The 72,089-nt window shown below is 44.8% G+C and overlaps 1 protein-coding gene across 3 annotated transcripts; it reads right to left on the reverse strand.

Annotated features, from left to right (window-relative positions):
* Window positions 1–811: 811 nt before the first annotated feature.
* Window positions 812–33,075, reverse strand: FERMT1 (FERM domain containing kindlin 1). 3 transcript variants are annotated; one of them, XM_060272406.1, is made up of 16 exons: window positions 32,859–33,075; window positions 29,692–29,791; window positions 28,710–28,909; window positions 27,248–27,481; window positions 22,294–22,434; window positions 20,375–20,588; window positions 19,728–19,830; window positions 18,236–18,343; window positions 16,847–16,978; window positions 14,915–14,964; window positions 11,616–11,740; window positions 9,539–9,645; window positions 7,940–8,161; window positions 6,259–6,383; window positions 4,218–4,359; window positions 812–2,641 (listed from the first exon to the last, which is right to left on the reverse strand). In XM_060272406.1, the coding sequence occupies exons 3-16, from the start codon at window positions 28,858–28,860 to the stop codon at window positions 2,468–2,470; spliced, it is 2,028 nt and encodes a 675-aa protein (XP_060128389.1). In that variant the 5' UTR covers window positions 28,861–28,909; window positions 29,692–29,791; window positions 32,859–33,075; the 3' UTR covers window positions 812–2,467. The 3 variants fall into 3 exon arrangements, with proteins under 3 accessions (XP_060128389.1, XP_034966011.2, XP_034966012.2); XM_035110120.2 differs by lacking the exon at window positions 29,692–29,791; XM_035110121.2 differs by lacking the exon at window positions 32,859–33,075 and having other exon boundaries at window positions 29,692–32,836.
* Between the last annotated feature and the right edge of the window lie 39,014 nt (window positions 33,076–72,089).

A 72,089-nucleotide genomic window follows, 5' to 3' on the forward strand; every position in this document is an offset into this window, starting at 1 on the left:
CGTTGCACGCATGCATCATGACACACGATGCATGCATGCACAGGAGGGATACGTCACGGCACCACAGCAGGCACAGCGGGCGGTGTCCGACAGGCCTCTCCCTCTGGCCTCCCTCCGCCTGTCCTTACCACGCTCAAGGCGGTTCTCCTCACAGTCAGTTTGCGCTGGCTCCACTGGGGCTGGTCCTGCTCGCTCGCCGACTGGCTTTCTTCAGGGCCATCGTGGAGGCGGGCAAGGGCTGTGCTGCCAGCGGAGGGGCAGGGAGGAGGCACCATGGAGGAGCCGGGCTCAGAAGCCACCGGAGCTCTTTCCGCAGCGCACCCCGGCCTCGCCTCCATGTGGGCGGCGAGGGGCGCTCGCAGTGGCGGCTGTCGGAGGTGGTCACCCCCATCCAGCCTGCTGCCCCCCGCCCAGCCTGCCACCCAGGGCGGCACGCCCATTACTACGCTATCCCAGCTCCTGCTAATCTAGCAGTTCGAAAGCACGCCAGTGCAAGTAGATAAATAGGTACCACTGTGGCGGGAAGGTAAACAGCATTTCTGTGCTCTCTGGTTTCCGTCACTGTGTTCTGTTGCACCAGAAGCGGTTTAGAAGTGCTGGCCACATGACCCAGAAAGCTGTCTGTGGGCAAACGCCGGCTCCCTCGGCCTGCAAGCAAGATGACCCCATAGTCGCCTTTGACTGGACTTAACCGTCCAGGTGTCCTTTACCTTTTACCTAGCACTCTTGGCACTGGATTGGATCCAAAGAATTATGAACAGAAGAAAGCACCAGGACAAGAATCCATCTCAAAGTATTGTTTTTTTTAAAAAAAGAAGAAGGCAGAATAGAATAAGTACAGAAGAAGATGCTTTCATGGAAGTCCTGGAAGTATCACTGGGATACTATTGTTTTGCAAGAATGTATGTATTTATTTTAAAAACTATTACACAGCTTAAAAAATTATGGTTTCAGTAGGTTCATTACTACATGCCAACAGTTTTTATATAAAATATGAAAATGACTAAACGTTAAAAGCAAGCTGGAAGTTAAATTACTTCAGAAGATGGCGCGAAATTAAAACTGTAGTTTCCCTACAGCAGGGCGCTAGTTGCAAAGCTTTACAAAATGCAAAAAGCACTGTACAAAAAGCAGGTACTAATGGCTTATGAAAATATGAGCAATTGCAACAAAAACTGGGAGGACGTTGATAAAATCCTTTCCATGAGAACAACAACAACAAAAATGTCCAGGTGCAACAACACCCTAAAAACAACATTAAATCTTTTGGTGGCACTTCGTTTTCTTGACTTATTTAAGAAGTAAGGAAAAGTCATCAGAATTAATCAATTCAAATAAATGCTTTTCACAGTATGCCAGGCTTGTGTGTGTCTGACAGTTTGTAGTCTTCGGGAGTAAACCCCGAGGAAAAATCCATACCTGATGCATTGTGGGACAACTTTAGGAAAAGATCAGGCTAAGCACAAATCTGGAGCGGAGTCCCTAAGACAGTTGAATGCCGTCTTGTATGCCTCCTTCTGGCAACTCCTGCAGCCAAACTGGTGCCAAACGTATCGCTCTGCTTTCCTTTGGACCACATCAGCGAGGCCATTGGGCCGAGTCTTGTTATCTGGGCAGCCCACAGCCCAGGTCCTCCATACCCACTGCCCAGGCTTGCGCCCCAGAGAAGTCAATTTCGTGCTGCTGATACAGCAAAAACAACACAGGAGGCAGCCGTTACAAGTTACCGGTCTCTGCAGCCACAGCAGGTGCTGTGATTCTCCAACGGATTGACTTCTCCCCCAGAGGAGCACTCCATTGTGTCTTGAGATGGATGGATGCCAACAACCATGCCTAAGGGGTTCAGGAGTGGGCGGAGGTGAGGAATGGGAGGCACAGAAGGAAACTGGATTGGTCCTCTAAAGTATTTGCCGCATCGGAGCCTTGACTGGATTTCACAGGCTCCCCTGCGTCACACGCCAATGAAGATTACGGATGAGCCAAAACCGTGTGCTCTACACACACTGTAGATGAGGGATAGATAACTCTTGGACTACAACTCCCATCATCCCGGTCCATGCTGGCTGGGGCTGATGCGGCTTGGATTGCAGTATCACCTGGAAGATTGCAGGCTCCGCATCTCTGCCGCAGGTACTTGGTTGCAATACAGTGGACTCTGGGTTTGTTGTTGCACAGTAGGCTCCAAAGCAAGGATGGGGAGCGTGAGGGTCTCCTGATTATATGGACTACAACTCCCATTGGCCCTGCCAGCACATCCAGTGGTCAGAAATAATGGGAGTCGAATAGGGTTAGCCACCCCTGCGCCAAGTAATTACATCCAACTTAGATAAACCCTTGAGGTAAGCTTATGTTTCTTTTCCAAAAGGTGACTGAGCTGCACCCGTTTAAACTTTTCATGTTCAAAACCAAGGCGAATCTAGCGGAGGCACTCGCATTTTGGAGTTGTCGATAGGCTTCTTGCTTCTCCTCATTCCCACCCTCCAGTTAACTTGTGGAACAAGTCCTCGTCCAGTGTTTCGTTCTGGTCTTTGGAACGGGTGGACAGGAAGATGTAACCTCCAATGTATTCGTGCACCACCTTGCAGTCTGCGCTCAGGCAAGCGAAAGCAATAGACACGTTCTGGTCCAACTCAATTGCAACCTGAAGGGGAAATGCAAAGATATATATATATATATATATATATATATATATATATATATATATATATAAAGCACAATTAAACTGCCAAGAATAGAGGGAGGAGGGAGACAGCCAGAGAGGAAGGTAAGGTGCACACAAGCCCTGCCTGCGATATACCGCCCTCAACCCGCTCCTGGATGGTGTATTGATATATCACCCAGGCCTAGTTCCAGCACACCCAAACTTCGGCCCTCCAGATGTTTTGGACTACAATTCCCATCATCCCTGACCACTGGTCCTGTTAGCTAAGGATCATGGGAGTTGTAGGCCAAAACATCTGGAGGGCCGCAGTTTGGGGATGCCTGCATTAGAGCATCAGAAGAGCTTGTTTGGATCAGACCAATGGCCCATTTAACCATGCACCTTTTATCCAATGCCTCCACACAGCCTGTAGGCAGGGCCCAAAGGCCCAACCTTTCCCAGAAGTCACTGGTATTAGGAGGCTAGACTGCCCCTGCACTTGGAGGTTCTGTTTAACTGCTAAAAGACTGGGATAAGACTTTTTCCTTGTGAATTTGCCTCAGTCCCCTTGACAGCTCGTGTCTATCAATGCTTCTCGCAGCAGCAAATTCGGTAAGGGAATTGTGCATTCTGCGAAGCATTTTTGCTTCTTTGCCCTGAAACTATGAACATATTTCAGAGATTATCTTTTGTGACTCCCAGCTGAGTTTACGCCATGCTCTATCCCCTCGCATTCATCGCATTTATGTCTCCCACACTCCCAGTTTTCCTTCAAATGACAGTTAAAGAAACTCCACAGCGATATTTTATATCATGGTGGAGATTGTGAAGTCCAAGCCCTAAATAAAAATCATAGTGAATAAAACAGCCCAATGTGATGAAAAGCCACCCAATATAATAAAGTACAATACTGTGAATGGGGATGTGATGCATATTAGGAAACACAATAATGCAGAGATAGGGAACCTGCCCCCCCGATGCTATTGGACTACAATACCCATCAGCCCCCGCTGACATGGTCAACAATAAGGGATTATAGGAGTTGTAGTCCAATACAGGTCCTCCTCCCTGCATTCATATAAGGGTTTCTATGTAAGGGACGTGGGTGGCACTGTGGGTTAAACCACAGAGCCTAGGGCTTGCCGATCAGAAAGTCAGCGGTTCGAATCCCTGCGACGGGGTGAGCTCCCGTTGCTCAGTCCCAGCTCCTGCCAACCTAGCAGTTCGAAAGCACACCAAAGTGCAAGTAGATAAATAGGGACCGCCACAGCGGGAAGGTAAATGGCGTTTCCGTGTGCTGCTCTGGTTCGCCAGAAGTGGCTTTGTCATGCTGGCCACATGACCCGGAAGTTGTACGCTGACTCCCTTGGCCAATAACATGAGATGAGTGCCGCAACCCCAGAGTTGGTCACGACTGGACCTAATGGTCAGGGGTCCCTTTACCTTTACATACAGCAGGTATATTATTCTGCAATTTCAAGTACATCACAAAAGGGCTGTTTGCCAGCTTTATTTGTGTAAAAGGTTAAATCGCAGTGTGAGAGGCAAGTTTGCTCCAGGAAACCTTTGTCTTTACCTGCCGTATCTCCCAGTTCACCTTCCACTGTTTCATATTTGAGAATCTCCATGTCGTAATTGGGTCCCCGGTGGCTGTATCTATCCTTATCAGCCTGTTGTAAGAAACGCCCAAGAGGTCATCCTTCTTGCTTCCTTTAAATCTAAGGAGGGGGAAAACCCAGTCAATTAATTCGGCAAGTCTCTTGAAAAGCAGTTTGCAATAGAGGGAGAAAAATCACAGTCCCTTTTGGAGTTTCTGTGAAGACTGTGGACCAGGATTTCCACTGGGAAAGGGGGCCTATCTAGGGTGGTATTATTATTATTATTATTATTATTATTATTATTATTATTATTATTATTATCATCATCATCATCTCCCCTCAAGCCTACAAGTCAGTAACTAATGTAAAGAGGGATGAAATGAGAATATCAATGTTTATGATGGGATTCCACTTCCCTCTACTGGCCAAGCACAGAAATGCAATGGTAAACTATGTTATGAAAATAGTATCGTTTAAGCTTTCTGAAGGCTTTTTTCCTAGTGTTTTTTTTTTTAAAATCTTATTGTGAATAAAAAATATTTTGGCCCAAACCCTGATTTAGTAGTAGCAGGGCAAAATGTAACGGCCTTGTAATGACTGGAAAATGTAGCCTTTTTTTTTTTTGCAGGGAAGACAGCCTGTTGTGGTTGAAATCTGCACTTGCATTTGACAGTTAAACGTCAAAGCCAGAAAAGATGTGTACACAGGACTCAAGAGGGGGAGCGCACAGTATTGAAAGACCTGAAGCTCCCTCACACACCAGCAACAGTTTTTCAAAAGGACAGGGCGGTAAAGGAAACAAATTTAGCGTCGTGGGTGTTTGTGGTTGAGCAATAACTGCTCATTATGGTGCAGGAATTTTTTTCCTGGTTAAGAGCACATGACAACAGAAAGAGAACTGGGCCTCCGGCCAGGTCACCTCATCTCATGCGCTCTGAATTTGAAAAATGTTGGTGCTGCTCTCCACCCAAACAGGGCTCACCCTCAGTTACCTGCTAACTCGTTTTGGAGCATTGGCCTAGGGACTGAACCAAAGCAAACGCCAGAATTCCAGACCCATAGTCAGGAATTCTATGATGGGAGTCAGCTAAGGGACACCGATGATGGAGCGGGAGAAAATATGCGACAGCCAGGTCAGTGTGAAACAGCAACCTCTTAATTGCAAGTGGGAGACACCTAAACAATTTCCCAGCGGCTCAGTTTTTTCACTTGCATGAATTCAACAGCTGCTTGGCTGCACCCCATTCCAGCCTTTTTCTTCTGCCTTTCTCTTTCTCTCTGGCTGCCCCCTCTTCTGTCTCTCCTCCTCCTCTGCCCCCCCCCTGCGAATTCACTCACTTGCCAGCCAAGGGCCGGGTACAAGAAAGGAACATAACCCCCATGCGATGTAACTTTACTGTAATTTCTTTTCTTTAACACGTACTTGTCAGTCATCCCCAATGTTGGTCAGAACGCTGGAAGATGAGCACCAGTTTACTTAAGCCCGATCAACTAAATGCTAAATGCTGCCTGCGGTTTTCCTCCCATCTATGTGCACAAAGGATTACCGGCTTCATTTAAAAATACAAAAGTGTAAAGTTCACATCTTCTCCGCAACCTTACAGCTGAGACCCAAAGGCATTCCAGTGAAGAGCTCTAGCAACGTGGGCCAACATAAATATTCATTTATGTATGTAAGCAGCAGGATAATATTAGGACTGCGCTCTTAATGCTTCCCTTTGCAGTTGGGTCATGTGACGTCAGATGACTGTCAAAGTGGCCCACAGCTCATGACCTGGTTCACCCACCCTGCTGTATTTTATCTAATTCCACCTGGGGGGGGGAAATCGATGCACCTTGAAGAACATTGTCGGGTCACCAGAAATCATGTTGCAACTGCCACAGCTTCTGTTAAAAGTCACCTCTGCTTGATCTAATTGCCAACTCACTTGGCATTCAGTCAAAACGAAGGAAGAAAATGTAAGAGCTCAGAGAGCCACCCGCCATTAAAAGGTCAGGGCAGCGTAACTTTGCACTTGCCTCACAATGTAGTACGATAAGCCAAACTCGGGGAGCGACTGCCACGCCTGGACAAACCTCAACTTGGCTTCCACCAGAGACATGTGGGCGATATTTTGGTGCGCCTCCAAAATGCGAGTAGCCAGCTGTGAAAACAAGGAGGGGAATAGAGGTTTCGATTGGCGGATGCAGGGGGTGAAAGAAGAGCATTAGGAAGATGGTTATGCATGTGGTCAGAGAGCAGCAATCCCTGCTACTCCCTTAAGGAAGGAAGGCAAAGGGGTACACAGGATTTGCAGCTATGCCCATGGGTAGCTGAGGCTGCCTTGTGGTGGATGGCACCGTCTTGGGCACAGGGCATGAAACCTGAGGCCTTCTTCCTACAGAAATGCTTGCAATTTTGCCCTGCCCTATTCTGCACTCTTATACCCATTCTGCAGAGGGAAAACTGGGAGCCAGCCATGGTTTACACAGGGTCAATACAGTGAGGACATGAGAAAGTAGATTGCAAACTCACATCTCCCAAATTCTAAGTCCAATACTCTATATCTGTTGAATCATGCTGGCTCTTTAGTTATTATGTGCAGATCTCATAGTTCAGGTGACCAACCTTTTTATTTTTTAATATTTTTTAAATTAAATTTTCTGTTTTACAATTTCAGATAAACCTTTTACATACTTAAGAAATCAATTACTTCCCTTCTCTTTCTGTGGTTCATTTTACATATCTTATATCCCTGCATATTTTACAAAAACTATACCAATCGGTTTTCCATTATTACATCCATCAAAACTTATTTACACTGTTGAATTTATCTTAATGCTGCCAGCATTTTCAGCTGTACACAATTATTTCGCATATATTCAATAAACGTTTCCCAATCTTCTTTAAATGTATGTTTTTCTTGTGCCCTTATTCTATATGTTAAATATGCAAGTTGTGCATATTCTATCAATCTAAGTTGTCAATCTTCTTTGGTTGGGACTTCACTCATTTTCCATTTTTGGGCTAACGAAACATGGGCCGCAGTTGTTGCATACATAAATAACCTTTTCTGATGCCTGGGGAATTTCAGTCTGAATTATCCCCAACAGAAAGGACCCTGGTCTTTTTGGGAAGGTCATTTTAAACATTGTGACCAACTTTTTTAAGTTTGTGGGGATGTTTGGATTTGGGAGTATGTGCCATGGACTCTGACCCACCCACCCCCATCACTTCTTTCCTATCCCTCAGATCAGGTTTTCTGAAAGGCGACAAGTGCATATATGTGCACACACTTTGCCTTCCAAGGGATCTGGATAAAGGTTAGATCCAGTACAATTAATCTGAACCCTGAAAAGCATATAGAACTGAAAGAGGAGATGGGAAAGAGTATCACTCTTCCAACATCATCTTGATGTGCTTTTCAAAGGAGAAAAGCGAAACCACCCCCACCACTTTATGACCAACAGGGAAGTGTGTGTGTGTGATCTTCAAAAGCTTCATAGGTTCAGAGGAAGACTTCAAACGTCCAATGCACCCACAGGTGTCATGCTTCTGACTCTTGTCCTAGTTTAAGATCTTGCTGAAGAAAAATACATGCTTTTGGCTTTGTTAAGCAAGAATCATATGAATCAGGTTTGAGTCAGCTTGACAAGGAAAATCTGCTCTGGATCCCGCTGTAATTTCCTTCTGCCAACCCCTCACCCCACCCCCAGTTACCTGCTTGGACTTGTATTTCTTTGCATATCGTGGCGAGATAAAGCACTCTGGCTTCATATCCATGCTTTCCATGTCAGAAACGTCTTGGGGAGCAGCAGTTCTGCTTTTCATTTTTAAGAAAGACAAGATGTTGTGGACCTCTGGGTGGTAGGAGCTGTCAGCCATCGATTTCCCTTTGGAAGCCAAAACGCAAGCAGCCATCCACCTGGCATACTGGTTTTCCTGCAAAGAAAACAGTCAGCAGAGTCCATGAAGAAGAAACTTCCGCAAAGAATCCTTGCACCGTCGTTTGCTTGCTTCTCCGCCACCTTGTAGTCGCTTGAACCAAGGGCCGGCAAAGTGGTGCCCTCTCATGGTAAAGAATGGTGGAGGGCCCCATGTTGCCTTCCCCTTTTTTTTGGTTAGGTTTAGACACAGGCCCCTAGTCCGAAAGCAAAAGGGTAGAGCCTAGACTTCACTTGAATGAGTTCTGGGTGGCTTTGCAAGAAGACCAGACCAATTCAAGGAGGATCAGTAAACAATGGCTACCAGTTATGATGGCGAGACTTGGGTTCAGAGGCTTTCCATCTCCGAACAAGAGCTGCTACCTTTACCCCTTGTAAACTTCCAAAAGATACCTGGCATCGCTGATGTAACTGGGCTTGGTAGCGATGGGAGATATCAACTGCTGGAAGCTACAGAAAGGAAAGGTGCTCTTGTGCTTGGATCCTGCTTGCAGGTTTCCCACAGGCATTTAGTTGGCCATTGTGAGAGGATGCTGGCCTGATCCAGCAGGCTCTCCTTACGAGGAATTACTGGTTACCTATCCAGCAATGCAACATAGGTGTCCCTGTTTTCCAGGGACAGTTCTGGATTTACAGGAGAGATTAAACCAGGGACTTCTTCCTTGCCTGGTGCTATAGCTCTTCCCCAAAGCTCCTTTGCTCCAGAGGGGCAAACCGAGTGACTTGCTCTTAACTTTTGTATGAAGCTTAAACAGTTTTCTTCTTCATTTTGGAGGCTCTTATAGGACAAAAGGTTGAACAACACTCCCAAGTCTGGAGAATGCAGGGTATTTTGAATGGACAAGGTTGAGGTTATTGCTGAGAGGTTTGTGAACTCCAGTTCTTATCTGAAAGACAGATTTCACCCAGACACTGTGCTAACTCCCTTGTTTACACTGACCTCCCCATAAATCTCCACACTCACAGGCTGGCCTGCATTGTAAAGGAACATAAATCCAAGCTAGAGGTGGCAAAAGTTCACCCAGGGGGGCAACAGCTTCCCAGCAACAGCAATAGCCTTTCCAGCAAGCTGTTGCTTAACGGAGAAGTTCGACGTGAGGACAAGGCTGTGTATACCCTTCTGGGAAGCTATTGCTTGAGCTCTGCCCCCCACCAGGTGAACCACCCCTGATATGTGGAAGCCAACCTGCAGCCTGGTTCACTGTTGTCCCTACTGTGTTGTTACCCTGTTCCCTGCACAAACCCCATTTTCTGTGCATATGTCTCACTTCACTGGCAATATTTAGGCCCTGCAACTTCCTAAGCATCACTGCCATGCACACAATGGACCTTAAACCCTCCTACAGAATTTGGGTTAACCCTTTTTGCTACTCACGTTATCACATCTCAGGTGCACCTCATTCATTCCATCGGCAACAGGGATGAGTAACTTAATCCCATATTTTCTGCCCGAAACACTCACGTCTGGAACAATTTCACATCCTAATTGACAGAAGGCACAAAAAGTCAGAAGTAATGTTATGCTTTGCCTACTTTTAAGGGTGAGCTACGGTAGGAGAACTTGAAAGGAAACCGGAAGAGGGCAAGAATAAAAAGGCATATAAAAAAAGAAGGTAACATGATTTCAAGTTGTGCAGGTGGTTGAATATTATATTACTATGATTGCCTCCCTATGCCATGACTATTACCAAATAGCTGGTTTAGGTGTGTTAGGTGTGTGGCAAGACATGTTATTAATATTACAGCATAGAAGTTAGTTAGATTTAAGGCCAAATGCAATGCTCTAAATCAGTGTCTCCCCAACTTGCACCTCCAGCTGTTGTTGGACTACAACTCCCATCATCCGTAGCTAGCAGGACCAGTCGTCAGGGATGATGGGAACTGTAGTCCAAAAACAGCTGGAGACCCAATTTGGGAAAGCCCGCTCTAGAGTCATAGTGCTGACAGACAACGTAGCCATCATAAACATCAAAATCCTACATTTGGAAAGAGCCCATGCTAAAGTAGAAGCAGTGATTCAGAAAACAGCAAATGCAATCAAAACATTGGGCTTTGTTTGCACACAATAAACCACAGTCAGGTAATTAAGTCTGGAAGCCAAAGTTTGCTCTTGGCTTCCTCCTTGCAGGTTGCTTGGGGGAAAGCAAGTCACCAGAGTTTCTTTTCACATAACACCAAGCCAGCCGCTCTGCCGTGTGTTAACCTGGTTTAGGAAGGGAGGAGCTGTTTTATGGCCAATGCCATGTCTGAATGAGGCCACTCTATAAAAGCAGACTACAAATTCTTGTTGGAAATGTAAAGAAAAAGAAGGTACCTTTTATCATATGTGGTGGACGTGTAAGGTAATAAAAGCTTTCTGGGAGATGATATACAGTGAAATGAAGAAAACGTTTAAAATGACTTTTGTTAAGAAACCAGAAGCTTTTCTATCAGGAATTACAGGTACTGATATTTGAAAGGAACAGAAGAGACTTTTTATGTATGGAACAGCCGCCCGGATGTTACTAGACCAGAGATGGAAAGAAGACAAAAGTCCCTGCCAGAGAGGAGTGGAAAACCAAGCTGATGGACTATGCCAAGAAGGCAAAACTGACTGGAAAGCTCCGAAACCAAGGGGACAAAAGAAACCAAGGAGACATAAAAGAACACAAAAAAATTTATAAGTTATTTAGGAGACCATTGCAAGCAGATGGAAACATTAGCAGGGTTTTGATCTCACTTGTAGTTTAACAATTACCACGGATAATATGCTTTGATTTAAAAATCGAAGTATGAAAGAATATACAGTGGTATCTTGGGTTACAAACACTTCAGGTTACAGACTCCACTAACCCAGAATTAGTACCTCGGGTTAAGAACTTTGCTTCAGGATGAGAACAGAAATCGTGCCTCCGCAGTGCGGCGGGATCGGGAGGCCCCATTAGCTAAAGTGGTACCTCAGGTTAAGAACGGTCTCAGGTTAAGAACGGACCTCTGGAACGAATTAAGTTCTTTTTTAAAAATCTTTTTTAAAAAAATCAATTTTTATTAGATTTTTCACTTACAAATCAATAATATCAAACCAATTATACAAATATATATCTATTAAACCAAATATTATGCCAAATTATAAAACGGAACGAATTAAGTTCTTAACCCAAGGTATCACTGTACAGTATTAAATGTTCAAAATGGGAACCCATGGAGGGTATGGGGGGAAGTCCTGAGATTCGGAGGAATCTCTTTATATGAATATACTTTTTGATTCTTTGTTTATAACTTTGTATTTGAAAAACCAATAAAAATGATTTCCAAAAAAAGAAAAAAAAGAGCAGATTACATGGTGCTTGTGCACATATGCACCAAAAGTGAAGAGCAATTGGGGAACACTGCATTGTGCTAGAAATTCCCCAGTAGGCCGTCAACCAGGAGCTGAATTTCATAAAGGTGGTCTGAAAAACAGCACTCCATACCTTTTAGGTTGAGCTTCTCAATGGGTTCTCCATGTTCAGCTTCCTTATTTTTAAAGTAAGAGACGGATGTGTCTTTGAAGACAAACCAATATTGCTTGAAGGTTTTCAACGCCAGCTTTTTGGACCTGCAAATTAACAAACAATCTGTGTGGACGGGTGGGACTACAAGCTTGTTCTCCCCTGCTCCAGAGGTTAGGACCTAAACCGATGATTCAAGAAAGGAGATTCTGATTAAACATCAGGATGAACTTTCTGACAGCAAGAGCTGCTTGAGGGTGGAACAGACTCCCATACGAGGCAGTGAACTCTCTTTCATTTGAGGTTTTTTCAAAGCAGAGTTTGGATGGCCATCTGTCATGGATGCTTTAGCTGAGATTTTTTGCATAGCAGAGGATTGGACTAGATTGGACTGGTACCTTCTGACACTACAGTTCTATGTATAGTGTGTGCAGGATGGATAAAAATAAAGGATTAAAAAAATAAAAATCAGTTTTTTAAAAAATTTAAATCAGATTTTTTTTATTTAAATTGGATTTTTTTAAAAAATAAAATGCTTTTGGAGGAAAAAATCTTTCTAAATATAGTTTTCTATTTAAGTTATATTATAGTCCAAAGGCTTTTCATCAGGATATAAGGATTTGTTTTAAGTTTTTCATGTGTGCTAAAATTCAGTCTTGAGATTTTCTTAATAAAAAAAAAAGATCAACCATCAGTTAATAAACATGGATACATGTGCTATAATGTTATTGTTTTAGTTCAATGGTTCAAATTGTTATTAAGGAAATGATTATTTTTCTCCTTCCAATAAAGTATAGCAGAAAAGTTGTCCAAATATAAACAGTTAACTTATTAAACCTCACAATAATTTCATAATTATCTGTCTATGTATTTCTAACAGTATAACCAAATCAGTAATTTTTGATATTAACTGTAGAAACTACTCTGAAAATTTATTATTCCAAAAATGAAACCTGGTTGTAAATATTATTATACCAGCAAGAATGAGTCTTTCTGGGAAAAAAAATGATTTAATTCAAGTCTTACTGACCAGTGATTTAAATAAATTTGATTCAAATCAAATCTACCCTGCTTTCCCCCGCCTTGCTCTGGTTTCTTGCATTTCAAAGGTCTCTTCTGAGGTTCCGAGGTTCTTATTAAGAATGTCTTACATTTTGCAGGTGGCTTGTTCAGTGACAGAAATGGGTCCCCATAGCACTGTTGCCTTTGAGGGACCTCACACAAGTCCTTTGGGGCTATTGCCCTGACAGGCAGGGAACAGACTGATGCTGCAAAACTGGCATTTAATCTTGAAAGCACAGCTCCTGCCCTTTGTCACTTGCATATGATTTGAAATGATCTTTTATTAGAGGTTTCAAAAATAATCAAATTCTCTTTGAAGCACACCGCTTCATTTCTGGGGGAAATGCCACCACCGATTAGCAAAACTAAACACTCTAATAAGAGTTCAAAGCTACAGGCAATCTCTTATCTTATGTTTTCCATAGAATTAAACGTTTGGAATCAGTCACTTCAAGGGAAGAAAAATGCTAGCGACTTTCCAGTGCAAATAGCTGAGCTTTATCTGAGTCACTGGAATGTTCAATTTGATAGTGAACACACACAACTGATAGTGACACAGGTAGGTGCTCCTATCTGAAATGCATGCTCATTTCGAACAGTTTTTGAACAGCTTAGTTCTCAGATATTTTGGCTGCTGAATGCCGGCGAGTGTTCCTCTGGAAGCTGAATGTCAGACGGGGCTTCTGTGGTTTCCGATTGGCTGCAGGAACTTCCTGCAGCCAATCAGAAGCCGCGCTTTGGTTTCCAAATGTTTTGGAAGTCAAACAGACTTCCGGAACGGATTCCGTTAGACTTCCAAGGTACGACTGTACTTAGAAGCATACAGGCAAATGTTGCTGGCAGCTGTGTTGGTCTACTACAGGCATAGGCAAACTCCAGATGTTTGGGACTACAATTCCCATCATCCCTAGCTAACAGGACAAGCGGTTAGGAATGATGGGAATTGTAGTCCCAAACATCTGGAGTTTGCCTATGCCTGGTATACTCGGAGGATGGTGGTGGGGGAATCCAAAATAGCAACAGTAGTATTAATTCTATTTTTAAGACCAAATAAAAAGTCAGTGAGAAGCCAGCTTTGGTGTTTCTCAAGCCTATTGATCTAGGTAGATGTTAAGCACAAAAGAAATGCACACATAAAAATGAGGCAGGAAGAGAGGGAGAGAAAATATGTTGCTGGCATGATAATGGAGGAAAAAACCAGTCTGCAATTTGCAAGATGTGGCAAGGGCTCAGCGGCACAATTTCTGCTCTCTATGCAGAAGGTTCCATGTTCAATTCTTGGCACCTCCTGGTAGTGCAAGAAGAGTCCCTGGTCTGAAATTCTGGAAAGCTGTGGACAGTCAGTGTAGGTGTTTTCTGAGATAGATGGGTCAAGGGTGTGACTTGGTGGAAGGCTGCTTCCAGTCTTCCTAACAGTCTTAAGACAGAATGGAGGAGGCGCCATGCAGATTAACCACACATTAGGTAAAAGACCCCTGGACGGTTAAGTCCAGTCAAAGGTGACTATGGCGTTGCGGTGCTCATCTCATTTTCAGGCCGAGGGAGCCGGCGTTTGTCCACAGCCGGATCATGTGGCCAGCATGACTAAACTGCTTCTGACGAATCAGAACAGCGCATGGAAACACCGTTTACTTTCCTGCCGCAGTGGTACCTATTTATCTACTTGCACTGGCATGCTTTCGAACTGCTAGGTTGGCAGGAGCTGGGAAAGAGCAACGGGAATTCACCCCGTCGCGGGGATTTGAACCACCAACCTTCTGATCAGCAAGCCCAAGAGGCTCAGTGGTTTAGACCACAGCGCCACCCGCATCCCACTTATTAGGGACTCAGTCCCATTTAACTCAGTAAGACATAGTACTTCTGCGTGAGAATACAGAAGTCTCTGCTGCACACAAGGTTTAAAATCCGTTTTTTAATCCGTGAAAGGATTAAAGTGCAACAAGGCAACATTGTCCAACCCTGTGGCCATTCCAGTTCACAGCACAATTCTTAAAAGAAAACAAAAAGATTAAAGAAAGCTATTTTACGAAGGTGGCTAACATCACATTATAGTGTTACATTGGTACACTCTGCATCTCAGTGGGAATGTTAAAATAAATTATAGCCAGAAAACCTTTCAGTGCTAACTGGTATCCATTACAGTCCATATTTTAATGTTATGATTTACAAAAAAAGAAAAGAAAACTTTATATGCTTTTTTGTTTTGCTTTTTTACTTACCTAAATAGTTTGAGGTTATCTGCAAGCTTTGGTATGTCTGTGATATCCTCCTAAAGACAACCAAGAATTGTTTTAGTGCAGTGCACTTATAATTTGCTGATACTATCATATATATGCACTTGGTTATAAAGTTATGTGTTGTTGTTGCTGCTGTTGTTGTTTTTTAATTCCCTTGCGGTATTTCTTGAATCCCAACTCAACAGCATGCACCAAACAGGTAGCTTTTTTCACATTTGGGAGAAGCAGACTATCCAAAAGGTGTTCTCCAGAGCATAGCAAGCTGACAGAAAAGTTTCTCTTTAGGACAATCTCAGCCAAGTTAAAACAAAATAAAAAAAAATTCCTTCCAGTAGCACCTTAGAGACCAACTAAGTTTGTCATAGGTATGAGCTTTCATGCGCATGCACACTTCGTCAGATACACTGAAACAGAAGTATGTATGACTACATATAAGGGTCTGGTGACTTCTGTTTCAGTGTATCTGAAGAAGTGTGCATGCACACAAAAGCTCATACCTATGACAAACTTAGTTGGTCTCTAAGGTGCTAGTACTACTGGAAGGAATTTTTTTAAAAGTTTTTTTGACTACGTCGGACCAACACGGCTACCTACATGTAACTCAGCCAAGTCAGAAATTGGGGAGCAATCTCTGCACTGGGATAGATTCAACTGAGTTGTTGCGTATGCAAAACAAAGTCTACTTGTGCAACAGGACTTTCCCAGCACCCCACCTGTGCTCCCTAAATCTGCTCTGGAGGGTAGGTGGGAAGCCCAGGACTTGTGAGGGGAGGAGAGGGAGAAAGTCCTGTTGTGCAAGTGGACCTCGTTCCCCATGTACATTACACCACTTAGCACTTAAGCTGAATTCCACCCCATGAAAAGAACATTTATTTCAGTAGAAGAGTTGCAACCATACGAGAGATGGACTGTGATTGCAATGGAGCCAGAGTGTGTCCCCATATTGCAGGGATAGCCAAAATGGAACCCCCAAGATGTTGGTGGACTACGGCTCTCATCAACCCCAACTATCATGACCAATGGACAGGGATAATGGGAGTCATTGTCCAATGCCCAGGATACCTCAGTTGGTTAGAGCATGGTGCTGATCAAGTCAAGGCTGCAGGTTTGATCCCCGTATGACAAAGGTTTTCAACATTTTTGAGTCCAGGGCTCCCCTGATCACTTACATTCTTTCTACGGCAGCCCTGTGGGGCTCAGGAGCCCAGTTATGTCACCCCTTGCCTGCAGAGCTGGCAACCTCTCACCCTTTCTCAAACAACCTCCCTTGTGGAGCGTTCCCTCAGCCTCCTCTCCCCTCTCCTTGGAAGTCCTCTGGGCAGCCGCTGCTGCAGCCCCCGGCCCCAAAGAGAGGTGCCTCCTCACACTGTCCATTCCCAACAGCAAGGGCTGGAGGACTGCCTGGCTGGGCTCCGTCACCCACTTGCTTGCTTACTCCAAGGCTGCCTCAGCTCCTGGCAACCAGCACGCTCTGACCGGCCCCAAAGACACCATTTGCCTGGGGAGCTTGCAGCCAGGGCTGCTGCGACAAACAGCTGTGCAAACCTTGGGAGGCAGAGACGTGAGAGGGCATCAGAGGAGGGAGGGAAGGAAAGAGGGACGGAGGCCAGTGTTGCCTGTGGCACCCCTGACCATCATTCAAGGCATCCCAGGGTGTCATGACACACTGGTTGAAAACCACGGCCATAAGGGACAGCTGCATATTCCTGAATTGCAGGAGGTTGAAAGAGATGATCCTCAGTGTCCCTCCCAGCTCTTTGAGTCTTGCACTTCTGGAGGGTTTCTTGTGTTGGCCACACCTGCCCAATTGGATGTAGCTTGAGAAATGCTTAGTGACAAGTCACAGATCCCACTCCTCTGCCCACCCAGTTTTCTCAACTTTGACCTCTACAGGCATCCGTGTGCATGGTATACCAAAATATTCTCTGCTTTTCCCCCTTCCAGAGTGACTTCAAGGTTAGAAAGGGCCGCCTCCACTTCATCCGTTTCTGCTTCAGTTGAGAAAACTTGTGACCCCGTTGACAGTGTCAACTTGCTGATGTGGTACTATAGGAAAAATAACAAGACAAAAGACAGAGTTGAATAAGAGAAGGTACGTTGGCTTCACATCCAGGAGGGATTTGTTGTGAGCCGGTAACAAAATCTTACGAAACTGCCCTTTTAGAATGCAAATGAATGTTTCGTTAGCCCCAAAATGGAAAACGAGTGAAGCCCCAACCAAAGAAGAATGGAATATGCTCAGCTTGCGGACCGAACAGTGATGGCAAACCTTTTAGAGACCGGGTGCCCAAACTGTAACCCAAAACCCACTTATTTATCACAAAGTGCCAAAACGGCAATTTAACCTGTATCTCTCATTTTTTCTCTGTGTTTCACATTTCTTCTTTATGACTGCTGTTGTAATAAATAATCCTTCATAAAAGTTATCGCATTGCATTCTTCATTAAATTATTTTTCCATTGATAGATAATTTTATGGTATAACTCGGTGCTTTTCCCCCCTAAAAGAATGTTTAGGGGTACTCTCATTTTGACTCAAGATAATCACCACCGAGGGGGAAAATGAAAACAGTTCAAATTGGGAAAAATAAATACAGTGAATTTCTTCTCCTGTTAAACTCACAAAGCGTTTAGGGGTATGCGTCCCCACAGAATAAAAGCACTGGGGCATCACTCTAACCACTATTCCACAACATCTCTGTTTTATTGCATATTTTGACCATGGGCCTTAATATTTTAACATTTCAAGCAGATAGTTTTATTGTGCATTTTAACAATGAAGACGGAGCCTGCAGAAATCACTTTCTGGGAATCTGTTGCAGGGACTAGCAGGACAGACAGCTGCTTGTTTGTTTCCCTGCTTGTTTCAACTCTGCCGGCATTGTTGTCAGCAAAGGAAAAAAAAGTATAGAAATACTCTTCTCTCGTCTGAAAGAAACCGATTCCTGTGGCACTCCTCCTGAAATGACCAATCGCTAGGGAGTGGCAAGCATATAACAATGCTTTGAGGGGGATGGTCCTGTTTGCATTTCGTGTGGTTAGATTCATTCTACCAAAGTGTAACTTAGCAGTTGCCGCTGTAAAAGACTGGGGGCACCTGTCAATTATTTACATGGGTCTCAAGGGAGCTTGAAAGAGCCAACCCGTTAATCACTGCCGAGAGAGGCGGGGTTGGAGCAGGAGAAGGAAAGGACTTGCAGAAAGGAACCAGTCTGAGCTCGGTTCTTTGTGTTCATGTCCTGGCAGGTGTTTGCCTGCCGCAGATGGGGAAACTGGTTTGTCAACTTGAGGATCAAGTACGTACCTGCAGCGCACCAAATATGAAGGTTTCTTCCTCCGTGCAGTCTATCTCTTCCAGCAGAATGGCCCAGCGGGCTTGTTCGTAGAGCTGGTTGATTCGCACCGCGTCGTACTGCCAGGAGAAGACAAACAGGGCCCATGTTGTGTCAGAGATGGCCAAAGGTTCTCAGCCAGCGGTGGCCAACATTTTGAGTGAGCCTGTCATTATGTACAGCTAAGCAGTGCGACACACAAACACACAATGCCTCAACCCTGTGCACTTCTAATAGGAAGCAAGCCTGAGTCAGACAGAGAAAGTTGGCAGGAGAGAGAAAACGTTAGAAGACAAGTGGAAACCTTTAACTGAATTCATGAAGAATAGGTAGAACATTAACGTTGATGAGACCTACATTGGCTCCCAGTACATTTTTGAGCACAATTCAAAGTGTTGGTGCTGACCTTTAAAGCCCGAAACGGCCTCGGCCCAGTGCTGAAGGAGCGTCTCCACCCCCATCGTTCAGCCCAGACACCGAGGTCCAGCTCCGAGGGCCTTCTGGCGGTTTCCACCTTCTCGGTGGTGGCACCCATCCCGTGGAACGCCCTCCCATCAGATGTCAAGGAAATAAACAACTATCTGACTTTTAGAAGACATCTGAAGGCAGAGGGAAGCTTTTAATGTTTGATGTTTTATCGTGTTTTTAATAGTCTGTTGAGAGCCACCCAGAGTGGCTGGGGAAACGCAGCCACATGGGTAGGGTATGAATAAAATTTATTATTATTATTATTATTATTATTATTATTATAGCCAGATAGTGTGTTGCATTTGAGCTCTGGACCTGAGGTTCCCCACCTCAGATAAGAGAACCTGCAACTGGGCATTTGAGAGTGGCTTTCATCTTTCTTTGCACAGGAGAAAGAATCAAGCATTATCCTTCCCAAACGTACATGGAAGCACGGCTTGGCTTTGGTCAGGATATAAGTAATAAATTATGATTATTATATTATTATTACAGCAGTTTTTCTACATGGTAAATTAGTAATGTGTTATAGTTATTGCACTGTGATGTTTATAATGCTGGTATTTATTAGTTGTGGGAGATAGAAATATATTATATAGATGGTGGAATTCAACGGAGTGCTGTGGAGATTGTTGGAAACCATCTCCCTTCTCCTCCCCGGGATGTTCTGCAGTTCTCCAAACTCTCCAGAGCGGATTTGGGGCAGGTGCCTGGGTGGGTTTGCAAGATGCTAGCAGAAGTCATTGCACTGGCTTCCACTAGTGGAATGAGTTAGCTGAATCCAGTGTACAGGCAGAGTTGGCAAGTGCCACGAGGAAGGGCGGCAGCCCCTAGTTTTTCTATATTTATGTAGATGTGCATTTGCTACATGAGCTACGGATGGCCCAAACTCAGAAAACAAGCAGGAAACCTAGTAAGAACCTTGCGGTTGCTCTTTATCCAACATGCCCTAAGTCACGACAGTCCGTGAAGGGAAGTGACTCTTTAAGAGTTACTTACTTTTGCATTCAGATCAAAGAAAGAATAGTACTTGAAGCGTAACAAAAGCTGGTCGTCCTCCTGGATACCTTGTTCCATAAGTGACCGAGAGGAATCTAACCACCTGAAAGAGGACGGGAGACAAAGGAACAGAGCAGGAAGGAACCTGTTAATTTGCATGGCATCTGGGAGAAACAGGGAACACATAACCATGCAATTGGGGCTTCAGGTGCTGTCTCTAAGCCCTACCTGGGGATCCCGGGGTTTAAATCAAGAACTTTTTGCATGTGCTGTTTCACTGATTTTCAGCCTCCCTTCCCCCTCATTTAAAAAATCTCCATATTACATAAGGGAGGCATATACAGTCCCACCTTGGTTTTCGAACAGCTTAATTCTCAAATGTTTTGGCTCCCGAACGCCGCAGACCCGGAAGTGAGTGTTCCAGTTTGCGAACTTCCAGAATGGATTTTGTTCGACTTCCAAGGTACGAGTGTATATAAAGTAATTCTCATTTTATCTGTAAGCTGCCCTGAATCCCTGCCAGGGAAAACGGCAAGGTATAAAGATATAATGATAATAAGCCCACGCAAGGACATCACACACACTCATGACCTATCCTGGCTTGTCCAAACTGGCCAATCCCAATATCCAGCAGAGGCACCTCTTACCCAGCATTCAGCTTTGCTTTGTCGACCAGAGTCCGAGGCTGGTACATTTTGGCAAGCGATTCCGGTGTGCAGTTTGAAGGGCTGAAGGCAAGGTTGTTCCAGCTCTGCTTGGCCAGAAGGCTGTCACCAAACCAGGCAACTGCAGAAGAGACAGGCGTCCCACTGACAGGATCGTAGGTGGGAGTCATGGTTTTGCTATAGAAGCCAGGGCTTGCTGAAATAGAGGAGATGAACAATTCAGTCTACAACAGCACAGGTAAAGGTAAAGGGGCCCCTGACCATCAGGTCAAGTCGTGTCCGACTCTGGGGTTGCGGCACTCATCTCACTCTATAGGCCAGAAGACATTGCTGGGGAGAAGAGGAGCCCATTCCACCAAGGAAAACTCACTCCCTTTGATAGCCAATCTATCATACTACAACTGTCCCTTTTCCAGCAGGCTAATCCTGAGGGGATCTAGTGAGAGGCTGAAATGGGAGGAACAAACTAGAGTGGAGTCAACATTTCTCAGAAAACATTTTTCTCATAAACATCCTGAGATTTTCCCTTTTCTCGCCCCCCACCCAAGTAAAGAAGGTGACACTGCAGAGTAATCTTCCATTATTTTCTACCACTTTTTGCTTGGTTTTCGTTTTGCGTCCTTCGGCGGCCACTATTTCCAACCCTTCCAATAGCCCAGAAGGATGCTAGACCTGAGGCACTGGGGTGGATTCAAAATGGCGGACACTTTGCCAACAGCAGCAGAATAAACAAAGCCAAACTTGGAGGCTGCCAATGGTAAACCCCCACCCCTGGGAAACTGTTGAAGAGCTTCCCATCTCCCTGGAGAAACAGGTCACAGCCACACCTCTTCCCCCAAAAGAATCCTGAGAGCTGTAGTTTACCCCCTCACATCACAGCACCCTTAACACACTACAGTTCCCATAATTCTTTGGGGGAAACCATGCGTTCTAAATACATGATGTGGATGTAGCCTTGGTCTCTCCTCCAATTTCTCCGCCCACAGAGGGGAGAATTTCAAGAGGCCATTTTGCGCACAGCTCCAGAGTTAACCTCCTACAGACAGATCGTTATCCCACCAGCTTCTCTCTCCATTTTCTTCTTGTTCAGCAGACTGAAAAGATGCTCAAGGCCTCCACTACTATCATCCAGCACAGGTAGCGAGATTTGTTACTGTGGAGACCATTGATGCCTTTTTGGACGTGGGTACCAGTTTTATGGTGGAGAATGGTTTTGCCCTTCTTTACCATAAAAAGTTTGAAAGAAGAAAGAGTCCTTACCAGAGAGGAAAGGCAAACTAAACTGTCAGACTATGCTGAGATGGCAAAACTGACCAGGAAACTCAGAGACCAAATAGACAAGAAATTCAAGAAATAATGGGGAAAGTTTATAATTTATTTTGGAGACCACCATAAGCAGATAAAAACATTAGCAGGATTTTAATCTCACTTGTAATGCCACAAATACTATGGACAATAGGGGTGGTTATAAAACACAGATTATGAAATATGCAGTGGGAAATGTTGACAATAGGACCCATGGAGGGGATTGGGGGGGGAAAGTCTCGAGATTCAGAGAAATCTCATTTTACGGATATGTATTTGGTATTGTTACTAATTTACATTTGTAGAATCAAATAAAAATGATTTCAAAAGCGGGGGGGGGGGAACAGTTTGAATAACTAATTCAGCTTTTGGTATAGCCCTCATAATGCTCACCCGCTACCGAAAGTAAGCCTTCCTACGAACTCAACATGTATTCCTCCCCTCTCTTTCCTCTGTCGCTTGTGACAAATTTAAAGATTGCGAGCTCCTTAGGACAGGGACTTCCTTTCTTGTTGCTGCTCTGTGAAACACTACACACACTGATGGCACCAAATGTGTAAGTAAATAAACTCAGTAGTGTCTGTTGGGTTATTTACCTGGCAATCCCAAACTCACAGGAGAGTTGTTCAGATTTAAAATATCTTCTATGACTGGTTCTTTGTCTTTGTCTTTTCTCTTTTTCTTTTTTGCGTCTTCTGGTGGTCTCAGTAGAGAAAGTTCTTCTGGCCGTCTAATACCTGGGATGGAGTTTCAGAAGGTAAAAATGGAAACATCTTTGATAAGAACAGGTTGAAATGGCTTCCCTCATTTGTGCTACTTGAGCTTTGACAAATTTGGTTTAGCTTTTGCAGCCTTGCCTATGCTTACAGTATTTCATTTGCAACCCTCCCTGGACAAATTTATTATACCAAAGGGCAGCACATAAATGGTATGATTGTTTTCCTCAAATTTTCTATATTAATGAAAGTTATTTTTAGAGGAGGGGGGAAACCTTGGAAATGAATAAAAATAAAATAAAAATGAACCTGACTATCTATGAGCTGGCAATTCGGACAAGAAATATTGTGCGTTATTTTCTTTCCTTTCCCCAATGTATGGGAACATTCCCCTTGCTTGCTTGACCAAGGTGGAGGGATGGGAACTGCAGGGTTGCATCTCTGCATATGTAGAACAAACACAGTCTGATGTGTATGATTGACCCTATTTTATTTCGTCAGTCAACTCAAGCAATAGAACTAACTGCTGATATTGTAGCAGAAGTACTGCAGTGTTCTGAAAACACAATCAATTGTATTAGGCGCTTCCTACTTTTCCTTCTTCTTTAATTCTGGTCTTATAGCAAAACCATGCTTTTATTCTGAAATAAAAGGACGGTGAATCTGCATATAGGCAGGAAATAGACCATCTCGTTTCATGGTGCAGCAGGAATAATTTGGTGCTAAATGCCCAAAAGGCATTGGAAATGGTAATTGATTTCAGAAGGCACTCTTCCATCTTGCCGCCACTTTCCATCCATGGCAACATGGTTGTAATAGTAGAGTCCTTTAAGTTCCTGGGCTCTATAATTTCTCAAAACCTAAATTGGTCAGGCAACATCAATAGTATTATTAAAAAGGCCCACCAGAGGTTGTGTTTCTTGCGTCAACTAAGAAAATTTAATTTGCCCCAGGAAGTGTTGATCCAATTTTACAGAGGTACCATTGAAACTGTTCTCTGTAATTCTATTACTGCCTGGTATGGCACAGCCTCCAAGATGGACAAGAAAAGGCTCCAACGAGCAGTAAGAATTGCAGAAAGGGTAATTGGTGCTAGTTTGCCTTCAATAGAGACACTTTATGCTATCCGAGCTAGGAAGAGAGCAGAGCGAATTGTCGCAGATCCTTTGCATCCCGGTCATCATCTGTTTGATTTACTTCCACCTGGACATTGCTACAGGACTCTAGACACAAAAACGGCTAGGCACAGGAACAGTTTTCCCCCTTGTGCCATCAAATTGTTAAATTCGTAGTTGAGTAGTGGAAGGGGAAGCCAGTTATGGGTGGGGTTCCTTTGCTGTGCTATTGTATTGTGAGTAGAACAGTGTTTGTATAAGGTACGTTTACATTGCAATGTAGCCGAAGCAAAATTCCAAGTATGTTGGTACTTGGCCAATAAATTATATTATTGTTATTATTCTGTGAATTTGGTCACACATATTCTCCTGTAGGCTGAACTAATTTATCTGCTCCCTAACTGTTGTTTGTGGTTAGGAAGACTTAAGAGCCGAATTCCAGTTGAGCAATATCTGGGGCTTTCATCATAGTAATTGTAACACTCAAGACAGGTTTACAGTCATGCGCTAGGAATTTAGATAGTGAATTGCACAGCTGTTAATATGGCTCGGGGTGACAAATTCCATCCCTAGGGAGTGTGTGCATTCATTCACATGCCACAGGAGATGGGAACGATATGCACTGCGGTCGTTCTGAAATTCATGGCCTTAAAACATGGCCTTATTGGGTTGAGGCAACAACCTCAAGTTGCCGTGTCGACGCAAACACCATTAACTCTGTGAGATTTGTACCAGTAGGAAGATGGTGCGTCATCACTATCATTTTGACGGTTTCGGAACCACTCCTCCTCATCTCTCTTTAAAGATAGATCAATAATTTTATTGCAATGGTGCATTCCATTTTTCTTCGTAAAAAACAAATCCAAAGTTGCTCATGGGGTGTGTGTGTTGAAGTGTAAAGGGAGGGGGGTTGATTAAGTATGGGGGAAAGATAGTTGGCAATGGGGTTGACAAGTAGGTGGGGCAGCGAAGCGAGCAGGGGCAGAAACCCTAGTGTGTGTCTGTGTATTCGCTGTCTGTCTATCTGTCTGATATTCATCTCTGCTTCACATTAGCAAAGGTATATATTTGAGATTTTTTTTCTGGATATAATAGGTCCCTAATGTTTAGTCTATATCCTCTTTCTTTTTTGAGAGAAAATGTTTCTATTCTCTTTCTTTCTTTCTTTTTTAGGAATAACTTATTATTATTATTACATTTTTACATCAAGTTTAAGAAACATAAAAATAAAACACATAGAACAATATTCATAACAAATGAAACAAACAAGTGTGGGACAATCAAATGTTAAAACAACAACAAGGTGCTTCTGTATCTATGACAAATACTGTATAGTCCATAATCTTCCAAGAGTTATGGGAGGGTGAAGAATGCTCTTAAGTTATATGCTCAATAAATTTATACCATACTAGCTGGCCCTGCCATGTGTTGCTGTGGCTAATCCCTGTGACTGCCCCTACCCTGTGCCGATCCATGACGTATCCCACCCCCTCTTCCCCCCACCCCTGGGCTCATCCCTGTGACTGGTCCCACCATGTCCTGAGCTATCCCATCCCCTCCTCCCCCCACCCAGGCAAGTCAGTACCTCCATTCGGCCTAGTCTGTAAAGACTTCGGCCGAATATGTAAACGGGAGCCAAGGTGCTGTTGAGAGGGAGGGTTTTATAGGTGCAGTACCAGTGTAGCTGCCATTAGAGGGCACTGGTTTGCAACCTGGTTCTTTTCCCAGAATGCATTTTCATCTGAGTGGTGTGTTTTGAAACACAGGGTTTTTGGGGTTTTACCTGGCACAGGTGTGACATCTGTCTTTGAAAATGGTACGCGATCACTCTCATATTCACGTGGCACTATGTCAAAATTTGAACGCATTCTGTCAAGCGGTTTTGGTGAAACGTGGATACTAACAGACATGGCCAGTTTACATTTTTATATATATTTAGATGTCATAAAGATTATCTGCTTCCGGACCATTTCTTTGAGCCTTTACTTGAAAGGTAAGATTTTCCATCAGAGCAATTTGCCACATTTCCTTATATTCTTTTTCTCATAATTCAAACCCATTTGTTCAAGTCCTACTCTCTGGAGCAATAGGAAATAAATTCGCCAAGAATCTAGGTGAGAGTTCTTCTGCTATCTTGTCCAACTGCTTGCAATGCAGCAATGGTTTGCCCAACGGGGGGGCTTGAACTCACAACCCTGAGATTAAAATTCCCATGCTCTACTGACTGAGCTAATTGAGTCAGGCACCCAACTCATTCATTCAGTGTTTCCTCTTTGGACTTGCTCCCCAGGCCCCTCACTGTCTTTGTTGCCCTCTTCTCTACTTATTTATTTAATATACTGCCCTTTATCCATAGATCTCAGGGTGGTTCCTGCTCCCGTTAGCCTTCTTGGAACAGCCGTGCCCAGAGTACTCTAGCTGGGGTCTGGCTTAGCCTACAGATAGTACCTCTGATCTAAAGAAGTGCATAGAGCAGATCCTTCCATGCAACGAAGCATAACTGCTCCACAACATAAAACCATAATTAAAATACCACCCAAAGAGGTATTGAGACCAGTCTGCAATGCAGTGTCAGGTGGAGAAAAGAGGGACACTGTTCAGAAAAGTAAAGAGGTTATTTGGCTGTTTGAAAAGCTGATTGTAGATCACAACCAACCTCACCTATATGAGCAGAAAGCACATGTATAAATTCAACCAACGGCAGCAACAACAAAAATATTCATGCCATATTTCCTTCCTGCGACAGCTCCACATGGGGGATTGCTCTGGAAAGTGCCCACTGACCCTGGTAACTTGAAAAAGTTTTTTCTGGAGCAATGAGGGTTGCAACTGGAAGGTGCCTGGATGAAAAGCCTTAGAGAATGCAGATGAGACACTGCATGATGGTGGCAACTCTGTCTAGTATTGGGCTTTCATCCAATTAGCTTGGGATTAACCCACTGAAACAAACAGTACAGTGGTACCTTGGTTGTCAAACTTAACCCGTTCCGGGAGTCCGTTTGACTCCCGAAACGGTTCAAAAACCAAGGTGCGGCTTCTGATTGGCTGCAGGAGCTTCCTGCACTCAGTTATAAGCCGTGTAAGCTGCATCGGATGTTTGGCTTCCGAAAAACATTCGGAAACTGGAAGACTCACTTCTGGGTTGTGGCGTTCGGGAGCCGATTCGTTCAGGAGGCAAGCTGTTCGAGTACCAAGGTACTACTGTATAGAATATTTATATACAGGTAACAGAGATAACTGAAGAAGCAAATCTTTCCTTTGATCACAGAAACAGAAAGCTAATTTTTTTATCATTGAACAGCCTTAGGAATTATAACCCGCACCGAACAACATAGGGCGAAATTTACCAAAGCCAGCTGTTGTTCTGTTTCCATCCTTTGCAAAGAGCGATTTCATGGGAAGCCAACCACAAGGCAAAAGATAGGGAAGGGATTGCAATTGTAGGAAGGGACATAGGTCAGTGGCAGAACACAGGCTTCTGCCTAGGTTCAATCCCTAGGTTCAATGTCCCCTTTCCACGATTCCCAGGTAGGTTTGGGAGGCAGCCTTGTTTGAAACCCTGCAGAACTCCTGCTAGTCAGGGCAAGTAATACTAAGTTAGAAAGAACAATTGTCTGACTCAGCATATAATGCATCTTTGTCTACTATTAATTGTGTTAGCAAGACATAACCATGTCACCAAATAGAACTACCCAGAGTCTTGGAGAGTCCACACTTACCAAGGGTTCTGCAGATGTCTCCAACTACCTTGAATACCACAGATGAGAAGCTAACGTTCAGCCTCACCGTTTTCATGCTCGGCAGGCGAAGGCGCAACATTTTGTGCTGAACAGTGAACAACAGCTTGGCATCTGCCTGCACCCCGTATTTATCCAACGTCCAGTGAGTTTTCAGAAGCCAGCACTGCTTCTGCTCCCACCAAAGGGCATAGTCTGACCAGTCCTGCGACACGCCTGGGAAAAACAACAAAACCAAGCACAAGTATTAACAACTTGTTAAAGGTTATTGGTCAGGGATGATGGAAGTTGTAGTCCGAGAACATTTTTAGGGCTGCGGGTTCCCCATCCCTGAGTTCAAAGAACAGGTATCATCATAAGCCTTCTTATGTAAACGCTAATCCACCTGGCTCTACTTTGCACCTAGGCTGGTGAGCCGGATCCTTATTTCCCCCAATTCTCCAAGTTTGATAGGTGGGTGCGGCTGCCTGTCCATCCCATGATGTCACCATGACCTCAAGTGACCTATTTTCGCCCCATGTGGGGCACGACACTTGGAAGCCCCAACCATCAGCTGAAAGCCTAATTTGAAAGAACAAGCCTTTGGTTGTTGCTCTTGTTAATCAACGAAAGCCAGAATTTCTTGACCGTCTACTGCAAGTCATACAAGCGTTACTATGAATTATATTTATTTGTCGCTTGCTACAAATAGTTCTCTCTCTCTCTCTCTCTGTTGCTTACTATTTAAAAGCAAAACAAAACGTACAATACAAAATTAAAAAGTTAAAGGGACCCTGACCATTAGGTCCAGTTGTGACCGACTCTGGGGTTGCGCGCTCATCTTGCATTATTGGCCGAGGGAGCCGGCGTATAGCTTCCAGGTCATGTGGCCAGCATGACAAAGCCGCTTCTGGCAAACCAGAGCAGCACATGGAAACGCTGTTTACCTTCCCGCTGTAGCGGTTCCTATTTATCTACTTGCATTTTGACGTGCTTTCGAACTGCTAGGTTGGCAGGAGCTGGGACCGAGGAACGGGAGCTCACCCCGTCACAGGGATTCGAACCGCCAACCTTCATTGTCAGCGCAAACCTTTCTGCTCGTCACACAGAATACAGCCCCCTCTTCTCCCCATGCACACCATTCTGGGGGTTCTCCTGACCCACCCACCCCCACAGCCAATTTTGGCGGTAGCAGGAGCCCTGTTGCACTAATGGGACTTCTTGTACTAACTCCCATTAGTGCAACTACTTCGTTGAATCCAGCCCTTTATTAACAAAAAGTGTTCATCCTGCGATAGCTTAAACAGGACACATCCTACCTCCCCCCCAAAAAAACACACACACACACAAACACCAATGAAGAGTTGTTGTATATTGACACTTGAAGAAACTGCCCATATAAGGAAATTAACCCAAATGTTCTGCCTTGGTGCATATACAGAAAAGTATATATCTTTGAACTCACTGATTTGTTCCACGAGCTTAAGCATCACTCCTCCAATGTGGAGATCTCCTGATACTTGGAGGGTGCTCTCCTTTTGCTCCCCTCCGCACTGGTGATCAATAGCAACAATGAGCTCCCAGGAACTGGAACCATATTCATTCGACAAAGTCATATTACTACTGAAAATCCCAGAGGCTCAGGAATGGAAGAAAAGTCAACATCTGTTCAGAAAGAAGGGAGGGGAGGGGAGAAAAGAGAGGCATTTTTTTTTCTTGCACAGTTACCCAGCTGTGAGGCCACTTCACCTGGTTTAGGACCAAGGTGACTGAAGCCAGATCACCACGGGTCACTCCTAATGTGATGAATGAAGCTTTTGCAATGTCATTTGACCTCTAGAATTTCACATGGGGCACAAGCATAATAAATACGTCACAGCTTGGTGACAGTTTCTACTGAAAATCCCCTCTTATATGGTGAATATCACAGGGTTTTTTCCCCTCATACCGGGGCATCCTCTTAAGAAACGTTCCACAATGAGGAATCATACATTGTACAGTGTGTTTTATGTGCAGTTTCTCAGGCGCCTTCACACTGCGCCTAAGAGCTTCCTGATTGGCTACTATAGAAAACAGGATGCTGGACCAGATTAGTGTGCCCCACCAGGACTCTTCTGATGCTCCAAGGCTATGCTACAATTGAAGTTGTGGTCCCATTATCTGTCTTGTCTTTTGAACACCACACAGCGATTCACCCATGTACTATATGTGGGAATGTTCGGGGAGTGAGGAGAGGATATATTGTTTATTAACATCCTTCCTAATGCAGTAGCAAGTTCCTTTACTTAGCAGAGTTTACATTTCCTTTTTAAATGCACAGCAGATAGCTGGTTGCAGGCTTGTAGAAGCCTCTCACTATTAGGTTCCTGGTAAGTTCCCTTATATCCCTCTTAAAAGAATAGACACGCCACAATCTTGTTTAAAGTCAATGAAAGAAGTTTACTCACATCATCAGTTCACAGTTGGATCCCTGAAGGGAGACTTAGTTATAAAGTATATACATGTGGATCTATCCCATAGGGGGGTAATTTCAGTGTCCTCTGTTGGCTGAAAGCAAACCAAGCATTTCTAGCTAAAAAGCTGCTCCAACAATGGAGGAAGTAAAACAGAGTGTGGCAGCATGCCTTGTCCTTTTGTTACCTGGACAGGTAAGGACATGCCCACCTCTAGTCACATGCAAAGGAAGTATGCTCCAGCCCAGGAGGAACAAGGAAGTTTCGACTGGCTGGACCAAACATCCCCTTGCATGTCCACTCTAGGAAAACAAGGAATGTTGTATTTGGCTGCTACTTATGTATCACATCCCACACTAAATTGTTTCTCTATTGATCCATCCTGCCAATCGCTTGGAAAGAGTTCGGGGACCCCACATCCAAAATAACTACTGATGCTCTTCGTATGAGTTAAGATTCAACTGAATCTCAGTTTAGATACCACTTCCCTGATCCAGGGAACCAAGGATAGATACCTTATCTGGAGCTTTCTTTCTGAAAAGCACAGCTTAGTTCACAAAAGCTTGTGCTGCACCAAATTTAACATAATGGCAAATGTGTCAGACTAAGACCAGGGAGACCCAGGTTCAAATCCGCACTCATCTGTGAACTCTTCCTCATAGGATCGTTGTGAGGATAATATGAGGGCACCATGTACGCTGCCGTGAGCTCCTTAGTGGAGTGGGATAGATACATAATAAGCACATAAATCACTTTCTATTTTATGGAGTTTTTCCAGAATTACAATAAAGAAAAGCATAAAATAAAAAGTCACCTTCATTGCTCAATCTATAAAGGCGACAACTAAATCTGTTGGCCTTGGTTACAACGGAGGCCTTATAATGCTGATTTTCCAGAAATTGGAGATATTCCCATGAATGTTTGGCTGGTGCCTTCATTATATACTTTTAGGCTCCAGGCAAAAACATTCCTCTTCACCCAGGCCTTTGGCTGATTGGCATCCAATGCCCTTTTAAAATGTGATGAGGTGGGTGGTGGTTCTCGGGTTGTTTTTGTTTCTGTTTTTATTATGTATTTTGTGTTTTTATATTGTGATTTTATGTTGTGAACCGCCCTGAAACCTGTGGGTATAGGGCGGTATGCAAATTTAATAAATAATAATAATAATTTCTAAATGATATTATATCCTGAAGTGCATTTGATAGTTTTCAATGGGGATGCCTTTTCTGGGGAGATTCTGTAGCTACATCCCATTCAATGCAATCCTTGGAGTCTTCCCCCCACCAATAAACAGGAAGAACCACTAATTAAATTCCAAGGAGCTTCTATGAACTATTATTTTCCTGAACTCTATGACCCAGCAACAACAAAAGAAAATCCTCTGCTATCCATCAAACTCAATAAATATACCAGATGTCTCTTGTTTTCAAGGTCTTGTCTTTTTAACAGTCCCCTCCCAATAGTTTATTCAAGACTTGAAAGTCCATTAAATCTGCAATCTTTTAAGGTGCTCCTGCGGAAGGAAATTTTGGTGCTCGAAACCATGTTTGTTAGAGCTATCATCCTTATGGCTGTACATATTATTTAATCTGCTTAGAAGATTCATTCATTCATCATCATCATCATCTATTATATTTGTACTACTACTCCTCATCTGAGCATCCTAGAGAGGTTGACAACAGAAAAACACAATTTGAGAACACAAAATACAGAATAAAACAAAAGCTTATAACCTTCCCACCAATACATTTAAAAAGCCATAGAATGTTAATCAGCTGAACACCTGGTTGAGGAGAAGCACTTTCACCTGGCACCTAAAGACATGTAATGAAGGCACCAGGTGAGTCACCACAAGCAGGGAGCCACCACAGGAAAGGCCCATTCTTGTGTTGTGGAGGAGACACACAAAGAAGGGCCTCAGAGATCTTAGGGTCCGGTTGGTTCATATGAGGAGAGGCAGACCTTGAGGTATGGTAGTCCTGAGCCATTTAGGGCTTTATAGGTTAAAATCAGCACTTTGAATTGGGACCAGAAGCTAATTGGCAGCCAGTGCAGTCAGGCTAGGATCGGTGCAACAAGCTCAAACCGCCTTGCAACCTGGCCACCAAATTCTTTACCAGCTAAAGTTTCTGAACTGTCTTCCGAGGTGAAGAAAATAAGAAAAAGCTCTTCAAGCAGTGTACAAGCAATCACACACAAAAACACACACACACAGTGCACTGGCTTTAGGGCAGTGTGGGTTGTTCCCCCGCACAGGGCGCTGAGCTAAGGAGGCACATAACAACATAACAACAACAGCAACAACAACTATATATCAGTACCTACTGAGAAGATCTGAAAAAAAGAAACTGTGCCTAAAGGAATTATTGTGAAAATAAGAAATATTTAGTGGTTGCCCCAAATTTTGTCTTTGCTCAAGGCATCATATTAAAGTCCAGCTCTGAGATATATACTGTATATATACACACACACAAATGAATAAATCTTCTAAGTAGATCAAATAATATGGAGAGCATATCAGTGTGTGTGTGTATAAAATGACCAAGGCATTCTCTGATATGCTCTCCATATTATTTGATCTACCTACCAGTGTACCTGTATGCCCGTGTGAATATATGTGTTTGTGTGCTCTTAATGTTGTACACCGTCCTGGGATCTTTTGATAAAGGCTGTATATAAATTGAATAAATCACACACACACACACACACACACACGAGAGCTGGGAGGGTCTACTTCTGTGGATGGCAAGCGTTAAGAACTACCTTTAAGAGAGGACCCCATACTATTTTTTTCCCTTTTTGTATCTCTTTTTGTTTACATTCAATTTCCTATATTTTATTGTTTCACGAAAAAGCTTTACCGGTAATAATAATGCACGGCCTCCTCTAGTGCCTTCCTAAGGACTAGCGGACGTACTGCTGCAACTCTCGAGTCGCACGCTTCCCGCCGTCTGGAAGAAACCCGCGCGCTCCCCACTCCCCATGCCCCAGAGCAACGGCGCAGGTGTTCCCACTGACTGAGCTGCTCCGAATCGCGAGCTTTCCTTCCGCAGGCAGCCTGGGAAATCGCGAGCGCGCTGGCACCAGCCCCGGCCACCCGGGCTGCCCCAGATCCCCACCAGATAAGTCTTTGATGGTGCCCAAATCCACGCGCTACTCACTCGCTCCTTCCCAAGCCGGGCGCCGTCTCTGCTGCTGCTGCTGCTGCCGTCGCCACCTCTCCTCGTCCCGGAGGAGCCGCTGGGTGCAGGTCCCGACAGCGCCAGCCAAGGAGGTGCCTCCCTCCTTCCCCGCCTGCCCCACCCTCCGAGGCGGCGGGGCCCCGAGGAGCTGGCGCAGATGCGCCGATGACCTGCGCTCTCGTCGGGTCCCGTGCGCAAAGACGCACGCCTGGCCCGGGCGCGAGATTCCTCAGTCTCCTCCCTGTCTGGCACCGGCAGGCAGGCAGGCAGGTAAGAACAAGCGAGCGCGCCGGGCGGAACTTCCTGCAGACGCCTCGGCGAAACGCGCGGTTCTTTCCCAGCGTCTGGCTGGAGCGAAGAGGAACGTCGTCGAAGACAAGGAATGCGCCTCCTGCAATTCTGTGTGCGCTGACTCCGAAGGAACCTGCGCTGGGGTCAAGGAGAAGGCTCGTTGCTCCTCGGGAAGGATCGGATGCACATGGTGGAAGCGTCGTGGTCTCCACTTCCCCATATGCACGTGTTGCGGGCAAGAAGAGCCCCTCTGTGGATCGGGTCAAGGGCTTGTCTGGTTCAGTTTCCCATCTCAAAAATGGCAAACTAGCTCAGAGGGAAACCCCCAAAGCAGGGGTGCAAACTTGAATAAAATATGGGGGGAGGCAGGTAAGCCCCTCCCTGCATAATTGATCACAAGATGTGGCGCATCAATGACAATGCCCATCAAGGGGGGGGGGCGGGGGCTGGCCCCCTCAAATATTTTATTGAGGGCCCTGAAAGGAGCTCTGCATCTAGGGGTTGGCTCCTCTGCGCCAAACACATATACAGAATTATTAAAAAGTTATTCTTCTGTATTGTTATTATTTTTGGCTAAACAGCGCAGAAAATAAAAACATCCTTCCATGAAGTTCAATAACTGTGTTACTGCATTCTTAGCAATGAGCTGCTGTGCAATTTCAATACATTCAGAACTTTCAAAATGTTTCCCACCAGACTAAAACCATACATTCTAAACTGAGGAAATAGCATTTTCCATAAGGATACTAAGTAAATCTGCTTGTTCCAATGATGATTGCAGGGGGGGGGGGGAAATGTCTACCTAAAATATAAACATCGCTTTACTTAGAACCTATCATTTCAAATGCTTTCCAAATGTTTGCTGCCACGAGTTTTTTGGGTTCTAAATGAATCCTGATCAAACAAGAGGCACACTAATTCGACAAGAGTTGGTTCCCTTCTAATTTACGATAATAATGGTCCAAGATGCTTAGCTAATGACTTCATATTCACATTATAAAAAATATTCATATTCACTATAAAAAATGAAAGAGTTCCAGTGATAGGTCTATGGGAAGCTCAGATGTATACAGCGATAAGTACAAATTCCAAAGTTCTGGTTGTTGCCACAAAAACAAATAGTTTTGTGGCAGCTTAAAAACCTAGCAGGTTTATTGCAATACATAGGCTTTCCTTATCCTGAGCCAAACCATTGAGCCATCTACCAGCATTCCTCAAGGGATTCAGGCAGGCCTCTCTCCCAGTTGTACCTGGAGATAAGTTAAAAAGAAGAAGTAAAGATAAGGTAAAGGACCCCTGGATGGTTAAGTCCAGTCAAAGGTGACTATGGGGTTGCGGTGCTCATCTCGCTTTCAGGCTGAGGGAGACGGCATTTATCCGCTGACAGCTTTCCAGGTCATGTGGTCAGCATGGCTAAACCACTTCTGGTCTAACTGAATACTGTGACAGAAGCCAGAGCGCACAGAAACGCCCTTTACTTCCCCACCACAGTGATACCTACCGTGTTTCCCCTTTTTTAAGACGTAGCCATAAAGTAAGCCATGGCAGCATTTTGTAGCAGTTGCTAAATTTAAGACACCCCCCGAAAATAAGACATACCTCCATACCGTGTACAGCGGGACCCAGCCAGCCAGCGGGGCCTGGAACCGGCTGCTGCAGCGGCGAGCTACCTGCCGGAACAGGCGGCTGCAAAGTGGAGCGCTCTGCAGCGCTGAGCGCTCGGAGCGCCCAACCAGCGGCCTGACGTCTTCCTCGCCCGGCCGAGGAGGCCTGCTGCCCCGCTGCCGGAACAGGCGACTGCAAAGTGGAGCGCCAGGCGAAGCACCCAGCCAGCGGCCTGACGTCTTCCTCGCCCGGCCGAGGAGGCCTGCTGCCCCGCCGCCGGAACAGGCGGCTGCAGAGTGGAGCGCTCTGCAGCGCCGGACGGAGTGCCCAGCCGGAGCGGCGAGGCAGAGCGGCGGCCGGAGGCTCGCTGGCCCTTCCGCACCGCCGGAACGTTGTGGGCTGTGTGGCCCAAGGTAGAGCGGCGGCGGGAGGCCCGCTGGCCCTTCCGCGCTGCCGGAACGTTGTGGGCTGCACAGCCCAAGGCAGAGCGGTGGCGGGAGGCCCGCTGGCCCTGCCAGGGCGCCGGACGGCGCCGGGAGCGCTGCTGGCCCCTTTCGCGGCGCTGGAGCATCGTGGGCTGCATGGCCGCTGCCGGAATTTTGTGGGCAGGGAAGCGGGAGGCAGGCAGGCGGGCTGGGCGATAGGCCCGTGGCTGCGCTCGGCGGGGCCAGTAGTGGGCCCCACGCTGGCCTGCACTGGCCTGCGCCAGGGGCTCCGGCTCAGTCCACTGCCGGCGCACGGCACCTCGTTGTGGCCGAGATCTGGATCGTGGTTGGTTGGGTGCCCTCCCCTTCCATAGCGACGCCGGGACGAGGCTGCCTCTGAGCATGCACCGAGAGACACCCCCTTCCCATCCCCCAGTCCAGTGCCGGGGAAAAGGCATCTTGGAAAGCCGGAGTGGGTTTATAGCTCGGGATGGGGTGGTCTCTGAGCATGCACAAAGTGCCTCCCTCACCACTGCCTTTGCACTGGTTGCCTTTGGACATGCACGGTGAATGCTCCTTATATAAACATCATCTCTCAGGGAGGATGTATTTTGCAAGGCTGGCGTTCTGGTGGCTAGGAGTGAGGGTGATGGTGGTGGTCTCTGGGCAGGTACAGAGTGCCCTCCCTCCTGCAGCCTAAGCAGCGTGTTGCAAAACAGAGGGCACTTTTTTCCTTGTCTCTTTTTAAAAGAAGTTGCTCCCCTGGGGGGGTCCATAATAAAAACCATAATAAAAATCTAATAAAAAATTAAGACATCCCCTGAAAATAAGACACCTTGTGTTTTTTTGAGGAAAAAAAGTTATAAGACAGTGTCTTAAAAAAGGGGAAACACGGTATTTATCTACTTGCACTGGTGTGCTTTTGAACTGCTAGGTTGGCAAGAGCTGGGGCAGAGCAATGGGAGCTCACCTCATTACGGGGATTTGAACCACCAACCTTCTGATCAGCAAGCCCAAGAAGCTCAGTAGTTTAGACCACAGCGCCACCTGCTCCCCTGGTACCTGGAGATACCAGGGATTGAGCCTGGGAACGTCTCTGCATGTCAGGAAGATATCATTCCATTGAGCTATAGCCTTTTCCCACTGCTAGCCAACAGCTGACAGATATATCACACACTTATCTGGAGAAAAATAATATTAGTAACAATAGCAACTGTTACATATACTCTACTTTCCAGCTAAACCGTGATTGAAGACCATAAAATGCAGGAGAAGTGGTAGGACTGTGACCAAACTCAAGGTACTGGTGCTTGCCTTAAAACAGCTAGGAGTTTAGCTGATGCTTTGTTGCTTTGTCTCCACTGATGCTGTGTTTTCATATAGGTAAAGAAGCAATGCTGCAAAAATGACATTACATCAGTCTTCAGTGCTCTCTCTTCCAGAGGAGACCAAACTCTGATAGCACTGCTCTCCTCCCAGCCCCTTGGAGTCTTACCACAAGTCAGTTAGTTAGAAATGTAAGGAAACTAAGAAAAGCTACGGGGAACTTTTAAAAATGTGGGATTTTTGCAGCTGGGAAAGTGATGGGATGTGAAAAATGTGGGATGAACAAAGGGTTAATAGGAAGACCTATAAACACCCTGCAAGCAGCTCAGGATGAATGCAGAATGAATTCTGCTTGTCATAGTTATCCTGTAAACAAAACACAACGAATGCTCACTAAAGACCAGACACAATCTAACTACTGACTGTGTAAGCTTTGGGCAAGCAAATCAGGATGGTTGCTGAATAAATTAGAGGAACCCTAATGGACTCTGTTTTTCAAAACAGATGAAAGATCGTGGAGTTGTGGGGTAAGGAAGAAGTTTGTTTTGGAGACCAGGGGAATCTTTGGAGCACTGGACATGAAGATTCTGATAGCTCAGGTTATGGACACACTATCCATAAGGCTGATCGCCAAAGAATTGATGCTTTTGAATTATGGTGCTGGAGGAGACTCTTGAGAGTCCCATGGACTGCAAGAAGATTGAACCTACCCATTCTGAAGGAAATCAGCCCCGAGTGCTCACTGGAAGGACAGATCCTGAAGCTGAGGCTACAATACTTTGGCCACCTCATGAGAAGAGAAGACTCCCTGGAAAAGACCCTGATGTCGGGAAAGATGGAGGGCACAAGGAGAAGGGGACGACAGAGGATGAGGTGGTTCAACAGTGTTCTCGAAGCTACGAACATGAGTTTGACCAAACTGCGGGAGGCAGTGCAAGACAGAAGTGCCTGGCGTGCTCTGGTCCATGGGGTCACGAAGAGTCGGACACGACTAAACGACTAAACAAACAACATGCCTTTAAAACACATTCAAATCTCATTTCCCCTCTCAAAGAATTCTGGGCACTGTAGTTTGTTAAGGTTTGGTGGGAATTGTAACTCTGTGAGGGGTAAACTGCAGTGCCCAGAAGAGAAAGAAATGTGTTCTGGATGTGCTTTAAAGGCATAGTGTATAAGGAGCCGCAAGGCTACACTAGACTTAATTGCCTTGTTATGTAATTGTAAGCTCGTTGTGCCAACCCAACTCAATCGGTCTGAGAGGGCACAATCCTATTGCAGCCAGGAGAAGCAACTTGAAGATAGCATTGCTCTGTTTAAGATCCCAACCCTCACAGTACATATTTGTTAGAGAGGATTTCAGGGCTAATCCAAAATGTTTTGCTACCTGAAATGGAGCAGCATATGGCACCCCCCCCCAAAAAAATTGAGGTACAGAGTAGTCAAGCATGGGGCTTTTTTCAGCTATAACTCACTGGATTTCTGGCACCTCTCAACTGGAAGAATGAAGAATTACCAACAGTGGATGAATGGCAGAAGAAGCTGATAGAATTCATGGAACTGTCTCAGTTGACCGGAGACTCCGGGATCGGAGTGAAGCAGCAGTGGAAGAAGATTGGAAGCAATTTAAAATTTATTTAAAGAATAAGCATATAATAGATTAGAATTAGTGGAAGTGAGGGAGATAAAATAGAGGTTGTAGTTAATACAATGGTGTGAAATAAGTATTGTTAGGAGTCAATGATAATTTAATTAAGAAGTAAGATTTAGATAGAATATAAAAGGATAAGATGTAAAAGATAGGGAAATAAGGTAGTATTAAAGTAATAACTAGAAATTATATAAGATTTAGAGTTTACTACGGATGATATGTAAAGAATCGCAGAAGGAGGAGGAATGAGGAAAACAATAGATTGGAAATAAGGGTTATAAGTTAGAATTTTTTTGGTTTTGGTTTTGTATTTTTTGTATTTTGTTTTTTTCTTGTGTTTTGTATTTTTGTATGTTTGAGAAAATTTTCAATATATATATCAAGTGGATATCATTGCCATTGTAAGAGAACAAGGGAGGTATTCATGGTGAGTTCCGGCTCCTCTTTTTCTAGGAAAAAAGCACTGGTCAAGCTGTTTTGTTACCCAGGGGTGGAGCAAGCGGGGGCGGCGGGCGGTCCACCCCAGGCACCGCCCTGGAGGGGGTCTCACTCAGGGCCACGCCCCCACCCCTCGCTTCTGCACGGCAGCCTCGGGAAAACAACAACCAAAAAAGCTGGCTGAGTGATTGGGCGCCGCGCGGGTGCCTGCTGGAGGGGGGTGGCACTCAGGGCCACGCCCCCACCCCACAAATGGCACCTGAGCCTGGACACTCCGTTTAGAAGTCGCGGGAAGGCGCGATCCCCCTCTACCTAGCACACATGTGCAGCGGGATGCTGCGCATGCGTACAACATAGAGGGGATTGCAGCCCCCTGCGACTTCAAAATGGAGCCTAAACCGAGCGCCCAGGCTCCAGGCAGATAGCCCACTGGTGCGGCGGGCGCACCGCAAACTGACACTCCCCCCTCCCCTTCTCTGGCAGCCAAAGTACAATAATCCTAAATTAAGCCATTACTTGCTACCCCAAATCTCCCGCTTAAGGTAGTCACTTTACTCTGTTAAATGGTAGTGCCATGTTATGGCCTGATGCACAACAACACACAAGAAATTATCATCTGGCAGGATAACCAATGAAAATCCAGAAATGTCTGCATGAAGTCACCAGCGAGTAAACATGAGATGTGTGTGGCTGGGTGGAATTCTTCCTCTGATTCAAAGGAGATCAGTAAGACAAGCAAACGCATCACAACAATGTGGAGTTTCCTATGCAGTCTGGGTTAATGATTCAGATCTTTGTCATGCTTCCAAACATGAATCCCCAAATCTGGGCCGGATTAGATAGCAATGGAATCATTTGTCATGCTCAGAAAGGTCTCTTGTTGATTCAGCTTCCTGCAGACCTTCCTGTAATGTGTCAGGGACTGTGTCAGTGGCAAATACAGGCGTTCTCTCTATTGGTAGAAGTTCATTCTGGGCAGCTTTCAACATACATAAAAACATAATAAAACATTCAGCATTAAAAAAACCCACACAACTTCCCTATACTGCCTTCAGATGTCTTCTAAAGATTATATAGTTACTTATCCCCTTGGCTCAGGGTGGGTGGGTGTCACATAACTCCATACCCTCCAACATTTCTCCGATGAAAATGGGGGTGTCCTAAGGAAAAGCGCGACATTCCAGGATCAAATCAAGAAACCAGGATGGCTTATGTAAATCCAAGGGACACTTGGAGGGTCTGCAAATCTAGGTTTGAACTGAGGCAGCAACATCCCTTTCCAGAAAGCATCTCATCACCTGTTGAGACGGGGCTGTGGGAGTGAGCAAAGGCCCAGACATCTTCCTTTCCCAGGAGTTCTAAAATCACATCAAAACTTTCATTGTCTGAGTAACTCCAAACGTCAGTCAAGATACCTCTCCAGATTTGGATGCTCTCACCCGTGTTCTGCTTGGGGACTTTTAATGAGGATGTGTGCCAATGCAATTTCACAACAGTCGGAGACAAATGTATTTCCCCTCCAAGGCAAGTGTTCAGCTATTTGTTTCTGAAGGTGTTTCTTGGCGCTGGGGTAGCCATGCATACAATCTCATGGAAGTTATATTGACTCAGAAGAACCTGTACAGGCAGCAAGGTTGCAACCCTATATACTGGGGAACTGTTGGCCCTTCAGATATTGTTGGAGTACAACTCCCATCATGCCTGAAAACTGGTTGTACTAACCAGGGCTGGGAATTGGTTATGCTGACTGGGATCTTCCCAAGAGGTCCATTCCAAATTCTCAAAAAAGTGACTTTAGGAGATCATCTACACCAGGGATGGGGGAGCTGTGGCTCTCCAGATGTTGCACTCCATCAGCCTCTGCCAGTACACCCAGTGGTCAGAGATGATGGAACGCTGTCTACCAACATCTGGAGGGCCACAGGCTTCCCATCTGACTGGCAGAGGAGTTTATATCTCATAAGTAAGAAAATTCTCATCACCGTGTTTATTTACATCTTTAGGCGCCCGGCAAAAACGTTCCTCTTTAGCCAGGCCTTTCTAAAGTGTGTGTGTGTGTGTGTGTGTGTGTGTGTGTGTGTGTGTGTGTGATTATTGGGTTGTTTTCGTTTATCTTTTGATTATGTATTTTGTGTTTTTATCTTGCGATTTTATCTTGTGAACCACCCTGAGACCTCTGGGTATGGGGCGGTATATACATTTTAACAACAACATTTGTATGCTATTTTCTCAAAGCAGCTCACAAGCATCGGGAGTTTCCATAATAAAATATAACAACATTTCACGAGAACTCACCAGGAATTATAAGATATATCAACCAAATGCCCATAGCCATACAAATATTGATGGGCTATAATTTTAAAAAATAATCAAAGAGATAAATATACACTAATGTTTTATATATGTAGATAGTTTCAATTCTATCAATGTTTAATTCCTTCTTTGATGATTGTTTTTTCCTATGTTTTTAGTGGTTCTTATTTTCACCTGTAAGCTGCCATCAGGGGAAAAGGTGGGGTATAAATAAATAAAGGTAAAGGGACCCCTGACCATTAGGTCCAGTCATGACAGACTCTGGGGTTGCGCGCTCATCTCACTTTACTGGCCGAGGGAGCCAGCGTTTGTCCACAGACAGCTTCCAGGTCATGTGGCCAGCATGACAAAGCCGCTTCTGGCGAACCAGAGCAGCACATGGAAACGCTGTTTACCTTCCCGCTGTAGCGGTTCCTATTTATCTACTTGCATTTTGACGTGCTTTCGAACTGCTAGTACGTTCTACTAATCAAGTTAAACAGTCCAGTATCAATTCATATTTTGGCCTAAGAATAAAAATACAAGATCATAATCCAGATGGCAGCAAAAATAGTGTATTTCCCCCAGAATTAAATGTTGCTGCCAACTATGACCCCCAAACAAGATCCTGCCCCGATGGTTCCTATTAGGCCCTTTGAGCAGCAGGATCAGCTTTCGTAGTTGGAGTCAGTCAGCCAGGGAAGAAGGGACTAGATCTTATATGGCTTACTGGTGGATCAGAATGGATGGGGAAACCTGTGACTCTCCATGTGTTGTGGAGAACCACAAATTCCTCATCCCAGAGCTAAAGGATCAGTGCCATCATTTCACATGTGCATACTCACCACTTGTGAGCCTCCATCCCAATCTGGGCTGTTTGTGCATGCATGCGGCATCTCCTTGCAAACCCACCTCTATCTGCAGCTAGCCCCAAAAAGCCTCTGGGTTATCTGCAGCTGCTGGCAACAACTTCAGCCAAGACATTCTACCTGGCAAGCGGCGTTGCAGCCCAAAGCCTTTGCTGATCAAGGCTACAAGCCGGAGCATGCCGTGCACCAAGCGATGAGGCCAGCCGGAGGAGGAAGCCAGGGAAGGAGCCATTCTGGCTGGGCGTGTGTGAGAGAGGCAGACGAAAGGATGCAAGGAGAAGCCAGGAAGGGATGCTTGTTGCCCAGGTTTGGAAAGAAGCATCTCATGGAGCCTCTTGTCTAAAGGTATTTTCCCATGACCCTCCCCTCCCCCCACCTCTTGGTCTTGCCAAAGGCAGCAGGGAGGGAGGCTTACAACCTATTGAGGTGCTGCTTCAGATCCCATCGTACCCAGGGGCAGGCAAAAAAAGAGAAGGCGTGGGGAATCGATTGCTCACTTTTGGGAAACAGACACACTTAGACCAAAGCCAAGCCGTGCTTCCATGTGCCTTTGGGAAGGATAATGCTTGATTCTTTCTCCTGTGCAAAGAAAGATGAAAGCCGCTCTCAAATGCCCAGTTGCAGGGCTCTCATTCTAAATCAGAGGTCGGGAACCTCAGACCCGGAGCTCAAATGCAACACACTACCCGACAATCAATCAATCTATCAATCAATCAATAAATCAATAATTTATACCCCAGGGTTTTCCCAGCCACTCTGGCCTGCTTACAGCACATAAAAATGTAAAACATTAGACATTAAAAATTTCCCAATATAGGGCTGCCTTCAGATGTCTTCTAAAAATCAGGTATTTCCTTGACATCTGATGGAAGGGCGTTCCACAGGGCGGGCACCACTAGCGAGAAGGCCCTCTGCCTGGTTCCCTGTAGCTTCACTTCTTGCAGGGAGGGGACCGCCAGAAGGCCCTTGGAACTGGACCTCAGTGTCCGGGCAGAACGATGGGGGTGGAGACGCTCCTTCAGGTATATTGGGCCGAGGCCGTTTGGGGCTTTAAAGGTCAGCACCAACAATCACTGAAAAGACAACAGAGAAGGAGCCTCTCTGGACAGCCTTGCGTGTATCCTAACAGTTTGGCACAATCAAATAAGGGAGGGGGAAAGGGATTCGTGGAATAAGAAACAAAAAAGAAAATAAATAAAACTGTGTTCCCATATTATGGCCAGCAGATGTCACTGTGCCCATGTCAACCGTTTAGCCACGAATGCCAGTTGCTATCGGCTTGTGCCCAAAGGTAAATTCATCCATGCATTTTAATATCCCTTGGTTACTCAGCCTTCCCTCACAGCTGACTGTATGAGCTGATCCCGTGGGATTGCGTTCTGTTTGTGGGACGATATGAACATTTGACCTGTGGTGGTGAATTTATGTGTACAAGTCACCCCGACTGGGTGCCGCGTGAATCAGCCAGAAGACCTGGAGCGCTGTCAGTCTCTACAGACCCAGACTTGCATGCTCTTCCAGTCTTCAGTGGTGCTCAATGGCACATTCCACTGACAAGGACCATCTACAGTGGCCAGTTGCCAAAGAGGGCAGGGCAACTGCATCTTTAATCTACTGAGAGGGCAGGAGTGTTGCCCTCTTTTGACTTTGGCCTATCCCTAACCACAAGTGAGGATTTCCCCGTCTCCTGTAGTGTCTTAATCATGCTATTTTTTGGACCTAATAGGTATCTAAGTGACCCAGGTGGCGCTGTGGGCTAAACCACTGAGCCTAGGACTTGCTGATCAGAAGGTCGGCGGTTCGAATCCCTGTGACGGGGTGAGCTCCCGTTGCTTGGTCCCAGTTCCTGCCAACCTAGCAGTTCGAAAGCATGTCAAAATGCAAGTAGATAAATAGGAACTGCTACAGCGGGAAGGTAAACGGCGTTTCCATGTGCTGCTCTGGTTTGCCAGAAGCGGCTTTGTCATGCTGGCCACATGACCTGGAAGCTATACGCCGGCTCCCTCGGCCAATAATGCGAGATGAGCGCGCAGCCCCAGAGTCGGTCACGACTGGACCTAATGGTCAGAGGTCCCTTTACCTTTTAATAGGTATCTAAAGCCAATTGCAGCTAACAAATAGGAGCCTACACAACACAAAACACTGTTGCTGTATGTAGGTTTTATTTTATTTGTTTTTTATCTTATATTTTGGAAATGTACATCATTGTTTTCCTTTAATTTTTTTTTGTGGGGGCCCCCCAAGAGAGTGGGGCCCTAAGCTATAGCTGGTTCAGCTTGTATGTAAATCTGGCACTGATACACATTTAGAGCGCTAGAATACCAGTCATGGTTCCCCCCAAATAATTCTGGGAACCGTAGTTTGTTAAAGCTGCCGAGAGTTGTTAAGGGACCCCCCTGTTCAGCTTCACACAGCTACAGTTCTTGGGGACCCTTGGGAACAGGGGTTGGTTGTTACAACCACTCTTAGAATTGTAGGGTTGCGTGAAAAATAGGCTGGGAGCATGCGTCTACTAACAACTCTCAGTATCCTTGCCAAACTACAATTCCCAAGATTCTGATTGAAGCCATGGCTGTTTAAAGAGGCATGAGATTGCTTTTAAAAAGGAGGGGTTATTGGGTTGTTCTTGCTTTTATTTTTATTATGTATTTTGTGTTTTTATGTTGTGATTTTATGTTGTGAACCTCCCTGAGATCTGTGGGTATAGGGCGGTATACTGATACTAATACTAATAAATACTACTAATAGGGCCTCCGGGTGGGACTCCCCTTGAAGTTAACAGACACCAATTCATTCATTGGTGGAAATTGTTTTGAAGAGGTGTGTGCAGTTGGTAGGTCACACTTTTCAGCGAAGCACTGATGTCATCTTTATTCGATGCCAAGAGATTAAGAGTTCATAGGATCAGGAAATGTCTGCAGGACTTAGAAGTGGGTTGTGACTTCTATCAGATGACAGGTTTATTGGGACTCTCTGTGATAAGCGACCTGCTAGACATTTCCTTTCTGAACAAGCAGTTTTTAATTCTCAGTTGGAAGGTTTGTGTGCATGTGTGATAGAAAGAGAGGTTCCATCTGCAATATACATTTAAAGCAGTACTATACCACTTTAAACAGTCCTGGCTTCTCCCAAAGAATCCTGGGAGCTCCTAGCTGAGAGTTGCTAGGAGACCCCTATCTACCTCACAGAGATATAATTCAGAGTCCCCTGGAAAGAGAATCGACTATTAAACCACTCTTTAGTGGGATAGGATGGGGAGAGGGGTCTCAATGAAACCCACCAGTGCAACCATTTAATTATCCTCCACTTTAGTCTACCTTCTTTGCCGATCACTCGTAGCAGAGTACGATTGTCTTCCATAAACACGGTTTTAACAGTGGGTCCGTAAGTGACTGGAGGCCAATTCTGGATCCACACGTCCTTCCACAGTGGAGACATAGGTTTCCAGGCGGGAGTTGATCATGGTGAGGGTTTGCCAAGCGTGCCTTCCTCTTAGCACGTTTCTCCCTTTCGTCCTGAGTTTGAGCGTCTTCAAAACCCATGGCACCTTTGATAAAGGCTGTTCTCCAATTGGAGCGCTCACAGGCCAGTGTTTCCCAGTTATCAAGTTGCTTATACATTTTTTTTTAGATTTGCCTTGAGAGTGTCTTTAAACCTCTTTTGTTGACCACCAGGCATTACGCTTTCCATTTTTAAGTTCAGAATACAGTAGTTCCTTTGGAAGACGATAATCAGGCATCCGCACAACATGACCAGTCCAACGAAGTTGATGTTGAAGAATCATTGCTTCGACATTGGTGATCCTTGCTTCTTCCAGAATACGGGTATTAGTTTGCCTGTCTTCCCAAGTGATGTGTAAAAATTTTCGGACACACAGTTTATGAAATCTTTCAATGAGTTGGAGATGGCGTTTATAAGTGCCGGCCATGTTTCACAAGCATACAGTAAGGTTGGTAGTACAATAGGTTTGTATTTTAGCCTATAGCCTTCTGAAAACAGTAGCTAATGGAAGTCATTTACAACAAGTTAACAGATGGGGCTCCTCTCTGCATACATAAGAGCGATGTAAAACTTCAGCAGGCAAATCCTGGACCCTGTCAGTGAGCTATGGCCAATGTTACAGGTCCAACAAGATCCCTACTTTGAAAACACCACCAGAAAACTGGAAAATGTGGGCAATGATAAAGCTGGCATGAAGAGTTGATCACCTTTTGAAAACACCTCTTTTGTTATGTTAATTCTCTGGTATTTTTCAAATCAGTGCATGTGCTTTCCTCAATTTCATGCCCAGACACTTAGCCAAATATATTTTCCCTTGTTTTTTGTGGGGGTTTTTTTAGTGCTGATTCACAATTCCCTTATTTGGTTTGGTTTCTGCTTCTTTTAACAGGTAATACGGTCATTCTGCAGGTGTCGGGATTTCCCTTACTTGGACCTGCTTCAGAAAGGAAGGCAAATCTTTGCTGAACTGCTGCACTGTACAAATATTTGCTGAGCCCTTTAGGATTTCTGGTAGAAACTATTCAAACTGAGTTATCACACAACTGATCAGAATGGAGCCAGCTTTCCTTCCTTCTGCCATAACTCATAGCGACGACTTTTATTACACAAATGATATGTGCCAGAGAGCAATGGGATCCCACTGCCTTGCCCTACACTGGGAAGTAGCAAGCGTTTCCACATCAAGAATTGTTCTAAATTCCATGAAATGCATGGCTGAGATCCAAGGAACTCTGCAACTAATCCTGCATGCCCAAGGAGGCTTTGGGCTGGAGTTTCAGAAACAGTAGCCTCCCATGCCACAAAAACAAACCACTTCTGAGTTGCATAAAACATTTGCGATCAGGACAGGCTCAAGACATTTTGGCACCTGAGGCAGAGTCCAAAATGGCAACCTCCTCCCCACCAGGGAAAAAGGGGTGAGGGAAGATCTGCATCAGGAACAAGTGGGGAAGGAAGACTGACATTGCAATCTGCCGCCCTGGTGAATCCTGCTGCCTCAGGAAGTCACCTCACCTTGTCTCATGGTTGGGCCGGCTCTGTTTGTGATAAGGCAATGTGGAATGGGGGAGTTTTCCATTAAACAACTTCCTGCCATGCATATCTCACTGCTTACCACGTGCACAAAGGTAGCATTCCAAGGTTTTTCATTTGATGAGGAATAAGAAATCAAAGTAACAAAAATGGAGCAGTGAAGGTGTGCTGTTTGAACGGCACCATGTTTCAAAGTATTTCCTCTCTCCATCTCAGATGGCACCAATGACTTAATTGGTTTTAATATAAAAAATTGATATAAATTTACGATTTATTTACAAGGTGTTTGTATACCTGCTTTGTAGCAAATTGTTCACGAATTCGAATAGCTGCCAATTTATTCTTAAATTCCTGATCATCTGTAAAAAGGTTGCAATTCTTTTCAGTGGTCCATGTTTCACAAGCATACAGTAAGGTTGGTAGTACAATAGCTTTGTAAACAAGCATTTTGATCTCCCTGCTAATGTCCCGGTCCTCGAACACTCTGCACTTCAATCGGGAGAAAGCCGCACTCGCGGAGTTCAGGCGATGCTGGATTTCGGCATCAATGTTGGTCTTTGTGGAAAGATAACTGCCAGGTAGGAGAAGTGATCGACATTTTCCAACATTACACCATTGAGTTGGATTTGTTGAGTGATAGGCCAAGCTTTTCGTAAGCTTCTGCAAATATATTTAGGATGGTTTGGAGGTCACCCTATGAGCGTGCACACACTACGTTGTACCTGAAGGAGGGTCTCCCCCACCATTGTTCTGTCCGGACACTGAGGTCCAGTACTGTGGGCCTTCTGGCGGTTCCCTCATTGCGAGAGGCCAAGTTGCAGGGAAACAGGCAGAGGGCCTTCTCGGTGGTGGTGCCCGCCCTGTGGAATGCCCTCCCATCAGATGTCAAAGAGAAAAACAGCTACCAGATTTTTATAAGACATCTGAAGGCAGCCCTGTTTAGGGAGGCTTTTAAAGTCTAATTGCCAGCCCCATGCTTGATTGCTAATGCAACATGTGTTGCATAATTAGAATCATAGAATCATAGAGTTGGAAGAGACCACAAGGGCCATCCAGTCCAACCCCCTGCCAAGCAGGAAACACCATCAAAGCATTCCTGACAGATGGCTGTCAAGCCTCTGCTTAAAGACCTCCAAAGAAGGAGACTCCACCACACTTCTTGGCAGCAAATTCCACTGCCGAACAGCTCTTACTGTCAGGAAGTTCTTCCTAATGTTTAGGTGGAATTTTCTTTCTTGTAGTTTGAATCCGTTGCTCCGTGTCTGCTTCTCTGGAGCAGCAGAAAACAACCTTTCTCCCTCCTCTATATGACATCCTTTTATATATTTGAACATGGTTATCATATCACCCCTTAACCTTCTCTTCTCCAGGCTAAACATACCCAGCTCCCTAAGCCGTTCCTCATAAGGCATCGTTTCCAGGCCTTTGACCATTTTGGTTGCCCTCTTCTGGACACGTTCCAGCTTATCAGTATCCTTCTTGAACTGTGGTGCCCAGAACTGGACACAGTACTCCAGGTGAGGTCTGACCAGAGCAGAATACAGTGGTACTATTACTTCCCTTGATCTAGATGCTATACTCCTATTGATGCAGCCCAGAATTGCATTGGCTTTTTTAGCTGCTGCATCACACTGCTGACTCATGTCAAGTTTGTGGTCTACCAAGACTCCTAGATCCTTTTCACATGTACTGCTCTCAAGCCAGGTGTCTCCCATCCTGTATTTGTGCCTTTCATTTTTTTTGCCCAAGTGTAGTACTTTACATTTCTCCTTGTTAAAATTCATCTTGTTTGCTTTGGCCCAGTTGTCTAATCTGTTAAGGTCATTCTGAAGTGTGATCCTGTCCTCTGGGGTGTTAGCCACCCCTCCCAATTTGGTGTCATCTGCAAACTTGCTCAGGATGCCCTCAAGCCCATCATCCAAGTCATTGATAAAGATGTTGAACAAGACTGGGCCCAAGACAGAACCCTGTGGCACCCCACTAGTCACTACTCTCCAGGATGAGGAGGAGCCATTGATGAGCACCCTTTGGGTTTGGTCAGTAAGCCAGTTACAAATCTACTGAATGGTAGCATTGTCTAGCCCACATTTTACCAGCTTCTTTACAAGAATATCATGGGGCACCTTGTCAAAGGCCTTGCTGAAATCAAGATAGGCTACATCCACAGCGTTCCCTTCATCTACCAGGCTTGTAATTCTGTCAAAAAATGAGATCAGATTAGTCTGACATGACTTATTTTTCAGGAACCCATGCTGACTTTTAGTGATCACAGAGTTTCTTTCTAGGTGCTCACAGACTGTTTGCTTAATGATCTGCTCTAGAATCTTTCCTGGTATTGATGTCAGGCTGACTGGGCGGTAATTGTTTGGGTCCTCTCTTTTCCCCTTTTTGAAAATAGGGACAACATTTGCCCTCCTCCAGTCTGCTGGAACTTCGCCTGTTCTCCAGGAATTTTCAAAGATTATTGCCAGTGGTTCTGAAATCACCTCTGCCAGTTCTTTTAATACTCTTGGATGTAGTTCATCTGGCCCTGGAGACTTGAATACATCTAAACTAGCCAAGTATTCTTGTACTACCTCCTTACTTATTCTGGGCTGTGTTTCCCCTGCTGAATCATCTGCTTCATATTCTTCAGGTCGGGCGTTGTTTTCTTTCTTGGAGAAGACTGAGGCAAAGAAGGCATTGAGGAGTTCTGCCCTTTCTCTGTCCCTGTTTGCATTTCACCATCTTCTCCTCTGAGTGACCCCACTGTTTCCTTGTTTTTCCTTTTGCTACGGACATACCCATAAAAGCCCTTTTTGTTGCTTTTAACCTCTCTAGCAAGCCTGAGTTCATTCTGTGCTTTAGCTTTTCTGACTTTGTCTCTACACGTGCTGGCTATATGTTTGAATTCCTCTCTGGAGATTTCCCCCCTTTTCCATTTTTTGTACATATCCCTTTTAAATCTTAACTCAGTCAAAAGTTCTTTAGATAGCCAGCCTGGCTTCTTTAGGCACCTTCCATGTTTCCGTCTCATTGGTATTGCCTGAAGTTGTGCTTTTAATATCTCCCTTTTAACGAACTCCCAACCATCATGAACTCCCTTTCCTTTTAGTATTACTGTCCATGGGATTTCACCCAGCGTTTCCCTAAGTTTTCTGAAGTTGGCTTTCTTAAAGTCTAGAATTTGGACCTTAGTATGCTTGGTTGCTCCTTTCCGCAACCTAATTAGAAGAGACACAGACTTTTAGGGCACCATGTCATTGTCAGATTCATTTCCAGTTTTTCAGAAATATTGGTAAATGTGTTAAATGTAAACAACAGCTAATCTAATTATATGGTGGGATAAATAAAGAGGAATGAAAATGAAACAAAGCAAAGCAAAGCAACTAAAGCCATCATTCTTTTAAAGATTGCCATGTACAATGATCTGGAAATAAAAATTGGAATAGTTTCACTCTAAAGGACTAGTAATAACAACCTTTGAGTTTTGCAAATCCCAAATTATAAAGGCTGAGACACACAGAGAGAAAAAAACTTCAGGCTCCATGAAGTTGCTCATAAATCCTTTCGTTTTATCTAGGACCACTTGCAATAAAAAGCTTGCATGACATAAATGGCCAATTTCCCCTTGTACCAATTTCTTTGCCATTAGGAACAACGACTGGTTATTTGTTGATTCAGAAACACTATGATCTCTGTTAAACCAAAATTCTAAAGCCAACCTGCATGGACATTAAGTTGCATAGAAATCAATGGGACTCACTTCTGGTTTAAAAGAAAGAACATCAAGCATCTTTGTGCCGAAAGCTTGAAAACAGGAACACGTGTATTTTTTTATATATAAAAAAACCGTTTGCTCAGTCCACTGTCCCAGGTACTAACTACTGTACTGAGGACCACCTCAAACTCCTGCTGTGATTTCTGATGTCTCCTTATCTGTGAACTGCTCCTGGATCAGACACACTTCAAACAAAGGGCTCCCTTCAAATAGAGGACTGCCTTCTTTACAAACCATCCTCTGTAAAGTAGGACACAGAGACAGCCTAGATCCAAAACAGTGCTGCCCGATATCAGCTTACCAAGCTAAAAGCAAGGATCACAAACAATCGCCAAACCTTCTAATCCGACGAAAGGATGTGTTCATAAAATAATATTTTCTTTCTTCTCCCCAAACCATTGTTAATATATAGCTTGCTTCTTTTGCAAGCTTTTCTTGGGTTAAATTTTGTTAATAGAGACTTCATCCAAAAGCTTGATCTGAGCATTGGCAATCGTGTCCTCCCTCAAAGAGGGCACGTCTTGCGGTGTGACCTGGCAACCGAACCCTGTGTTGTGGGTGGGTACAATCGGATTGCCACAACACCCTATTGGCAGGTCCTGTGATGCTGGGTTGAATCAGGCCAATAGGACACTAGCCAGACCGATCAAGGGACCTATATATGCCCATGCACGTGACTCAGAGCTTCCTCTTTTGGTCAGTGCATCAGAACACCCGCCCACCTCTCCCTACTTTTAGGGCTTGCACACTTGACCTTGCTATGCTGTCATGTGTTGTCTGTCGTTGGGACAGGGGCATGGCAGGAATTTTCCCCACTTGGCTGATTGGCTATTGCCACTTGGGTTTGCCTGCCGCGTAACAAATCGCCACAAATTGTACGGTTGTGGATAGGCTCTGGTTCAGGTGACAGGGATGGGGGAACGCTCTCGCCATCCCTATGTGAAGGGTATTCCGTTAAAGGAATCCAGGGACTCAATGGTTTGGTCAACCCTGAGAGGGGTTGTGCCCATGCCTGAGTCCAGGGGGATATCTGGGTGGTGGACATAGCATGTCCCCAACTTTCTGCCATTCCGTGTGTTCACCCATGGCTGACCTATCCTGGTGCCCTGGGTCAGCGCTGCCTGCAACAGTGAAGGGAGCTAGTCGAACCAGAGCCTATGCAGCCACTCCCCTGATGTAATCAATAAAGTTGTGGCCTAAATTCTGCCAAAAACCAAACCAAAATTTGAGTCTTGTCTGAATTTATTTACGGGGCAAGGTTTAAAGGTCTAAACACGCAACTCATTTCCATGCATGAATTATTACCCTGATTATTTGTTTGGGGCAATGCAAATATACGTAGGTCGATATCTGTTCTAGCATGCCCATTGCAGTTTAATGTTAATGCGAAAATCCTGGCAGTGGAGAGGACCGTAGGAAGCAAGCGAGCCCTTTGCTTTTAGTTATTACTTTTATGTGCATAAGCCACCTTTCCTCCAAGAAGCTGAAGGTGTTGTACGTGGTTCTGTCCCTTCCCATTTTTATCCTCAAAACAACCGTGAGGTAGGTTAGGCAGAGAGACCGTGAGTGGCCCAAGGTCACTCAATGAGCTTCGTGTGGTTGCGCTGGGATTTGAACCCTCGTCTCCCAGGTCCTAGTCCGATATTCTTAAACACAATACCACACTAGCTCTAATCTATGAGCTAAGCTCAAACAAGTGTGTGTAGAGAAGCATTCTTGGCAACTGCTTTCCATTGGCGTTCCCTTTCCACTTGAAAGTTACCAAAGCGAAAACACTTTCTAGGACTAAAGGTAGCCCTTATTATTTAGATGGCATTTAGTGGGCCAATGATAAGTAAGGGTTGTTTTTTTGTTTGTGTGTGTGTGTGTGTGTGTGTGTGTGTGTGTGTGTGTGTGTGATATTTATGCTCACCCCATGAATGCTAATCATTTCTTTTTTTTTAAAGAATTAAATCCATATTTTATATATACATCTTTTATTTTAAAAGGTAGTTACCCTAAATGCATGGGGCAGATCATACATTTAGCCTGGAATTGTTATGATAGATAGAAATCTCAGTTGGTAGAGCATGACTCTCAATCTTAGGGTCATGGGTTCAAGGCCCATGTTAGGCAAAATGATGCCTGCACCATCCCTTCCAACTCTACAATTACATGATTACTGAGTTATTCAATTTTATTTTATTTTGCATTGATATCCCACCTTTTCCTCCAAGGAGCTCAAGGTGCCATACGTGGTTCTCCGTCTCCTCATTAAATCCCCAACAACAACCCTGTGAGGTAGGCCTGAAAAGCAGTGGCTGCCCCAAGGTCACCCAGGAAGTTTTGTTGCTGAATTGGAGATTTGAGCCCTGAGATAACCCTGCTTATTTAAGAGAGAATCCAGACTCTTCACAGGATAACTCGTTCTGTTACCAGACCACTTCCAGGTTTAGGAATCAGTAGCCATGTACGTAGAACTAAATGTACAGATTTATAGATATAGTTATATATGAAAATGTCAGTGTTGAGGGGAATATTGGAAGCAGCTGTGATCCGAAATGAAGCAAAGGCAGCAAGGCGAAAGCCAAGCAATTAACGCGAGCATAGAGGAGTGCCATTAAATCGTAGAAAGAGGCACAGATTTTCTTTTGAGAGAGAAAAAAGGAGCGCGGATTTTCTTCCCTTATTCCCACAACTTATGTTATTAATTCTCCTGGCATGTATCATAGTAGAATGATTGCATTTATGAGCTTGGCTACTTCTTTTAACATGATCCGATAGCTGCTTCCTAAAGCTCTTGTTTTTATATCCATTACATACCGTCGTAAGCCGCATGGAGCTCAACCAGAGAGCGACTCAAAAAGGGGTTGCTCCTGTCGGATGAAGATTGCCAACTGCCAAGTGCAAAATGTGGATATAATTTTATAACATTATTTTATAATTAAAGTAATAAGTGAGGTTTCCTGCTATTGTTTAAAAATGTGTCATGGTGCATTTAAATCACAGATAAAGACATAGAAAGAGCTGCTAAGTAATATGTTGGCAGCAAAGATGGTATAGAAGGGAGGGGAAAAAAGAGAGAGACATGTGCAAACAATTTCACCGGAATAGTTATGTTTATGGCATGCAGATTCTGTTTTAGGAACTCTTAACCACTTAGAGAAAGTGTTTTCATTCATGCCAGAATGAGGTTGGCTTATTTGCTATTGTACATCTATGGACTGGTGCTGTGTGTGTAAGCGTGTTTTTAACTGCCAAGGAAATTTAATCTGTTGTTTCTATGAGCGAACAATATTTTTTAGCAAACTGTAGAATAGGGCCCTAAAAGAATGCGGAAGGTTAGTTGTTTGAGTGCAATCGTGCGCCTAGATGCCCATGAGTGAAGGGCCACTAAAGACAATGGCCAGAATCCCATGAACCGCACAATCAGTTCCATGCACACAAAACGGGGTTCTGGTCTTGTGGTTCTTCTCTCCCTCCCTCTGTCCCACATTACATAGCAAATAGCTTTTGAGACGAAGGGGGCTTTTCAAAGGCAGTTTTTGGTAAAGTAGGGCAGAGTTCTGATGTTCATTATAAGGAGGGAAAAAACCCAAAGGCATTGAACTGGGCATGCCAAAAGCCTTGGAAGCACTTAAAATAGCTCTTTGGATTTTGCCCAGTGGCCCCTGTAAGGAACAGAAAGATTGCAGGTGGCCTTGTTGGGAATGAGCTTTCCATCTGTTTGAGCACAGCTGCACCCCTATCTGGACAGGGATAGCCTAACTTGTGCTGTCTATGGTCTGGTAAGTATCCTCTAGGTTAGATTGCTGCAACACGTTCCACATGGGGCTGCCTCTGAAGATAGTTCGGAAACTTCAGATGGTGCAAAAATCAGCAACCAGGTTGCTCACCAGGGCATTTTTACTCAGAACAAAGTCCCACTGAGGTCAATATAATATAATTATAATAATTTATTATTTATGCCCCGCCCATCTGGCTGAGTCCCCCCCCCACACTCTGGGCGGCTCCCAAATTAATATTAAAACAATACAGCATTAAATATTAAAAGCTTCCCTAAACAGGTCTGCCTTCAGATGTCTCTTAAAATTAGGATAACTGCTTATTCCTTGACATCTGATGGAAGGGCATTCCACAGGGCGGGTGCTGCTACCTAGAAGGCCCTCTGTCCGGTTCCCTGTAACCTCACTTCTTGCAATGAGGGAACTGCCAGAAGGCCCTCGGCGCTGGATCTCAGTGTCCGGGCTGAACGCATTTACTCATGTCAAAGTGCAAGTAGATAAATAGGTACTGCTCCAGCGGGAAGGTAAACGGTGTCTCCGTCGCTGCTCTGGTTCGCCAGAAGCGGTTTAGTCATGCTGGCCACATGACACCGGATCCCTCGGCCAGTAAAGCGAGATGAGTGCCGCAACCCCAGAGTCATCCGCGACTGGACCTAATGATCATTCTCATAGTTTCTACAGCGGTACCTCTGGATACGAACGCTTCAGGTTACGAGCTCCACTAACCCAGAAGTAGCTGTTCCTGGTTGCGAACTTTGCCCCAGGATGTGAACAGAATTTGCACGCCAGAGGCACACGCACAGCGGGAGGCCCCATTAGTGAAAGCACGCCTCAGGATAAGAACGGTTTCAGATTAAGAACGGACCTCCAGAACGAATTAAGTTCATAACCAGAGGTAAAGGTAAAGGGACCCCTGACCATTAGGTCCAGTCATGACCGACTCTGGGGTTGCGGCACTCATTTAGCGTTATTGTCCGAGGGAGCCAATCTACTTGCACTTTGATGTGCTTTCGAACTGCTAGGTTGGCAGGAGCTGGGACCGAGCAATGGGAGCTCATCCCATCATGGGGATTCGAACTGCCGACCTTCTGATTGGCAAGCCCTAGGCTCTGTGGTTTAACCCACAGCGCCACCTGCGTCCCTATGAGGTACCACTGTATTATTATTGTTGTTATCATCATCATCATTATTATTCTGCCTTTTCCCCTGACAGGGACTCAAGGCAGCTTACAGCTAAAATTTATTTCCATTTATCTGTGGAAGTTGACGTGCACGATCCCTTCCCTCGCACATTTCCCTCCCTTTGCAACAATCCTGCGAGGTAGCCTTGGCAGAGAGGTTGTAATTGGCTCACGGTGACCGGTGTAGATGTGAATACAATGTCTAGGTGTGTGGTGAGAAATTTCCCGATGTGGAACGATGTCCCTATTTCCATGAGAGAAATGTTGGAGGGTACGAAAAGGTTGTTTGGGTAGCTGACTGCATGGAGTGTGTCTGGGGTGTGTGTAATCCCCTCCCTCCCTCACACACTCCTTTTGACACACAAACATCCCACTTTACACATGAATAGAACAGAGACGTGAACATATCTGCATTGTTTCATCTAACTCTGTCCTTAGAATGAAGCCAAACTTAATGGCAGGAGGCAAGAATGGATGGAAACAGCTGTCTTCACCTCTTCCCTTTCACCCCCATACATCTGAGCAACCACAAGATTTCCGTGACCTGCTGCTGGTGGTCATCACCACTACCCCCCGTTTTGCTACTGACACAGAGTCCACTTAAATTCCTCGCTAGTCTTTCCGCAGAGAGGCTTCTCCTAAGAGCAGTTGTGCCATCTCTCTTGACCACAGATGGAATCAATGACAGACTTGCTGTCTTGAAATTCACGGCATGTTGTACGCTGAAAGAAAATTATATGAAAAGGATGTGCCAGTAGTATTTAACTCCTAGTAAGCTAGCAAAAATATATAAAACAAGTACAGTACAAATACCTGCTGGAAATGTAAAGCAAAAGAAGGTACCTTATATCAGGCATCCCCAAACTTCGGCCCTCCAGATGTTTTGGACTACAATTCCCATCTTCCCCGACCACTGGTCCTGTTAGCTAGGGATCATGGGAGTTGTAGGCCAAAACATCTGGAGGGCCGCAGTTTGGAGATGCCTGCCTTATATCATATGTGGTGGTCATGTAAGGTAATAAAGGCTTTCTGGGAAATGATATATTATGAAATGAAAAAAAAATATGTTTAAAATAACTTTTGAAAAAAACAACAGAAGCAGAGGAATTACAGGAATTACAGGTACCAACATTCCGAAGGAACAGAAAAGACTTTTTATGTATGCGACAGCAGCAGCAAGGGTGCTACAAGCCCAGAGATGGAAAGATCAGAGAGTCCCGACCAGAGAGGAATGGCAAACTAAGCTGTTAGACTACACTGAAATGGCAAAACTGACAGGAAAGCTCAGGGACCAAGATGACAAGAAATTCAAGCAAGAATGGGAAAAGTTTGTACATTTATTTAGGTGACCACTGTAAGTAGATGAAAACATTAGCAGGATTTTAAACTCATTGTAACAAATACTATGGACAATATGGATATAAACTATAGATTACAAACTATGCAGCTGAAAATATTGACAATAGAACCCTTGGAGGGGATGGGAGGACGTCCCGAGATTCAGAGTAATATCTTTATATGGATGTGTATTTGATATGGTTATAAATTGATATTTGTAAAATAAATTTAAAAATTATTTCAAAGACAGACTTGCCGTCCTTTCAGTGGGACCAGACTCTTATTTCAAGCAGTCCAAATCTGATTGCACGATGCGATCATCAAACTGGCAAAATTTAAAGGAAGAGAGATGGGGGTGGGACTTTTCATTTACCCTGTAATCTCTTCCTGCTACTGGAACTGCTGCAATTTTTGTTTTTCAAGAACCTAAACCTCTCTGCTTACCAGACACCTAATCTAATGAAAGAAAAGCACAGAGGGGTCAATCCAGTTCACTTCCAGTATTTGCTATTCTAACTCGTTAATCTAGTTCGCTTCCACTATTTACTGTTCTAGTTAGTACAGGAAGGAAACAGATGCTTTGAATGCACAATAAAACACCAAGCTCACAAACGCAGCAAGCCCATCATAATGTTTGAGAACCAATACTGAATGACCTCATCTTTGTAGGCAGTGTAATGAATTGGACTAGACATTCCTAACTTAAAACACAATATTCAACCATAGCATTAAGACCACAAAGTAAAAGATATGGGGAATGCTCAGTAAAGATGAAATCAAGTGCTTATAAGGCTTGATTCTTTGGGGGGAAGCATTCTTCTAAAGTTTAGCAGGCTCACCCCTCTTTGAAATGCTGTGCTATATGACACCTTTACGAGTCCTTACTATTTGCATTGCTCATTTTGCAACAAGAATTGGGGAGTTTGACTTATTTGTTCACTGTACTGCGATTTCAAATGACCTAAACGTTTGCAATTGCATTGATCTCAACAAGAGAGACGTGGAGTAGATTGAAATGGTATAATAGAATCATAGAGTTGGAAGAGACCACAAGGGCCATCCAGTCCAACCCCCTGCCAAGCAGGAAACACCATCAAAGCATTCTTGACATATGGCTGTCAAGCCTCTGCTTTTTTTTTTTGAGTTTAAAATAAACTTTATTTCTCATCTTAAAAAACAACAACATATCAATAAACAAAAAGAGAAAATACAAACTTATAAACAAACAAACAAAAAAAGACAAACAAACAAATAACTAATACAATCATAGAATCATAGTTGGAAGAGACCACAAGGGCCATCCAGTCCGACCCCCTGCCAAGCAGGAAACACCATCAAAGCATTCTTGACATATGGCTGTCAAGCCTCTGCTTAAAGACCTCCAAAGAAGGAGACTCCACCACACTTCTTGGCAGCAAATTCCACTGTCGAACAGCTCTTACTGTCAGGAAGTTATTTTATCTCATCAATCATATACGAGTGTATGCGGGTTTTAATCTTCTGACACAGATGTTTAAAGTAACCTGCCTCAACCTGGTGTGTACTAGGTGTTTGGACAGCTACTGCCCATCAGCACCAGTGGCCCAAAACATCTTGAAGGCACCAGGTCCAGGAAAGATGGTTTGGAACAACAACAAACGGCCTCGGCCCAGTATACCTGAAGGAGTGTCTCCACCCCCATCAGTCAGCCTGGGCACTGAGGTCCAGCTCCGAGGGCCTTCTGGTGGTTCCCTCCCTGTGCGAAGTGTGGTTACAGCAGGCTTCCTCAAACTTGGCCCTCCAGATGTTTTGAGACTACAATTCCCATCATCCCTGACCACTGGTCCTGCTAGCTAGGGATAATGGGAGTTGTAGGCCAAAAAACATATGGAGGGCTGAGTTTGAGGAAGCCTGGACAGGGAACCAGGCAGAGGGCCTTCTTGGTGGTGGCACCCGCCATGTGCCCTCCCATCAGATGTGGGTGGGTCTAGCTTGGCCCTTAATAGAACTAAGTCTAACTTGGCCCTTAATAGAAATAAAAAAGGCAAAGGGTATTTTGAAGGGCAGAAATTAATGCAGCTTGATATCCGATATTAATTATAATTAGAGTAGATCCAGTGAAATCAATGAATTTAAGTCTGATTATGTGAAAGGTTCTGCTCTGAGTAAGGCCCATCTACACTAGACATTTAAAGCAGCACCATATAACTTTAAACAGTCATGTTCCCCCAAAGAATCCTGGGAAATGTAGTTTGCTAAACAGGCCCCACAGAGTCTCTCTTAGGCTGAAGGAGCCTTCTGACCCCCTGCTACCGCATCCCACAAAGTCGAGCTTTTCTGGCTTGGGGAAGGGGGAGTGGTAGCAGGAAAGGGGCAGCAATGGCAAAATTTGGCATTTTCAATCACCAAAAATGCTTTTCACATGATCAACACACACCCTTGAAAATAACATTTTCTTTTTTCTTGTAGGGCAGGGCTAGATTAACCATTAAGCAAAATACACCCATGCTTAGGGCATCAAGGGAAGGGGGGCTCCACAGAAATTTCCCATTGTCGGATTTTTAACATTAATGGTCACAAATTGCTCAGCTGAGCATTCATTTTCTCAGCTGAAGTATATTAAAAATCCCAACAGAACAACTATGTAACAAGGAAGGCTGGATGCCTTATCTCTACCAAGCATAGACGTGTTACCTAAAATTAGTTTTGAGGATACGATGAAACACTTTGAAATTAGAAGATTTTTAAAAAATAAATGAAGTGGAAGTATACAAAAAACCCAACTATTTTCCACCCTGCTGTAGTTTTTGTTTCATTTTCATTTGTTTTACAGTTTATTATTGCTTTTATTTTGAATTAGATATATATGGGGGAACCAAAATCTTTTATGCACTTGGGGCCTCTAAAAGTCTTAATCTGGCCTTGTTACAGGGTGATTATATGTTACAGCAGCATCCTTATGCTTACTTTGAACTCCAAAAACTGTAGGATTGTCAAGCCAAGATAAGCTACGTGGTTGGTGAGCTGTGTTTGGCTTGGTAGGTGATGAGGTTCTGCCAACTTCATGTTATTGCTGCAAGCCCTGGTATTACAGCCTCTAAACAGAAGCCCAAGGGCAGCAGCGTACTAGCCCCAAGGCAACGTAAAAGGTAAAGGACGCCTGGACAATTAAGTCCAGTCAATAGTGACTATGGGGTTGCGGCACCCATCTCGCTTTTCATGCAGAGGGAGCCGGCGCTTGTCCACAGCTCTCCAGGTCATGTGGCCAGCATGACTAAATGCTTCTGGTACAACGGAACACCGTGACAGAATCCAGAGTGCATGGAAACGCTATTCAGCTTCCTGCCAAGTGGTACCTATTTATCTAGTTGCACTGGCATGTTTTCAAACTGCTAGTTTGGCAGGAGCTGGGACAGAGCAATGAGATCTAACTCCGTCCTGGGGATTTAAACTGCCAACCTTCTGATCGGCAAGCCCCAAAGGGATAGCTGTCAAGTTTTCCCTTTTCTCACGAGGAAGCTTATTCAGCATAAGGGAATTTCCCTTTAAAAAAGGGAGAACTTGACAGCTATGCCCAAAGGCTCAGTGGCTTAGACCACAGCGCCACCAGTGTCCACTTCCTGTAAGTAGAGAGGCCCTGTAGTAGATGGACTTGCCTGCCCCTTGCCCTGCCTGCTGCTTCTCTGTCTGCATGCTGCTGCCCATTTCAGTGAGATGACCTCTACACTCATACTTCTGCTGACCACCTCACTAAGAGAAGAACATACAGGGTCCACCATCTGCTCCCAACTAAGCCCACCTCACTGAGAAGGAAATTGTGCTTACATGTACCTGGTTTTGGCAGCTTCCGCAAGAGAAATAAATATTCTGCCCACATTCTACTGCCTGCCTGAGTGGAAGAGGAACAAAGATGAACGAATGCCTCTCCCCACAAGATGATGCTCCCTGCCTGAAGGACAGGGGCTGCCCACTGTGGCCCATGCTAGCCACCTGAGGGAGAGAAACTGGCCACTGTGATCTCATGCTGATGCTGCCTATTTCACAGACTGGCCACTGTGTTCTCACACGGATGTGTCCAACCAGGAGGAGAGACACAGGCCATTGTGATGTCATGCTGATGCTGAAGGAGAGAGAATGTACCAGCCCACATGTGCTGTTCACCTGAATAACAAGGAGACACTGCCTGGCACGCCAACACATTGCTCACCATGTTCATGAGAATTATGTCCTTTGCACCTTGGACCAGACGGGGGTTTCTTAACTTGCTTTTACTCTCCTGTTCCTGCATATTAGGTTCCCTTACCAGAGGTCTATAATAACAAGGTAATAAATCAACCACATTTATTTGTGCACAAAAGGTAGGTAAAGGTAAAAGGTAAAGGACCCCTGGACGGTTAAGTCCGGTTAAAGGCAACTATGGAATTAAGTCCGGTTAAAGGCAACTATGGAATTGTGGCGCTCATCTCGCTTTCATCTCGCTTTTAAAGGTAAAAGGTAAAGGACCCCTGGATGGTTAAATTCAGACAAAGGTGAGTATGGGGTTGCGGCACTCATCTTGCTTCAGGCTGAGGGAGCTGGCGTTTGTCCGTAGGCAGCTTTCCAGGTCACGTGGCCAGCAGGACTAAACCGCTTCTGGTGCAACGGAGCACCATGACAGAAACCAGAGTGCATGGAAGCGCTGTTTACCTTCCCACCGGAGCCGTACCTATTTATCTACTTGCACTGGCATGCTTTTGAACTGCTAGGTTGGCAGAAGCTGGGACAGAGAAACAGGAGCTCATCCCATCATGAGGATTTGAACTGCCAACCTTCTGATCGGCAAGCCCAAGATGCTCGGTGGTTTAGACCACAGCACCACCCGCATCCCAGCCTAGCCCCCAGGGGAGAGATACTGGCCTTGACTTCCAAGCAAATGTGATTCCGGCTGCCGCAATTACGCGTGATGATCCCAAATGAAGCAACAGGTGGCACTGCAGACTCACATTTGTTTTGCTGCTAGTCAGTACTGATGTGCTTTGCATCTGCCTTTCCACAAACAACAGGGACGGGGCTGTTTCCAACTATTCCAGAAATATGCGCAAGTCAGTTTGCTCATTCCTAATCACATCTTTGCAAACATTAAAAATATTCTACGCAAAAACAGGCCACCAGGGAGCAAGGCATTTATAGGGTTCCTAGCGTCATAGGAAGGAATTTCAGAAACAGAAAAATGTATTAGGCTGCCATCCACTCCTCATTTGCACCAGAATCGTTCCGTTAAAGTTAACCAGTTCACTGGCTGATTGCATTGATAACTGGTCTCCTTAAAGCGGCTTAAAATAGCATCGAATACATACAAAATAATAAACTGGAATATTTTAACCGGAAAAGACTAGCAAGATAAAACAGCACAGTGTTTTTTGTTTTTTGTGTGACAAACGGAACTAATTAGAAACAAAATGGCGAAACAAGGGTCTATCCTGAGAACTATTCTACCATTAGTGCCTTTTGTTACTAATTAGTTCTGTTTGTCACACTTTCAGACCCAGGACGACGCAGAAGGTAGTTTCGCTTGTTACACTTTTAAGACATAGGACAACGCAGAAGGACGATACCAGCATAAAATGGCATTGCCAACAGGAACTGTGCATTGTAATCTTTGGGCTTGACAATCCTTGGACTTTACGATACCAATACATCAGGAACTGTGCTTTTTGAGATGATGATTAAAATTACAGTTTTATTACATATCATGTCATGTTACTTTACAGCTACTTATGTGTGTGTTGTGGTTGCCACCAATGACAACTCTGGAGATGGAGGGCTCTGTGCTATACGGGCAGCTGCTGGAATGTGGATTATAGGGTTACGATAGAGCCAAGGTAACCAAGATGGCGGCCTCCATGTGTTGTTGGACTCCAGCTCCCATCAGCTGCTGCCAACATGTCCAATGGTCAGGTCAGATGGGGGTTGTAGTCCGGCAACAATGGCTGCCTCTACAACAGAGTCTATACCAGGCACCCCCAACCTCTGACCCTCCAGATATTTTGGACTACAATTCCCATCATCCCCGACCACTGGCCGTGCTAGCTAGGGATAATTGGAGTTGTAGGCCAAAACATCTGGAGGGCTGCAGGTTGGGGATGCCTGGTCTATACATATTCAGCGTTGCAGCGGCACAGAAAATGACTTGTGCCAATGTGCATGCAGTGCCATCCTGTAAGATGCCAGGCACCTTACAGTGCTTGCTACATTCTAAAGGGTGTGAAGAATTGCACTGGTGGTGCTGCCAGCCAAGGCAGAGCTCAGGGGAGGGAGAAGCCAGCCAACCAGCCGAGTCTCAGGGAGGTACTTGCCTGGAGGCAGAGTCTGAATACAAGGTCCAGTCCAGTCCTAAGGCCCGGAGTATCTCTGTTCACGTAGTCAGACGATCCGGGGGTCAAGAAAGCCGAGGGTCCAGGGTCACAAGAAGCAGCAAGGTCTGGTCAGGAATGAGGAATGTTGTTTCTAGCAAACGGCTGAGGCTGGAAACCCTACTTAAGAAAGCTGGAACCAGCTGGTTCTCATCAGGAGCAATCAGGAGACTGATCACCATCAGGTGTTGTCACTTCACCTTCTGCTCCTTCAGGCTGCTGCTCAGCAGGTGAAGTTAACTCCTGGCCCATGACACATAACTCCTTTTGGCCTCTTTTAATGGCTATGAATCATAGAATCATAGTTGGAAGAGACCACAAGGGCCACCCAGTCCAACCCCCTGCCAAGCAGGAAACACCATCAAAGCATTCTTGACATATGGCTGTCAAGCCTCTGCTTAAAGACCTCCAAAGAAGGAGACTCCACTGTAGCAAATTCCACTGTCGAACAGCTCTTACTGTCAGGAAGTTCTTCCTAATGTTTAGGTGGAATCTTCTTTCTTGTAGTTTGAATCCATTGCTCCGTGTCCGCTTCTCTGGAGCAGCAGAAAACAACCTTTCTCCCTCCTCTATATGACATCCTTTTATATATTTGAACAGGGCTATCATATCACCCCTTAACCTTCTCTTCTCCAGGCTAAACATACCCTAAGCCGTTCCTCATAAGGCATTGTTTCCAGGCCTTTGACCATTTTGGTTGCCCTCCTCTGGACACGTTCTAGCTTGTCAGTATCCTCCTTGAACTGTGGTGCCCAGAATTGTATTGCCTCTGTGCCATACCTGGCAACAGTGGCCACTACTGAGAAAGAAAGCACTGCACCTAGAATGCTGCCCCAGGGCATGGTATGGATGCATTCTATCCAAAGGTTAAATGCAATTGATATTGAATTAATACTGAAACCTGATTATATATATATATATATATATATATATATATATATATATATATATATATATATATATATATACACACCCAGGGTCTCTGATATTCACATCAAGGGCACCTGACTTTGAATCTAGCCAACTCTGTGTGGAGCTAGATCCTACCTCTTTTTAGTTAGGCATTTACTCCTTATAGGATTGCAACTTTATTAATCCAAAACACAGCCCATAGAACTGGACCATTGGTTTTTTGGTAGAGTGACATTTCAATAAATATCTGGGATAATTTTACTATCCCTCTTTGGCTGGTGTAGAATTGCTGTGTTTGTTTCACCGAGAGCCCATTTATTTTCTACTGCGAGAAAAGCCAATATTTTTAGCAGTAAGGGAAACTTAACTGCTACATCTGACGTCAAGGGCAGACTTTGGTAGTCTTTGGTAATATGGTGCCATGAGTGAGCCCCAAAACTTCTCAGTTATGGATATTCTCAATTTTGCACCCTCTCAGCTCAGTGCCCTAAATTCAGCACTGCTGATGCCCTGAATCTCACATCTAAGTTTTCTTCTTTCTGACAGAGAAAATAATTAAGATGTAAATTGAGTCAGATACCTTGATTTGTTATCACAATAAGATAAAAGAATAAGACAAATACGGTAAGTATATTTTGGGAGTTGGAAGAAAGGCAATTCAGAGAGTTTGACAGGCTTTTAAAAGCAATACATAGGCTCCTATGTCACCCCGAATTACAACACTCCATATCTCAGGAATTAGTCATGCTTCTGTTTTGGTTTGCATCCCCAGTCCTCATAAAAAGAGACAAATGAAGCCCATAATCAGAAGGTTGTATCTTCAACTTCTCCATCCTGCCCCACACTTCTTCTTTTTTTTTTTTTGAGGGGGGGAAAAAGGATTTTAATGTGCACCTGGATAGCTCAGTTGGTAAGAGCATGGTGCTGATGATAATGCAAGTTCGATCTCCATATGGGACTGTCAGTTGGCATTTCTTGGTACAGAAAGTATTGATCTGATGTGTAGAGATCCTTCCTATTCTAATTAATTCAAGAAGCAGAAGGTTCATGATGTTTGGGTTATTCCTTCAGAGAAGCTGAGTACAGCTGGTTTAAACTGGTTCTCTTATCTCTTTCAGTCAAAGAGGTCATGCTGACTATAAAAGTAGGGCCAGAAGGAGCCTGAGTCGCGCTTTCTCTTCTCCTTCTGGTGTGGTGCTCTGTACATAATATGCTCAGTGTTAAAGTTTAGACTTATAATAAGTTATTGTAAGTTTAAGTTAAATCTACTGCAACTGAATTTCTTATGGACAGTGCCAATCCTGAATGTATTGGATTTGTGATCATGATGCTCATTTGCCTTCAGAAGCAGTAAAGCTCTGCCGGATGAAATATAATTGCCTCTGGTCTATTGTTTGGGAATCCTGCAACGTGTTTAAGTTTTTACTCTGCTAACTATACATTGGAATAAACTCTGGATCAATATTGAGTAGAATTTCATGACAGGGACATTGCAAGGGGTTGGACCAGATGATCCTCAGGGTCCATTCCAACTCTACAGTTCTATGATTGGAGCTATTCTGTACTCCATGCAGATCCAGCTGCAGATACCCTACATCAGGCATGTCCAACAGGTAGATCGCAATCTATTGGTAGATCACAGGGTGTTCCTGGTAGATCATGGTTGATCTCTGGCCCCTCAGTGATCTCCTTACAAAAAAGAGGGGGGGGACCCAACTTTGGCTTCCTAAAAAAAAGCTCAACAACTTTGGCTTATTAAAAAAAGCTCAAGCTCCACAACATTTGCTTTTTACAAAAAGCTCAAGCTCCACAACTTTGGGGAGATCACTGGCAGTCTTTTTATGACAATGAGTACATCACTGCCAGTTTTTTAATACTGTGAGTAGATCGCAGACTATTGGGAGTTGGACGTCCCTGCCCTACATTTTCCCCTAACTGGGAATTTCCCATGTGGAAATTCGTCACTATGTTCTGCAGAGAATTTTTAAGGAAAGTAAGAGAGTAAGACATTTGCACATCTTTATCTCGTTCAGGAAATCCCAGAGAACTAAACCATAGCCAGGGCATCTGTTTTTGTTGCTGCTTACTTGTTTAGTTGTGCCCAACTCTTCGTGACCCCATGGGCCAGAGCACGCCAGGCACTCCTGTCTTCCACTGCCTCCCGCAGTTTGGTCAAACTCATGTTGGTAGCTTCGAGAACACCGTCCAACCATCTTGTCCTCTGTCGTCCACTTCTCCTTGTGCCCTCAATCTTTCATCAATGGCCTCGGGCCAGTATACCTGAAGGAGCATCTCCACCCTCATCGTTCTGCCCATACACTGAGGTCCAGCTCCAAGGGCCTTCCGGCGGTTCCCTCACTGCAAGAATGCAAGAAGCAAAGCTACAGGGAACCAGGCAGAGGGCCTTCTTGGTAGTGGCGCCCACCCTGTGGAATACTCTCCCATCAGTTGTCAAAGAGATAAACAACTACCTGACATTTAGAAGTCACCTGAAGGCAGCCCTGTTTAGGGAAGTTTTTAATGTGTGACATTTTAATGTATTTTTAATCTTTGTTGGAAGCCGCCCAGAGTGGCTGGGGAGAGCCTGCCAGATGGGCGAGGTTCAAATACATTTATTATTATTATTATTAATTATTATTATTATTTGTTTACCTGTCTCTCTTTTGCTACAAAGAACTATGAATGAATGAGATCAAGGTGGGGAAAGGCAGGTGACGAAAAGAATACAAGACACAGGTTGTATGGATTATTTCAAGGTCGCTGAGGGTTAAATTATCCTCCATCTAACTAGAAGGAGCAGAAGTACTATGTCTTACTGAGTTAAATGGGACTGAGTCCCTAATAAGTGGGACGCAAGTGGTGCTGTGATCCAAAACACTGAGCCTCTTGGGCTTGGCGTTCAGAAGGTTGGCGGTTTGAATCCCCGCGACGGGGTGAGCTCCTGTTGCTGTATCCCAGCTCCTGCCAACCTAGCAGTTCGAAAGCACGCCAGTGCAAGTAGATAAATAGGTACTGCTATGGCGGGAAGTTAAACAGTGTTTCCGTGCACTCTGGTTTCCATCACGGTGTCCCGTTGTGCCAGAAGCGGTTTAGTCCTGCTGGCCACATGACCCGGAAAGCTGTCTGTGGACAAACGCCAGCTCCCTCGGCCTGAAATCGAGATGAGTGCCTCAACCCCATAGTCACCTTTGAATGGACTTAACCGTCCAGGGGTCCTTTACCTTTTTACCTTCTAACTGGCTGTTCTTGACCTACTTCATTTTCTCACCTGCCTCATCCAAACGGTTAGCTTTCATTCCACTTAGCTGAACAGGGCCAGAGATTACCCTTAGACATGAAGGCAGACCAAGGCTGAACTAGAATTTACACCCATGTTTCCTGTGTTCAGTCCTATCCATATACAGTGGCACCTCGGGTTACAAACTTAATTCGTTCTGGAGGTCCGTTCTTAACCCGAGGCGCGTTTTTGCTAATGAGGCCTCCCGCTGTCGCCGCACCCTCTGTGCGTGATTTCCGTTCTCAGCCTGAGGCAAAGTTCACACCCTGGAGCAACTACTTCCGGGTTAGCAGAGTTTGTAACCAGACACATTTGTAACCTGAGGTACCACTGTATGGCAGCTCTAAATAACTTGTAATCCTTCAAGCTGAATACAGGCCAACAGTCTGTCATTGGGGCCTCTGAGGTGCTTGAGAATTATCCTGCTGCACAACCTCAGCCAGACAGGAAAAAGCAGGGTCACAGAGTCCTCGGTGGGCTTACATATGGCAATTGGGGGGTTGTGTTTGACTGAGGGGTCACCAACTGGACAGACCTGCTTATGTCATACAGCACATCTATATTGCAAAGGTCTGAGACATTTCCGTTCCACAGAATTAGCTTCCATCAGGCAGACAGGGAGAGCGAAAATACCATTCCCCTTATTAGGCCGCAGAGCTCAATTTGCAGAGGGTTGGAATCCAGGTTTTGATTGCTTTTGTTTGACAATGGCGCAGATTATTAAGAGAGAAAGGCTTGCCAGCACCTACTTAGTGGCACATTGGAAGTCACTTCACATAGCTGATGGCAAGGTTGCCAACTCTGGCAGCTTTTTGTGTGTGCGCCTCATTATTTTACCGCTCTTTAAAAGCCAACATTTGCAGGAATCTCAATGTTCACATAAAAATAATAGCCCAGGCGATTGTGGCTGAAATGCAAAGGTTGAGTATGTCAATTTTAGATGCCTCCAAATCATAAAAAACAAAAGAAGAATGTGCAAGTTTTTAAAAGACCGTGCTTATTTTAACGTTTTTTTGGGGGGGATATGCCAAGACAGCTGTGCTTTATGAGACAACTGGAGTGTGTCCAGACTGTTGGGAGTGAGGAAGAAGATCCCCTCACTGCATACTCAAGGCACACTCCAGATTATGGCTGCATATGCACCATATACATTGGAAGCACATTCCCTGAGAAACCTAGGAACTGTAGCTTATCCCACACACAGCTACAATTCCAAACACGCTTAACAAACCATAGTTTCCTGGATTCTATGAGGGAAGCCATGACTCTTAGATTGCTACAAGAGTGCATTGGCTGTGACCAATGCCTCATGGCCCATTTCACCTTTCATTCATGAAGATCCAAACCCCACCCATTTTGCTGAAAGTGCTCTCATCTCAGCCACTCAAAAAAGGTCTCCAGAAGTGAGGGCCAAACTTCAAAATAGTCCTTATGGTGGCGCAAGAATTAGGGCCCCAGTGACTTGCTGGTGAGGTGCCAAGCCTTGCAGTAGTTCAGGGTATGTTGCAGTCTCTATGCAAAATTAGTAAGAATCTTACCTTCCAAGTCCCGGACTGCAGAATCCGGGACCGGCAGCCGTGTGACACTGGAAGTTGCGTTGACGTAACTTCCGGTGTCGCTTTGCCCTTCTATGGGCACCAAAAATGGCCGCCGCCGGCTTCAAAAGTAGCTTCTACGCATGACCGGAAGTGCATCGACGCGACTTCCGGTGTCGTCGGCGGCCATTTTGGTGCCCATAGAAGGGCAAATCAGGAGGAAAAAAAATGGCTGCCGGCAGGAGAAAATAACGGAGAAAAACGGGAGACGAAGTGATACGGGGGACCACCGGGAAAAGGAAAGCAAAAACGGGGGTTTCTCGGGGAAAACAGGGTACTTGGCAGCTATGGTAAGAATGTCCCTTCTCACAACCATAGTGTTGTTGTTGTTGTTTTTTAATAGTAGGACACTGCTTCTCGTGGCAAGGAATAAACTCTGATAATTAAATGTGTCTGCTGCTTACTGTTTTCCCCAACAACACTTCTCAGAAAAAAGATTCCTCTCCTCAAAGAACAGCCAGCGACAGAAAGCGCCCTTGACCTTAACAGTGCCAGCAGAACAATTCAAAGAGGTTTCCATGACTAAGTAGATGCCAGGCAGCAGGTGCAAATGGCACGTGATCTGCAAAACCAAAGTTCTGGCTTTCCTATTGGCCATTTCATGTCCCCTTCCATGTTATTCAGTGGGTAAGGTATGGGTCCCTCCTGAGTCACTGTCCACTTGCTGCAGCAGTTCCAAGGATCATATAACCTCCTGCACTTGTGTTAGCATAACTGATTCATATCCAGTTTTCTAATGGGGGAAATTCCTGTTTGGGATCTCTCTCTCTCTCTCTCTCTCTCTCTCTCTCTCTCTCTCTCTCTCTCTCTCTCTCTCTCTCCCTCTCTCTCTCCCTCTCTGCATTCTGTGGAGGTGTTGTCTGTTGTATGATAACCTGACAAGAAAAATGTTTTCTCCCCCAGGAAAATGTTGCTTATCTGAATTATCCAGTCGACAGCTGCCCGGTTCAGAAGTTCCTTTAAAACAAGTTGTCTTTACAGCTCCAATCTATCCAACACAACATGGACTGTGATTAAGGCTAGCTTTATTCTGGGTAGACCTTCTGCAATCTACAGCCACCTTCACACAATTCATTTAGAACACAATTGTACCACTCCCAGAAGTGCAAGCTGGATTTCGAAGGGACAGAGGAACCAGAGACCAAATTGCAAACATGCGCTGCATTATGGAGAAAGCTAGAGGGTTCCAGAAAAACTTCTACTTCTGCTTCATTGACTATGCAAAAGCATTTCACTGCATCAACCACAGCAAACTATGGCAAGTTCTTAAAGAAATGGGAGTGCCTGATCACCTCATCTGTCTCCTGAGAAATCTCTATGTGGGACAAGAAGCTACAGTTAGAATTGAATATGGAATAACTGATTGGTTCAAAATTGGGAAAGGAATACGACAAGGCTGTATATTGTCTCCCTGCTTATTTAACATATGCAGAATTCATCATGAGAAAGGCTGGACTGGATGAACCCCAATCCGGAATTAAGATTGCCGGAAGAAATATCAACGAGCTCAGATATGCTGATGACACAACCTTGATGGCAGAAAGTGAGGAGGAATTAAAGAACCTTTTAATGAGGGTGAAAGAGGAGAGCGCAAAATATGGTCTGAAGCTCAACATCAAAAAAACCAAGATCATTGCCACTGGTCCTATCACTTCCTGGCAAATAGAAGGGGAAGAAATGGAGGCCATGAGAGATTTTACTTTCTTGGGTTCCATGATCACTGCAGATGGTGACAGCAGTCACGAAATTAAAAGACGCCTGCTTCTTGGGAGAAAAGCAATGATAAACCTAGACAGCATCTTAAAAAGCAGAGACATCACCTTGCCTACAAAGTATAGTTAAAGCTATGGTTTTCCCAGTAGTGATGTATGGAAGTGAGAGCTGGACCATAAAGAAGGCTGATCGCCGAAGAATTGATGCTTTTGAATTATGGTGCTGGAGGAGACTCTTGAGAGTCCCATGGACTGCAAGAAGATCAAACCTATCCATTCTGAAGGAAATCAGCCCTGAATGCTCACTGGAAGGACAAATCCTGAAGCGGAGGCTCCAATACTTTGGCCACCTCATGAGAAGAGAAGACTCCCTGGAAAATACCCTGATGTTGGGAAAGATGGAGGGCACTAGGAGAAGGGGACGACAGAGGACGAGATGGTTGGACAGTGTTCTTGAAGCTACCAACATGAGTCTGACCAAAATGCGGGAGGCAGTGGAAGACAGGAGTGCCTGGTGTGCTCTGGTCCATGGGGTCATGGACTAAACGACTAAACAACAACAACGACTTAAAGCAGCTGTGGCTTCTCGCAGTGAGTCCAGAGAAATGTAGCCAGTTAAGAATTATTAAGTGACCCTTATTCCTTTCACAGAGCTGCTGTTCCCAGAGTTCCTAGGGAAGAGATTCATTGTTAAACTATACCTTTGTGGCTCAATGGGTCAGTGTGTCTGGCTGTTAACCAGAAAGTTGGCGGTTCGAGCCCTCCCAGGGACAGGTATGGGCAGGATACCTGCATTGCAGGGGGTTGGACCAGATGAAACTCCGGGATCACTTCCAAGTCTACAATTCTATTATTCTAATCTGGGAATTATAGCTCCCTGATGGGAATAGGGATCTCACAAAGTGCTCTAGATTTTTTTTTTGGGGGGGGGGTAGCTGTGACTGTTTAAAGTGGTACCGGGTATCACAGTGCTTTAAATATATGGTGTGAATATGGCCTAAGAGCCCCAACCATATGCAAACTCAGGCACACCAAACCCCATTGATTTCAATGGCCCAGCAGGGCAGTTCTTGTGTTCTGTGTAGAGCAGGTAGATTAGAAAACCCTAGAGGGAAAAACTGCTAGGAGAGGGTGTCAATGAGATTAACAAAATTTTGTGCATCTCAAGGCACCTGAGATGATTCTCGAAGGAAAACACACGAAGGCTGAGGAGATGCCTCTGGCTGTGGGAAAGCGGGCCCTTGTCTTTTGGAGAAATCTGCTCTAGTAATTGCATGTGATAATTAAAGCTGATTCAATCTTTCTATCATGCATTAATGCCATTAGTTGCCAACTATGCTCCGATTCCTAAGCACTGTCAGTCCTCTCTCTC

Source organism: Zootoca vivipara, chromosome 3 (genome assembly GCF_963506605.1).
Source record: "Zootoca vivipara chromosome 3, rZooViv1.1, whole genome shotgun sequence".
NCBI lineage: Eukaryota > Metazoa > Chordata > Lepidosauria > Squamata > Lacertidae > Zootoca > Zootoca vivipara.

Bases quoted from the DNA above. Each gene is read 5' to 3' on its own strand.
- FERMT1 (XM_035110120.2), bottom strand. From the start codon at position 28,860: ATGACTTTGTCGAATGAATATGGTTCCAGTTCCTGGGAGCTCATTGTT. The intron at 22,435-27,247 runs GTAAGTGTGGAC...ACTCCATCCCAG, and splicing joins AGACATCTGCAGAACCCTTG to GTATTAGACGGCCAGAAGAA. The intron at 20,589-22,293 runs GTAAATAACCCA...CCTCTATTTCAG, and splicing joins TGTGAGTTTGGGATTGCCAG to CAAGCCCTGGCTTCTATAGC.